Below are 60,948 nucleotides of genomic sequence, written 5' to 3' on the forward strand. Positions count from 1 at the left end.
GATGGTCCTGGCTCTATGTCTGTGTAGAGAGCAAGTGCCATTCTGGTGACAGAGAAAGGCTGATCCTCTGTCTGTGAGTATGCTAATGACTTCTGACAGCTTCGCCTTGAACACCTTTCTCCCTGTGACAACATCTCCCCTCTCCCCCCCGCCATGATTTGGCATCAGTCATAAGGTGAGCACGAGGCCATGCCACAGGTCAGCTGCCAGGGTTTAGAGGTGCTGTTCCTGCTGGGGTCACCAAGGGTCACTGCCATCTGGTGCGTCCACTTCAGTGTCCCTTTCCTTCCTCCACATCACCTCCACCCACCTCTTCTCTGCCCCTTCAGAAGAGCTCTGTTGTTTCTTATTCAAGTAGCTGCAACATTGAAGTTGGAAAATTCCTTTCAAGTCCAGGGCTGTAAAGAACATGCCCAACAATACCAATCCACTTAAAATGCAAATTCTACTGACACTAATAAGCAATATATATACATACACCCAGAGACACGCATTTACACATGCAAATGAATGAGCGGAGTGTGTTGCTATGTGGGGCTTTCCTCCGTAGAACTGCACGCATGCCAACTGTGTCCCAGACACACTCTATCAGAGCGGAGCTGAGGGGTTGTGTGTCACCTGCCCTCAAAGATGCTCAGGAGCCTCTGGCAGCACGCATGGCTCTCCAGAAGCCAGAGAGCATCGCTCAGGTTCAGGACTCCCTGTTACACTGTGTGGTGCCGAAACACACGCTTAGAAGCTTCTTCTGCTGAGAAGCACTCCTTGCCTGAGCCGTGAGGTGTCTGAACACGGGATGAAATTCTGGAAACTCCAGCTCGGGTATCCGTCTATGTCCTTCACTTTTCAGGAGGTACAGACAAAGGCATGTCTCTCTCTCACACACACAATCACATGATCACACATGAACACATACAATACACTCTCACACTGTCACATATTGACATACACAAACACACACATGCATGCACTCACACACACTCTCACACACACATGCACACCAATCAGTTATTTAAAAAAAAAATCCTTAAGCTCATGTCAGTATTCCAAACATGAACACGTGACACTGGACCTCTCTATTTGCTCTTCCTTCTGTTGTGATCACGCTGAAGAAATCTCTGTTTTTCATCATTATGATTGGTTGGATATTAGCAATGGATGTCTGAGACAAGTTTTCAGGGGGTGCAGGAGTCCAGACTTTTGCCCCAAAACTCTGGTTAAGGTCTGGGGAGATGCCTTAGAGAGGAAAGTGTTTGCTAGGCAAGCTCAGATTCTAAGAACCCATGTAAAGCCAGACGTGGTAGCACACATGTGTAATCCCAGAATCCTTCAGAGAGGTGGGAAGTGGAGACAGGAGGATTCCTGGAAGCTTGAGGGCCGATAGCCTGGCATATGCAATGGTGGACAAGAGACCCTGTCTTAAACAAGATAGACAGTGAGGAGTCAACGCCTAAAGCTTTCCTCTGTCCACCACACTGAGTTCACTCACATGAACACATGTATGTGCATACACAAATAACAACCCCCCCACCTCCCCATGTACATCACACGGTCCTCTAGGCCTCTGTGATGTGCCGTGTTGTCTCCCTTCCCTGCCTGTAGCAATTCCCTGGACCTTCCCAGTCCACTGAGCTTCTGAGATCTTAGGCTCCACCGCAGCCAACATGTAGACCTGGCATGGGCTCTCATTGCCATCTCACACTTGACCTTCAGCATTAAACCCACCAGTGCCACGGGAGACCATCCCTTGGCGGGAGATCATTCTTAAGCCCTGAGCCTTCCTGTCCACGTGTTTAGGATTCCTGGCAGGCAGGCAATTTTGAGGGATTGTGTTTTTTATCTCTGCAGCCAGCAGCAGAGAAGGAAAACAGTTTCTCATATGAAGGCATGAGCCCCCCGGTAGCCTATCTAATGACAGGCAGGGAGACCCTCCCACACACCGAGATCCCCCATGCCAGTTCTCCCACTCTCATGCCATCAGGAGATGTCTCGGGGACATTCTGGATGGAAATGCGTAGGTCACTTGATGGCTTTGACTGCCTTCCTAAGCAATGCTCGGCTTCCAGATTTTCAAGGTAAGCACAACCGATCAGGTATCAGAAATTCTGTGACCTCTTGGCACACAAGGGATTCTGTCTCTCAGCTTCCTCAGTGCTGTTGTATCCTAATGTTCCTAGACCTTTTGGAAAACAACAATTTTATTTTGCTCTCTGTCTGTCTGTCTGTCTGTCTCTGTCTTTCTCTATGTGTCTCTCTGTCTCTATCTCTCTGTCTCTTTTTCTATCTCTGTCTCTCTCTGTCTGTCTCTCTCTCTCTCTCTCTCTCTCTCTCTCTCTCTCTCTCTCTCTCTCACTCCCCTTCTCTCTCTTCTAAGCATCCTATAATCTAGGCTGGCCTCAAACTCACTATGTAGCTGAGGCTGGCCTTGAACTTTAGATCCTTCTGTGTGCTCCCCAAGCTGCACTACCTACCACACCCACCTTCAACAGTCTCCTCTTTCATCTGTGCTCAGCGGTATTTGTACACTGGCATCCTGGGCGGTGCCTCTCACTGTGGGCTTTTCCATGTGCCAGGGCATTCTTTTCTAGTTTACGTGTTCAAATACCACATGGCCATCGTCCTGTGGGCAGGTCACAGGTTGCTCAGCTGCTTCTGTCCTATGAGGCTGCCTTTCAGATGTCTATAAACAGTGCTCTGATAACCCTTCTGACACACAGTCTGAGCATGTTCCCTGAATTAGGAACGTTTTATGAATGGAACTGATGCTCATTGCACTAGGGACATTTTTATGAATGGAGCTGATGACTCCAAGGATGTGCTTATGGACGATTTTTTAAAAATGAGGCGGAATATCATTGGTAATGTAGCCCAGGGTGACCTTAAATTCTTTAGCTTCCTACCTCATCTTGCCAAAATATGTCTATAGGCATGTGCCATCACACTGGCTTCATGAAATGTCTGTCTATCAATCATTTATTTTTCTACCATCTATTTTATTTCTATCTTCTATATATCATCTATCTATTTCTACCTTTTCTTTATTTTCTATATCTATCTACCCACCCAGCTCTTATGGTTTTGTTTTGTTTTGTTTTGTTTTGTTTTTTTAGCGATGGCTAGCCTAGAATTTACCATGTAGACCAGGCTGACCTCAAACTCATAGCAATCCTCCTGCCTCTGTCTCTCAAGTCCTGGGGTCGAAGGCATGTGCCATCACACCTGGTTTCGTGGACCTTTTTATTCTTGATTTCAACTTGCCCTCTGGGCGTGCTTGTACAGACTTTTACTTCCACTTTTATGGGATGAGTCTCCAGCTTCTAAATGCTCACTCTGCGCCTCTCTGGCTCTTGTTTAAAGACTGGCACAAGTAGTGCGCGTGCTCGTCCCCGTGGCCCAGTTTCTCTGCAGCTCCAGGCACACATCTGACTCACAATAAATACCGGTAGCTCGTTGAATGAGTGCTCCATCTCCCCAGCCCCTGCCCACCTCCTGGCACTCCCGGGTGAGCCCGTCCTCCTTCTCCAGCACAGACTGATAATAGATAGCTGAGAGCCCGCCTCAGTCTCGGCTCCCTGGGTGATGAGGAGCAGGATAAATGCGAACTGAGCAGCGGTATTTCCTGAACTTGGGAAATGGCAAAAATCTGTCACTGCGGCCCAGTCCCCACAGACAAAACAAGGAACTGGCAGACCGAGCATATGCTGGGGAGAGCAGGGGGCATTTCTAGTCAGAGCTGAGCCAGGGAATGAACAGCTATGAGACAGGGTGCAGGCAACTTCAGCCCTCAGTGTCAGATTGGGAGTGGACTGGAAGCCACCTGGATGAAAGCTTTAAAATAAACAAACAAAGGAAGGGAGTTTCTTCATAGCCAGCTCCTGCCTTAGAGTTGGGTGTGGTGACACACTTCACTTCGGATGTGGAAACAGAAGGATCAAGAGTTCAAGGTCATCCTGTGCAACCTAGTCAGTTTGAGGCCAGCCTGGTCTACCTTGGGGGGGGAGGGGGAAGGTCCTGACTCCATCTACTCACCAGGCGAGGGAATGTGTAGTTGGGTGAAGTGGGGGGTATTATAAATGGTGGGAGAAAAGAAGGCAGGGGGAGACCAGACCATAACTGTTTAATGGGTACCTAGGATAAATGGCACTCAACCCCTTGAGGATAAACTCCTGAAGGCGAACCTCCAACTGCTCACAGCTTGAAATGTAGCTCTTGGTTTGGTTTCGTAGTCTCCGTTCTGGTGACAGCCAATGAAGACTTCTTCCTCCCCAAGTTGAGCCGACTGGGAAGGAAGCTCAGTGAGCAGTGGTGGGCTCCCCCATAGCCAGGCTTACAGTCACCCCTGCCTGTCAACAGCTCTGAGCTGATCTCTGTGTTAAAATCTGGCCCTCCAGGATACAGGTCCTGGGTAACAACTTCCCTCATTCCTCAAGAGTCTCGGTGTGGTCCTGTGACTCACTGTGGCCCAGGAAACATTAGCAACTTGGATATGGAAAAGGTACCAGCTGATCCCCCCCCCCCATGCACACAATTCTTTCCTCCACACACGTGAGCTTCTCTGTCATGAGAATGAGTCTAACCCAGCCTGGAGGAGGAATGGAGAGACAGACACACAAAGAAAAGCCATACTGTCACAGCTCATGTCACTGGGCACCTTCTGGACAGCTGGTCAGCTAATCACAGAATGCATCTGTAAACCCAGATGAGATCTCCCAAGACCGAGGACCCAGCAGGAATCCTCACTGCTGACTAACAGCCTCAGTGATCCTTACTGGTTGCTTCTTTCAGTCACTCAGAATCAGAATACTTGGTATGCAGCAGTAGCTGGCAGATACACCTCCTTTATGCATAAGTGAAAAGCCATCCCAGAGAACAGCCTGGAGGAAACCAAGCCGGGCCCTAAAAGATGCATAAGCTGGGAAGTCAGTCCCTAAGTGCCTGAGGCCTGTTTGTGGCTTGGGGCTGGAGCTATTCCATGAAGATCCAGGGAAGCAAGCTTGGATGTGAGAATGGCTGAATTCCCCCATCATTAGGCTTTACTGTTTTTTCCTCAAGTGAAATAGGAAGCTCATTATATTGACAAATAAAATAAGAGTCTAGAAAGCCACAAACTCTGTTTCAGTGCATCAGCTACTCATACCACTCCTGCCCACCACCACCCACTTTTCTCAATTCGTGTGTGTGTGTGTGTGTACAAGTGTGTACCTGTTGGTGGGTATGCACATGACGCAGCTCATGTATGGTAGTCAGAACACACCTCAGATGTCCATCCTTGCTTTCTGCCTTGTTTGACATAGGGTCTCTTGTTCCCATTGGGTATTCAAGGCTAGCTGGTCTGCGAGTTTCTGGGAATCCTCCTGCCTCTGTCTCTCACCTCATTGCAGGAGCACTGAGATTTCAGACGCACTGCCTCAGTGGTTCCCAACCTTCCTCACGCTGCGACCCTGTAATACAGCTCCTTGTGATGTGGGGAACCCCAGCCATTAAAATTGTTTTTGTTGCTACTTCATAGCTATAATTTTGCTACTGTTATGAATCATAATGTAAGCATCTGTGGTTTATGATGGTCTTAGGCCATCCCTGCGAAAAGGTCATTCCAACCCCAAAGGTGTCACTACCCACAGGTTGAGAACCATTGCCATACTGTGTCTGCTGGTTCCAAACGCGGGTCCTCACTCTTGAGCTCAAATGCTTTATCCCCTGAGCCATCTCCCCATTGTCAGTCACTCCTCAGTGTACCCACTCACCAACCCTGGCATGGTTTATCTTGTGAGAAGAGAATGATGAATTACTGCTCTGAAATCTGTTCCTTTTACTTAACGGCCGTCTGGCAAGTCCAGCTTATTTCTTTCCATAGCTGGACATGAGTTGGGGCATGGACGCTTTACCGTCGAACCTCACTGAGGCCTGGAAAAACCTGGCTCCTGTTGGGATATGGAAATGAATGTCTTTGGATATTGTGTCTTTGCATAGTTCTGGGGACATACGCCTAAAGGTGAATTTGCTCAGTGATGGGCCTTGATCATTCTTCTCTTTTGACTTACAATGCAAAACTAGTCCCTAAAACTAAGATGGCTGGCATGAGGTTGGCCAGCCTTCCACCCTGGTTAGAATCAATCTTGTGAACTTTTTTTCTCACTTTGTCAGGGAAACACATAATATCTTGGTTTAAATTATTTTTATTACGAGTGAGATTGAAATAGTTTTAGATATTTATTGGTAATTTGCATGTCGTTCTTGGTGAATTGCCTGTTTATGTAATCTGACTATTTTCTTTATCAGTTTGTGATTGCTTTGTTATTTAATATGGCAGGTCTTTTTATATTATGGCTATAAACTCTTTGTCATGTGAGTCCCAAAGTTTCCTAAATTTATCATGTCTCTGCCTTTTAGACAGCCAACCTCATTAAAAAATCTGAAGCTGTGGGTCTTAAATCATTCTCTTGGCATTCTCTGTCTCTTTATTTCAATATTGTGTTTGGAAGGTGGAAACCTTAGGAATCGGTGGAGGATCAGGGAATGGGAGTGTGTTCTCTCAACACACTTGTATCTTGTACCAGTTTATTTTTCATTGCTGTAATGAAGTACCCAAGACTAAGAACATTATTAAGCAAAGAGGTTAACTTAGAAGTTAGCTGGCAGTCTGGAGTTCGAAGGCATGGCACCAACAGCTTGGTTCAGGTGAGAACTTCACGTCAGATGACATCACAGTGACAGAAGCAGGTGCTGGGAAAACAAACAAAAATGAAAGAAAGAAAGAAAGAAAGAAAGAAAGAAAGAAAGAAAGAAAGAAAGAGTAACAAAAAGGAACCAACAATCAAAAACCAAACAAATCCTTGACAAGGCAGGAAGCCAGAGGTCAGGTTCACTCTTTTCACAGCAAGAACCCAAAAATTGTCTTTGTAGGGTGGGGCCCTCAGTGATGTAATTACCTCTCACTACACCCTACTTCTAAGGTCCCACCACCTCGAAACCCCACTACAGGAATGGATGCTATCAGGCTGTGAGGGTGGTGGTGAGGCATGGCGAGGAGGACGAACTGCACAGTTGGCCAAGCAAGGTGTCCAGGTGTCTCTCCTTCAGTTCGTCATGTCCTCACAGACAGCTTCCAGGCAAGGGCTGAGGCTAACAGGGACTGCTGAAATTCAGTCCCGGGACAAATGGTTGCTCTGGGGCCTGTGACCCCCACTAAGCCATCGACACCACAGGAGCCTAGCGGGGTGGCCATCTAGATAATGGGTAAGTCTCTGTTCTAATTGATACGTAGGCCATTTGGATTAGACTTCCTGCTGTACTTTATTTTTCTCAGGTCTCTGATGGGTTTGAAAATGAGATAATGAAAAAAGTAACTTCTTTTTCTGTTTTCTTTATCTAAAGGCACTCACTTTATCTAACGTTGCTCTCAGTAATCAACCACCTGTGTCTCATGGTGAGTAATTGGATAGGAAAAAGTGTAAGGTTTGTGTAAGGTCTGAGGATACGAAAGCGTAAGTTATGAGGATCTAAGAAAGTGTTTGAGGGTCTAAGAAGGTGTTTTAAGGTTGGTAAGGGCAAGTTATGAAGGTTGGAGGACGTAAAAACTTCAGTGGTGATAAGAAAGTGATTTAAGGTATATAAAAGGAATGAAAAATGCCTCAGATTTCTTCCCCTCACTATGATACTGTTGTATTAAGACTGTTCAGAGCTTTGACATTAGTCAATGGAGTTCTGATAAATTATTAGTGTAACTCTGGTAAAGCCTTTCACTATAAAATCCACTTCATAGTCATAAGCTCAAGATTTTAAATTGTTTCCCAAGCTTCTGCTATGACACAAAGCATGAGTCTGCTGCTTTCTTTACAATGTAGATTTCAGTAGAGATTGCCAACAGTGGTAATATCTAAAATGTGTTTCTTTCTGTGAAATTAAAAAGATCCTTGTAAGCTTCAGTGAATCCACCGGAATCCACCTCTCACAGGTCAAACGGACTCCAGATAAGTACTGTCGGTCAATAGCCTGTTTTCCTTCCCACCTGCTTATTCTGGAGGGTGGGATCTATTCCTTTTTCCCTGGTCCTAGAACCCCACCCCTCCTCCAACTACTAAGACCTAAAAGTTTCAAATGTACACTAAAGAAAAAATTTTCTCCCTAAACTTTTTATATTCTGGCCCTAACATATATATCTGTTCCAGCATCCTGCCAGGTCCAGTTGTTTCTTCAAAATATCTAGGACAGCTTCAAAAATGGTTAGCCCCGATGGTCCCACAACCTGGACAAGTAAAACAGCCCGATATTCCTGGACTTTGCCAACATTCCAGCTTTTTGGACACCCCCTCCCCCAATAATGATGTCCCAGTGTCAGCAGGAAGTGGTCATAGATGATTATGTCTCCCCTTATTCATTTATTATCAACAAAAGGCTGGGATGTTGGGATTCAGACCAAGTGACTGAGGTACCTACTTAGCCAAAGAGGACCTGGCCTCCAGGTCCTCCCAGCATCCCTCAGTCCCTACCTGTTACAGGACACAGCTGGCGTAGTCCTCTAACCTGAACTTTCCAGCCCAGGGGCAGGACTTCCTTTCCCCCAGTGGCTCTTCATTATATAATCCAGACATTTTTTTTCTCTCTCTCTCTCTCTTTCTGCATTCCCTCTCTTTCCCTCTTTCTGTATGCACACATTCTTTTTCTGTACTCCCCCTCCTATTTTTTTTTGTCTCCCTCTGCCTGGTGACTTCCCTGGCCTCCTGTGAGATTAGTGAACCCACCTGAGAGCTCCCTCACAATAAGCCTACCTTTATGTACTGTAATTTGGCTTGAATTGGCTTCTTTTGTGGGCAGAGAGAACTATTAGGGACCAGGATCCAGAACTCTCTTCCAGCATCCCTGGGCAAGACCATCTCAAGGGGATTTGAGCCCCTTACCCTAACCTACCAATTTCTATCTTCTGTTCTCATAACTTACTCTGTCTCCCCCAAGACCACCTATACCTAAATCTAGCTGGGAGGGAGACGGCTAAGAGAATGAATGCTTCTTAAAAGATCACACCACACAACAGATCTAACTCAAGAGGCTGACTGGGGAAGGGAGGAGCAAAAGACCATCTCAGAGGGGGGACATGAGAGAGACAGACAGACAGAGAGACTAAAAGACAGGATGAGAGAGAAGACAAACATGGAGAAGGAACAAGACAGAAGGAACAAGAGATGAATCATTTAAAGAGTGGGCATGTCATTCAGAGCAGTGGAAATGAGCCACATCTGGTGGCAGTGATGGGTTACTGAAAGGCAGGCTGGTGGACCACCTGATTTACAACAGGTGGGAAATTCGAAGGCAGGAAGAACATCAGGATGTTTGCTTACCATCCCCTTTGGATGAAGGTGGATAGTATATACAAACATAGTGTTATGGATTCTGCCTTTATAAGCACCTGCTTGAGCACTATTCTCTGGTAATCTCAGGTTTGGACCTGGCTAGTGTCAATCATCCTGGCAAGTACTGAGTAAAGCCTGCTTTAATTAGACAGTCGTGGACTTGGTCTATCTCCTTGAAATTTTCAGGTTTAACACTAGAACTAGCCAAGACAGGTAACTAGCTGTCCCTGGCCCTGCAACATTCTGGTCTGTCCATGGCACTGAAATTCTAATCCGTCAACCAGTCTCTGCAGACAAAGCTTCTTTCCAAGAAATTCTCTTCACAGTGTGTAGCTCTTGGCCAGCACAGCGTGGCTCTGTGTAGGTGGCTGGAGCTTGCATTCCAAGACATTTCTTCCAGTACCTCTGTGCATGTCTAGTCTGTTCTCTGTTCCTGTGCCCTCCCTGAAGGCCCTCTTTCCCTTACAGGTTTTCCCCCCACCTCTCTTCCCTTTCTGGTACAAAGCAATTGCTTCCATGCTTCTTTGTCTGTATCTTCTCCCATTTAGCAACAGCCAGGGGCCAGCGGGACCATTAAGGTGTTTCCTTAAACAAAAGAACAAGTAAATCTCATGCTGCCTGTGAGTAAAAGGCTCACAAGGCGGCTGGCTTTTAGGATCTCCGGGTTAGCTTTTCTGCTATCTGTATGCCTCAAACACTTCTCTGCTGCCTGGCACTGTGAGAGCCCTGGCCTGGGGAAGAGGGGGCGACTGGAAAGATACACAGGACGGGGCTGGGTTAATGGGAAATGAAGCCGGGGTGGTGTGCGGACCTGCCAGGCAGCTTCCGGAGGGGGATGTGGGCAACACGTTTATTTGTCTTCCATCTGACAGGACCTCGGGGGGTAGGGGGAGTGACAGCAGACCTGGACATCTCTTTCTCAAGGGTGCCTCCTCACAGCCTTGCCAGAAGGCAGACTTCTCTGAAGCCAAGAACAGACTGTCACCTGTCTGTGCCAAAGCCAGCAGCCTTCCCAGAGATAAGGAAGCGGAGGAGGTGTGGGCGACCTTGGACAAGTCGCCTCCAGTCTGTTCTCTGTGCTGGCCTGGGGCTCAGAGCCCAAGGAACTGACCTGCTTGGGGAAAGTGGGAGGGAATCAGAGACCAGTCCCACCCTGGTGCAAGCCCATAACCTCTCCCTGACCTCTGAGGGACGCAGGCCACCACCAGGGGGCCCCTGTTGTCTGAGTGCAGGTGGCAGGGAGGGGAAATAGCTGGGGTTGCCCCACACAGGGCCCTGGAATCTTCCTGCTCTTTAATGAGGAAGTAATTCAGTTAGCTTGGATTTCCCTGTCAGCAGCTTTTATTAAAGGCAGGCACAGCCAAGCTATTAGGGACACCAGGAGGAGTGCAGGAAGCAGTGGGGACACGGGGATGTGGTGGGGAGCAAATTGTTAAGCAGATTAGGAGAGGCGGGGAGGGGGAAAATGAGCAGGAAATAAAGAAAACAGAAAAAGGCGAAATGAGGCCGCAGAGGAGAAAAATCCAGTACAAAACAGTGCAGACAGAGAATGGCAGGGGGCTGCATTCCAGGCCTATTGCCTCTATTGTGTTCCTCCACAGCCTAATCAGGTGCTGAGGCGGTCAGGCCAGGCGGAATGGAGGTGCATAATAGCTAGCTGCTGCAATAAACAATAACACACAGCAGGCCAAGGTTTGAGGTTCGCTGGCTCCCCTGTGAGGGATGGAGGCAGTGTCCACCGGGGACCTTCTGGGGCAGAGATGCGTGGTGGGAGGTTGCTGTCAATCAAACAAACAGAAAGCCAAGCATGAACTGTGATCTCACGAAGGTGTAACTGTCCTTATTTTATGTGCAAGGAAACTGAGTCTTAGAAAAATTAAATCACAGGTGAGGATGAGCGAGCCACCTGCCAGAGGTCATGAGATATGGCTCGCCTGCCGTCTGCACGAATAAAGATTTATTTATTCTTTATTCACTGACACGACTATTGTTTTCCATAAGTGCTGTGGCTCCTTTCAGGCTACAAGGAAGAGTTGAGTCCCTGTAACCAGGTGACCCCAAACCCCTAAAACAGTTACTTACTGTTCAGGCTAGTTTGGGAAATATTTGCTGAGCCCTGGGGTCAATAGCTGCCTCAAAGCTACAGAGCTGTAGAGAGACAATGACAGAGCTGGTGTCCAATCCAGCCTGGTTCTGGAAGAAGTTTGACTACCACCAGGAGCCTAGAGAGGAGGCAGAAGCCCCATGATATGGGAGGAGAGAAAGCTGAGTCTTCCAGGTCAGTACAAATACAGAAGTGATAGAGATGAGAAAGAAGAGCTAGGAGGGAAATAGATGGCTGTTTCTGATTCCCATTCCCATTCTCTCCCTTCTCTCCTTCCCACTCCTCCCTCCACCCCCTCCTCTTTCTCTTCCTTCCTCTTCTTTCCCTTCCCCCTTCTCCACTCCTCCTCCTATTTCTTTGACAGGGCTGGGGAATGGAGCCCAGGGCCTGGTACATACTAGCTATCCATTCTATCACCGAGCTCATTCTAGACCAGGACGGTTGTCCTTAACCTGTTTGGTGAAGGACTAAGGTGTTTCTGCCCCGCAGAAGCTAGAGAGAAGTACATCAAGCCTCAGGTCTCCAAAGCCAAGGTGGCTGTACCAAGGCCTGCAGATGGAGGCACGCAGGGATCTCTGTATCTTCATATCTCTCTCCCTGGGACCTCTCCTATTCAGGTAGGGTCAGCTGTGGAACCGAAGCTTGGCTGGAGAATGTGTGACTGCAAGAGGATGCTCGCCCTAGGCTCTGAGGGACAGGTAGGGCTCTTTTCTTTGTTGGTGCTATTACTAGTGGTAATCATGGCAGAGAGGCTCAAGCCTGGGGAACTCAGAAGCCACCTGCAACAGCGCAGTGGAGGGGCCTTCCAGGTGATGAATACCCACTCTCCTGAAATGCAGGAGTCAGCCATCTCTAACTCACTTGGATATGTGCATTAGTCAGGGTCCCATGCTCCTGCGGGTGAGAAAAACACAGGGCTGTGAAGAACCAGTCAGGGAAGGAGCAAAGCGAGGAAAAGAGCCACAGAAACACGTAGGAGATGATGTGCCAGGCAGAGGGAACGGCCAGTGTGAAGGCTGAGAAGCCCGAAGGAGCTTATGTTGATCCCACAGATGTGAGAAAGACTATCAGCCAAAGTCATGACCAAACTAATTAATTAAATAATTAAGTAAGCAATTTATTAAAGTGAGTTTTTTTTTTCCCTCTGTGTACATGGCTGTCTTCCCCTAAAGGTGAGGTTCAAGAGATCAGGATATAGATAACATAAGGGATTTTATAGTCTAGGCATAGGGGGTTTCCAAATGGGGGATTTAGCAGGCAGATGGGGTATTATAGAATCAGAACATAAGTATAACAAATTGGTCCTAGCAACCTCCTGAAACAAAGGCATGGTCACAAGGCAGTCACAACAAGGTGGTCATAGCAAGGTAATCTTAACAACAGGTGGTCAAAAAACCTATTGAAAAAAAGATATAGTAACAGTTTCCCGGAACAGGCAGTACAGAACCACCTGTATTAGGATTACAGGTGGAGCATAGCCTAATCCTTGAGAAACATGTTTAATCACAAACAGGAATGAGCCTAGTCTGTCTTACTATAAAATGACTTTCAAGCCCAAGATGGAGGCAGGCTTGTTCATCCTGTGCGAAGATCAGAAGGAGGCATGTGCTTTGAAATAGTCAGCAGAGGACAGGTCATGTGGGGTGTACAGGTCCTGAGGAGGACTTTGGCTGTCACCAGGCCAAAAGGGAGCCACAGGAAGAGGGGATGATAGCAGGAGGAGTTTCCTACAGAGAAGAGCAGAGGAGTGTGGTTCCAGGTGTGTGTGTGTGTCCAGGACGAGTTACTGGCTTTCTTTCTTTCTTTCTTTCTTTCTTTCTTTCTTTCTTTCTTTCTTTCTTTCTTTCTTTCTTTCTCTCTCTCTCTCTCTCTCTCTCTCTCTCTCTCTTTCTTTCTTTCTTTCTCTTTCCTGTCAGAGATCTCACAATGTTTATTTGTTAGTAGAAATGGGTGGGGAGGAGCATAGGAAGACGCTGGAGAGGAGCTGGCTGTAGTAGGAGCTGGCTGCAAGAACTTATGCACATTTTCTGTTTGCATCTCCATCTGGAGAACTCGGTTTTAGGGTCAATGGCTGGTCCAAGAGACAGAAGCCAGACATCCCTGTGGTCTATCCCAGGCTGAAGCTGATGGCTGGGGTATGGGGCAGCAGCACTAAAATCTTCCTTGGAATCAAGAGGCACAAGGACAGTCTGCTCATTTCAGGCAATGACAGAAGAGAAGGGAAGATGCTTCTGTGGGGTTAGAGGCCCCCACCAAGGTCAAGTTCCTAGCTTCTTCCTGCCTTGTCTAATGCCCACAGCTTACAGCTCACTCAGCTGACCACTAACCCTATTGCAAGATTCCAAGTGGTTGAGGAGAGCTGCAAGGCCCTGGCTGAAAGACCATAGGCCTAGATAGGCTGGCAAGTTCCTCCTCCTGCACCCAGAGTAGACATAACTAGTTCATCCTGGCATTGCTGATGGCTCATCTGGGGACGCGCCACAGAAACTGTAACATAGCAGTTTATTCATTCAGTAGAACCTCCAGTTAGGTTGTATTAAAAGGAACTTTGAGGCCTTGTTTCAGGAATGATCTCCAGTAGATAGAGAGATGAAGGAAATGGCCTCTGTGTCAAGGAGTATTTTCATTCTGCTCTCGACTTGTTCTCCTTTCACTGACCCTGTTATGAGAATATAAAATGAGGCCAGCCTGCTCCTCTTAGTGTTGTGTTCACTTCTGCCCTGGCAACCTTCATTCTGACCCAGGATGAACCAGCAACTCCTCTTCCTGGAATTCTCTGAGTAGACTTTCTCTTTTCTCCACTTCCTGTAACAATTTCCAGCGTGCTGTCTGAGGGACCAAGGTCTAGTATGTGATTCAAGGACTTCCAGGGAAACTGTTGATGAAATTGGTTAGATCAAATCACCCAATGACCACAGGTAAATACATTCACAGGAAGCAATGAGAAGAGTGAAGGGGAAACAAAACAAAACAGAAACACTACAGAGAAACACTACAGATTCTGTTTCTGTACAAATGCCTACCCCACCCCCCAGGTATTTTAAAGTTCTCTGGGCTATTATTTTTTAACTGCTTACCAAACAGCGGCTATGGTTTGCTGAGTTCTTGTGTGTGAAAGTGAGTGTGTGTATATGTATGTGTGTACGTGTGTGTGTGTGTATATGTATGTGTGTGCTCGTGTGTATATGCGTGTATATGCCTATATGTGTGTATATGCATGTATGTGTATATATGTTTATGTGTATGTATGTATGTGTTTGTGTGTATACATGTGTATGTGTGTTTGTGTATATGTGTATGTATGTATGTGTTTGTAGGTTTATGTGTAGGTTTGTGTTTGTGTGTATGTATATGTATGTGTTTGTGTATGTGTGCATGTATGTGTATGTGTGTGCGTGTGTATGTATACTTGTGTGCATGCTCATGTGCATGCCAGAGGTTAGCATCAGGTGTCATTTCTCCAAAGCCATCCATCTTGGTTTTGTTTTGTTCTGTTTTGCTTGAGACAGCAGTGCCCCAGACTCACCAATTCACCTAGGCTGGCTAGCCGTGAGCCCTGGGCCCGTTTGTCTCTGCCTCCCCAGTGCTAGTATTGACGGCAAGGCACACCAGCACACCTGGCATTTTCACGTGGCTTCTGGGGATAGAACCCCTGTCCCTGTATTTGCAAGGCACACATTTTTCTAACAGCTATCTCCATAGTCTGTTTAGTTTTTGAGATAGGACCTTACTGTGTAGCTCAAGGTAGCCTCAAATGTGCAGTCCTTCTGCCTCATCCTCCCGAGTGTCGGGATTACAGGCACATGCCACCACCCTCAACCTGAACACGGATTCATGCAAGATTGTTACAATCACCTTTTTCAAATACCCGGGGACGTGTCCCACATCTAGTTAGAGCTGAGCTGTATGTTCTCACCCTTTCTGTCCGTGGTGTGGGGAGTCCCTGAGATGAGCAATCTGGCAGATCACACCTGAGAGTGAGTTATCACCTTGTTCCCCACCAGCTCATTGAGTCTTCATTGTCAGCCTGTGGGAGGTGCTGGAAGTGTTAGAGGTGGGGCATAGTGAAAGGAACATTTCCACATCCTGGTCCCTTTGGTTTGTTTGTTTCTGCTTTTGCTTCTGAACATGAGTCGCCCTTCCTACCGCCCCTCCTCCTACTGTGCTACACTGCATCTACACAGGCCCAAAACAGCAGGCTGAGTGACCATGACTGCAATCTTTGAAACTGTGAGCCAAAGTCAACCTTTCTGACCTTTAAGATGTTTAAACTCAGATTTTGTCACATGAAGACAGCACATCTACTTAAGAAAGTAGAAGAAGGAAGGTGAAGGCTAGGACTCACTTCTGGCCTTAACAACTGATGGGTCCTTTAGGGGCACTGAGGAAAAGGGCCAAGAACCAGGAAGAAAGGGAAACATTGGGGGCTGAAGGTGATCAGACGTCAGAGTCGTAGATATGAACGTTATCCTGGAAGTGTTAAGGGAATACACGGGGCTCACTTGTATGTGCTAAGTTCCCCAGCTAAGCTCCCCAGAAAGGTCTGGTGAGATGGTCTGGAAGCCAGCCCATAAGTCAACTGCCTGCGGGCTTCTAGCGAAATGACTCAGAGCCCTTATTACAGAGCTCGTTTCTAGATCTTTCCCCTAGGCCCTGAATAACAGGAGAGGAAAAGCCTGTTTTTCTGTTTCATGGGAGAGGAGACTGGATCCAAATCACACAGCTGAAAAATGGCCAGGTTGGACCCAAGTGGTCTGATTCCAAATCTGATACCTGTTCGCCCTCGGTGAGCAGAATCCACTAGAGCATCATGGGAGGTTTGCCTTTCCACTGCCAACCAGTACTGTGCATGGCTCTGACTCTACAGCCCCACTGCGCCCTGCAGACACAGCGGAGGGGTCTGATGGATGATTATTTATATTATAAAATAATTCATACATGCAAAAAGAGCGGGCACTGTGTGTGTAAGACAGACAAATTAATAAAACAAATTGCCACGAGCCAGGCTTATAAAACAATATCACAGAAGCCGAGGGGCCCCCAGACTCTGGGATGCTTTGAGCTTCATGACCCTAAGATTTAAGCATTATAGGGATGACTTCTTGCTTTACTTTCTCCCATTTTTCAGTGCCATTTTGTCCTTCATGTCTGGATTTCCAACAATATGTTGCCTCATTTTGAACGGGGTCTGGTGCGCAGTCTCAGTAGAACACTCACTGACAGTATGTAGGTCACCCGTGATCTCCCCCTCATGAGCAAGAAACTGTCCTTATCCTCATTTTTTTATGGATGGTGATACTGCAGCACAGGAGATGTTGGTGGACGGTCCCCAGATCACACATCCAGCAGTTGGCAGAACCAGGATTTGACTGCGAGCCCTCCAGAACTCACAGGTTCTGGAGCCTGTGCTGTGACCGCCACGCAGCTCAACATCCTGCTGCATGATGTGGATTCTGGGACTCATCTGTGTCTGCAATCCTCTACTGATGCCTGTGGCTGCCCTTCATTCATTTTGATTCTGCACAGTAGCAAGCCCAAGAGGCTAGAGGATTGAGGCACGTGTGATTATCAACTTTGAAAAGCCCTTCCTGCCTGCTTCTGGCTCCCATAGTCCTGCTCTGCCTGACTAACAGAACCCTGTTTTGATCGTGTGTGTGTGTGTGTGTTGGGCTGGTGGTGTCTCACCCACTTGCCCAAGCCCCAGAGTGTGAATTTCAGGAGTTAAAGCGTACTTGAATCCCTTCGTGGGTACCTGGTGGAGGCGTGTGTGTGGGAATAAGCAAGAGCTGGAAGCCTCGGGAAAAGTTTTCCCCATTGACAAAGAGATGCAGGGAGGTGGGGAGCCCAGCATGGACCTGATCGGGGGACCACAGCCGAAAAGCATCGCCAATATGTAGAGTGGTTACTGCTTCTCCCTTCTGCCCAGGTGATGAGCCTCACCTCCACTGTCTTCCCTAAAAGACACAACCCCAGTTCGGCCGTGAGGAAAACGTGAGGCAACTTCAAATGCTTGCACCTTCTGCACACTCCTGCCGGGCACTTCCTGAGACTAGCCAGGGAATCAGAGCCTGAGACAAGCCAAGAAACTGTCGAGGCAAGGACACAAGATGACCCAACGCAATGTGGAGTCCTAAATGAGACCCGAGTTAAGGCGAGGGCAGTAGCAAACAGGGTGTGGGGGGTGAATACAGAGTGCCCCCCCACTTGATCCAGTGTGAATGATGACACTGCAAACGGTGGCATTGCACCTGCTGAAGATGGCAGGGTGGGCAGAAGAGAGCTCCTGGGTTCCACACTTCTAGGCCTTGCCTCTGAATTACCTCATCATGCAACACACACACACACACACACACACACACACACACACTTCCTTTGTAGGAAAGCACAAGCCCTCACTTAAGTTTTTAAATGGTGATTTGTTCTTTTGAAGTGATTCATTTATTTACATATTTATTTATTTTATGGGTGTGAGTGTTCTGCCTGCATGTGTCTGTGTATACTATGTGCATGCCTGGTACCTGTGGAGGCCAGAAGAAGGCATCAGAGTCCCTGGAACTGGAGTTATTGGATATTCATGAGCCACCTGTAGGTCCCGAGAACTCTGTAAGAGCAGCAAATGCTCTTAACCACTGAGCCATCTCTCCAGCCCTGAGTTTTCTTTTTACATTTTCCTTCCTTCCTTCCTTCCTTCCTTCCTTCCTTCCTTCCTTCCTTCCTTCCTTCCTTCCTTCCTTCTTTCTTTCCTTTCTTCCTTCATTCCTTCCCCTCCCTCTCCCTCCTTCCTTCCTTTTCCCTCTTTCTTGTTTGCTTGTATATATGTATGTATGTGCATGCATATTTCTGTACTCGTTGGACTTCATGTGTGTGCTGATACATATGTGTGTGTTGGGGGAGGGTACATCTGAATGTGGAGTCCAGAGAAAAGCCTCAGGTGTTGTTCTTCAGTCTCTGTTCACTTTTTAAACATTTGTTTGTTTTGTTTTTGAGACAGGGTCTCTCACTGGCTGACTAATGAGAAGGACTTCCTTTCCCTGTGCTGGAACTACAAACGCACACCATCACATGTGACTTAGAAAAACAAACAAACAAACAAACAAACAAACTCGTGTTCTGGACATGGAACTTGTGTCCTCTTACTTACAAAGGCAAGCACTTGGCCTGCTCACAAGTCATCCCTCTAGCTCTTTTTTTTTCTATTACTTAGAGGTGAAAACATTTGTTTCCAGACCCACCCCCCCTCCCCTTGTCCCATGTGGACGTGGGCCAACTCGATGGTCAGTCTGGCACTGAGGCTTCCCGGGGCTGGTGGTCCCATGTGGAACACCACCTTAATTAATTGTGTGTCAAGCAGGAGGGCAGAAGTGATCCCCGCAGAGGCTGGGAAGATGATAGCTCTGGAGCAAAACAAAAGGAGCCCGCTGGTCTGTGACAGCTGATATTAAAATGACTACAACTCACTTCATAGCCAGAGTCACCGCATTATATTCCTGGTAAATAATGGGTTAGCGCAGGTTAGGTGTCGCTGCATTCCAATTGTTGATATTTAATTAGCTCTAAAATTAAAGTGTTCTTTTATCGTCACACTGCTAGGACGACTTGATTCCTAATTGATTGAGATGAAAGCAGTTCCCAAACATTCCGGTGTCCCTTTGTCAGTCCAAGTGTGAGACGATTTAATGAAAACGTTTGACATTTCAAAGTGTGACATAAATATCTTTAAATTAAGCAGTTGATGGGGTTTGGGTGTATTCTGCTCTCAGGGTATGATGGGTGAGGAATTGCTTCTTCATGGGAATGAGGCTTTATGGGAAGGGTGAAGTCTGGGAGCCATTTTTCAGAGGTTAAGGCAAAGCAGTCTGTACAAGGGGCCAGCCATCTTTCTTTTGATTGGGAAGATGGCTGGTTCAGAGTTGCTTTTTCCGGTCTGTGAGGCACAAAAGAACGGAGGCTAGGCATCTGGAGGTGGAGGAGTGGGGTGGACCACAGTGGAAAAAGGGACAAGCTTTGATTCAAGGGGATTTGGGCTCAGCCCTGCCACTTAAAAAAACAAAAACAAAAAAGACAACAACAACAACAAAAAAAAAAACTGACCGATACTCAGTGAGTTTTGCTTTCTAAACCTTATATAGGGCGACAACACCCTCCCCTCAGGGTTATGCAGAAACACATGGAGTTCATATTGCCTAAGAACTGAATGTAGCTATAACAGCCACCCAGGCAAGTGGGGGCCAACTTCTGACTGCACGTTGAAGATAATGTCTTACTTGTGACAAGGGCAGATGAAACTCCAGGCCGGCCTTGGCTCTTGTCCATAAAGCTTGCTCCTCTATTCATCAGCTGTGGACCTCTCCATCTTGGAGACATCTTGATTAGGAATTAAAGACTCCATCTGCACTTGGCAGTCTGTATTTTCCCTGTACTCCCATTTTCTTGGTCCACTTGGGCTACTATAATAAAATGCCTGACACTGGGTAAGTTGTCACAACGCAAATGTATCCATCATAGTGCTGGAGCCTGGGAAATCCAAGACGGAGGCTCTCTACCAGGCTTAGTGACTTAGTGAAGGCTCGGGCTCTGCTTCCAAGATGGTCGCTTAGTGCGGCATCTTCCTGAGGGAAAACTGTGCCCACACATAGCACAGGAGATGGTCAATTATCCCATTTGTGGGGATGTAACTCTCATGGCTCAGTTACTTCCTGTAATCTCCATCTCTTTGTACTGTTACACCAAGGATCGTGTTCAACATGGATTTGGGAGGGGACATGAGCATTCAAACCACATCACAAGGCTTATTCAAACCCAGGTGAGAGCCGAGTGCTGATTGCATTCATTTAGGAGAGATCTGAATGACTTAATTCAGCCCCCGAGGGTTTCTGAAACCTCTACAAAATGCTCGTGCAGCCTCCCTTGGTGATCCATTCAAAGAAGTCTCTAGAACTTTCAGCTTTTCTTCTTCAACAGAATTGAAATCTGTTTGTCGCTTTTGCCACTCTTTTAGGGCTACTTCACCTACTCTTGTGACAGACATAAGTGCCATTTGTCCAACATTCTATTCTATACTCCATGCAAGTAGAATTGCATTAATGGGCCCTGGAGATTGGATGGAGACATGGTGACGTGTGTGTGTGTGTGTGTGTGTGTGTGTGTGTGTGTTATTTGTCTTTGTCTGTTTGTGTGGGGGCACACTTGTGCTCCACTTGTGTATGTGGAGGTCAGAGGATAAGGTTAGTATCAGCCTTCCCCTTCTTCCTTGTTTGAGACAGTGCTACCTGATTCTCTTCCAGAGAATCTCCTATCTCTACCTCCCATCTTCCACTAGCGGCTATGGGATCTCAGATAGGTGTATCACTGTGTCTGCATTTTTTGTGGGTTCTGGGAACCACAACTGAGGTCCCCATGTTTGCACAGCAAGCCCTTTACCCCACTGAGCCATCTCCTCAGCCCTGTGGTCATTTTTGACCGATGAGTAAGTTATAACAACAGAAAGGTATTGATCAGAGTGCTGAAGGCTGGGAAGTCCAAGATGGAGGTTCCAAAATGCTTGGTGTCCAGTGACGATGCAGGTTCTTCTCCCGAGATGGAGACTTAGCATGTATATTCCCGAGGGGACAAATGGTGTGCTGCTATACAGCAGATGGGAAGAGGGCGGCATTTGAAAGTGGTGGCTAGCTGTTTAATTGCCAGTGTGAGGCTCACCGGATTTCCTTTTCTTCCTGCATGGTGACCAGCCAGGTTTCTGACAGTGGCTCTTCTATCAGCCTGCATGCCAGAGTGTAGTGACTGATACAGGACAAAGCCCCTGGAGTACAAAGCTGCAAGAGACCCAATGCTTGCTCAGTAGAAGCTTCAGAATTGTTTGCTGTTGGAGCCTCACATGTGCTGTGCTCACCTATGTCATGCCTTGCACCGCCACAGTCTGGTAGTTCAGGCATTGAGGGAAAGGTAATGTGTGGAATACCAGGCATGACACTATCACTTCAGAGTTGGATGTGCTTCAGGAAAGAGACCCTCACAATATTGGAGCCACTTGGGGACCCAGGAACAGCTATCTCCTATGGGGAGGAGATAGCAGGCAAGATACTAGTTATACAAGGATCCTCCTCTCCTCCAAAATGTAGAGCAGCTAGTGGTTGCTGGAGATAGGAGTTCACGAAGCCCCTACCCAGAGACATACAAGCCACTAGAGGTTGCTGGAGCATCATCTGCTGGTGAGTTGCCCATGCTCCTGTAAGGAACTCCAGTCAAACCCATGGCATCCTCAACTAGACTTGGGAGGAAGCATTCTCTTGGGCTCCTACCTGGGCTGATGTCTGTTCATTGCTAGGAAGCATTTGCATGATAGGTGAGTTGCATCAACGCTGGGGGTGGTTGGATGCTTCCTTGCAGGGCTAAGCTCGGAGCTGACTCCATCGGCAGGTTCATGGCTGCAGATGTGCAGATGTGCAGATGTGAAGGCTGTGGGGAGCCAAAAGGAATAACCCACAAACCTGCATAATCCCGTTTCGCACTGAACACAGCATCAAACCTGTCAAAAGAGCCCCGCCACCCAGAACACAGCCTCCCGGGGCCGGGCATAAATTGCAAATTGACTTCAGCCTCCTAGGGTGTGTGGACCCCTCAAGGTTGTGGGCTGGATCTCATAGATACCCCAGGTTTGAGGGGGTCCTGTACCTGTGCATGCCACGGAGTCCCCTGGCTCATAGCAGGTGCAGCTCATCCATCCTTCCCCAGGACCAGCCTAAGAGGGTTAACTGCTAAGTTTGTAACTTAGATTTCTATTTAGCCTTCCATTCATTGCCGGATTGAGAGGGACCAGATGGGACACAAAATGTATTATTTCCCGAGTTTTTGGCTTTCTGGTTAAAAAAAAGAAATCACTTGGCCTGTGAAGTTCAAACACATTTATGAAAAATAGCAGATGCCTATTAAATTGGACAATTAGCTTTGGGACTCGAAAGCTAATCAAAAGCATAGCTTTGACAGCGATTATTTGATCCTGCCTTCCCGAGGATATTTCGGATGCTCATTAGCCATAACACGCACACTCTCCAGCACACGTTTGCACACGCGCACATTCTACAGGCAGCACATTCTACAGGCATTTGTGGCTTCCTTCGATTCCTGCAGTTTCTGTACCATCACCTCGAGGGAATGAGAGAACAAAGACGCAGAGGCTCCTGGCCCAGGGGAGGCCTGGGAGGGAAGAGTGGAGATAACCAATTCTCAAAGGTGTCTGGTTGCCCGAGAGCAATTTTAGAAAAGGAAATGGGGGTCAGACGCTACTGAGGAAACCCCTGGCACACTCTCCGTGCCTCAGGACATAGGCGGTGCTCAGTCTCTTGTTGTTACAGTGTTCTTTCCCCTTCCCTCTGGACATGTGGGGCTTCCTGTGAAGACAGGCTGTCTTCCTCTGTCCAGATATGCAGCCTGCTCACCACCTCACTGGTTGTATTTTCTTTGCAGGGTATTTTTCTTTTCTTTTTTTTTTTTTTTTTTTTGGCTCCGGGCTGGAATAAGCTTTCCGTTGCAAATAGGAAAATCCCCAAGGTACAAAAGCCGAGTCTTTGGGAATGCTGTCCTTGGGGGCATAATAACCATTGCCACCTTCATCAGATTGGCTGTGACCACGAACAAGGGCCACCCCACAAGATTAAGACCGTAGATGGTCCTTCGTAGAAGGAGGGAGTGGGGAGGTCAGTATGTCTTATCTGAGATTCCAGCCAGTTCCTCCTTCGTCCTCACCTCCCAGCTGTACACAGTTCTGCTTACGAGGTGCTAAAATATATAGAAGGTGTAAGGTTAGCTGAAGAGGGGACTGTTGGCACTGTTTTTCAAATGCTACTTTGTTTGGGGGTTCCTTAAAGCTTATACCTCCCTTCCAACTCCCCATTTCCAGCTAGGGGAAAAAGATGGTTGGAAGGGAAAGGGTAGATGGCCCTCTTTACTTCTTCTTGCTGGGTGGGGTTGTAGGATTCTTTTGGGGGCAATACCAATGTCCGTTGTCAGGAAATCCAGAAATCCAGGGAACCAGCAAACCAGCAAGCAGTGATCCAGCAAACCAGCAAGCCAGCAAGCCAGCAAGCAGTGAGGGCAGCAAAGCAGTCCCCCTCGGACTCCTCCAAGCAGCCACCCCTTCTTCCTCTGGCCTGTCATATTTATACACCTCAAAATCCTCAGAATTTGAATAATCCCAGTTAGCAAAAAGCCCCTCTCAGGGCCTGCACGAGGCAAATAGCCTGCTGCTGTAGACAAACCAAATTTAGTCCCATATCCCATACCTGGGATTAAAACAAACAAACAAAAAAACACGTTCACATGTTCACATCCACAACAGGGGACTCGATCTTTGCAGCTATGGAGTTGTCATCCATGCTTGGGTGGGACTTTTCCGTGAGGCACCCGTCTTGGGCTCACCCATGCTTTTATAAGCAAGCCATTGCCCATGTTCCTATAAGTAAAGACAGTAAGCTCACTGGCTAGCTTAGCTAGGTGTGGGTCGGAGTGTTCCTTTACCCTGCTCCGGGGTGAGTAGATGTTTGTGTCTAACCCGTGAAAAACTTATGCAACACCCACAGAGGCCCATGTGCCGAAAGACATGCTGTCGCGACGTTTGCCACAACGCACGGCTACTACAGTGACAGGGACAGAAGTTGTCTCGACTCCAGAATAAACTTGCAGCTGAGCGTGTCCCAGGCCAGTGATTATCTCCCCCACAGACCTTCGTTTTGATTATTGATTAGGGTCGCCCTGTGGCTCAGTCGAAAGTGGGGAGCCCTCCCAGCCCAATAACCTTCATGGCAGGTGGGCGGGGCAATTGTCTTTTGGCTGCATTGGTACATCTCTGCCAAGGGCTGTTTTATATTCTGACTGTCCATAATGGGACTTAATTGTAATGATTTAGTATTGAATTCCCCTTAACAATCAGGGGAATGGATCCTGACTGTTCGTAAATGTGTTTGCAAATAGTGCTTTGATTAGACTCAGGTGAGCAACTTTTTCCTTAGCCAAAAATCAAGGGTGCTCGGTTGAGGGCAGAGACAAGGGTCTTTGGAGTGTGGGACTAGGCCTTACCCTTCTCGGCTGAGGAGGTATGCTCAGACCTTTGCTCTCTACTCCATAACCTACCTTTTACCGGCCTGTGGGAGAGCTGGATCGTGCGGGTTGTGTGCAATCGATGGGACCTGCTAATGCAGGTAAGAACTTAAGCCATGATGGTTTAGCTGAGTAAATACTGTCGATATTTGTATGATGTTATATATAATAATGTCTTCCTGAGACGTAGCGCTCCGGGTGCTATGCCGGATGATCTAATCTAGTCCTCATCATATTCTTCCCCTCTGGGGAACAAAAAAGTTTATTGGGCCTAGTTACAGGTCATGGATAAGGGGCTGCCTGAAAAAGGGGGGAGTACCCCAAAGCAGCCACGCAAGAAAGTCTTCACTTAGCATGACCTCCTCACAGCCACATAGAAATCCTCTCAATTATGTCTCCAGCCTATATACACCAGCACCTCCTGAAGGCCAGGGAGAGTGAGGACAGAATTGCGTACAACTGTCTGGGAGTTTCGGCTGGAATCTCAGGTAAGGAACCAATGACCTCCCTCCCAACTTCTCTGAGAAACTATCAACCCTCAACAAGCCTAGCTAGCTAGTCATGATGGATTCTTGAAATTAGGCATAGCTGATCTAATGAGGGTGACAGCTGTTTTGCTCAGGAGACGGAGTTCTATGGCAATGGATTGGCTTGCTTCCTGCTTTGGGACACACACACAGAGGCAGTTAGGACATTGGCCAGGGCTGAGGTTTTGTCTGAAGGTTTGATGAAGGAAGGATTCACTTCCAACCAAGTCAACTTTTAGTGAGATTTGAGTCTTTGCCAGCTGTCGGGCTTCAGCTCCGAGACGGCTGGTGGGGTGGACAGGGTTCTCCCTCAGCTCTTTGTCACACAGAGAAAAGTGAGGGAGAAAGGCCACCAGCCAGACAGAAGACTCAGTCTTTCAAAGTAATCTCAGAAGGGAGCTCTTGTTACATTGTCATGTCTTTTGGTTTTGATTGTTTGTTTTTGTTGTTTTGGTTTGGTTTGGTTTGCTTTGTCTTGTTCATAATTAGTATGTGTCTGAATACCAGAAAGAGAGCCTAGGAAAGGGTGTAAACATTGGGATCCGATATCCTATTAGGCTATCTTTGAGATGGTCTACCGTGGAGGCCAGGACAGCCTGTCCTACTGCCCACAGCCACACAGGAGAGCATTATTCCAAACCAATGTGGACGGGCTTCACCATGCTCAGAGCTTTCACTTCAGCTATAGAGCAGCTGTGTGAGAGGGGGCTTTCCGAGAGCTTTGTCCCCAACTTCCTTTCTTGGGGTCAGAATGAGTTAATGGAATCTGGCTTCTGAAAACGGTACTGAGTTTTGCAGCCAGCAATGTGAAGCAACCTCAGCCTTGAGTGTCTCAGCCCTCTTTTTACTTCACCTCATGGAAAGGTCCATCTGTTTGGTGATGAGACATTTATTGAGCATCTATTATGAAGACACATGAGACAAAATGTAAGGTCTTGCTTTCCAAAATGCTCCAGTGAGGTGGAAGACCTGTTTCGAAGGCGGTCCACCTCTAGGGGAGGTGCTAAAGCGAAGCCATTTTCACTCACAGCCCCGATGACATGAGTCACCACTGGGATCAGCATAGTCTGTCCCAGAATTCAGAGGTGGAGAGGTAGGGCCTGTGAATTTTTTTTTTTAACCCCAATGGAAGGTGATGTTTGAGCTGGCCCTGGAAAGATGATAAAGAGTTAGGAAGGTGCTGGGCAAGGACAGGATCCTCAAAATAAGGCAGCCAACACAAATCAAGAGGCCTGAAGGGTACAGTGCTCACTTGGAAGTGGATGCTGCTGCTGCAGGGGTGGGGGAGATCTGTGTCCCAGAGGTCAGCATCCTAGCAAAAGATGTGCTCTACCGACAAACACCTCGGGAAGACTTACTGTGTAGCGCGTGCTCATAGAAGGGGATAGGGCTGAAGAGACCACGGGTCGCTGGGAAATGCTTCCTTTCTGATACCAACTGAGAAGTTCGGGGGCTCCCCAAAACCACCTTCAATCTCAATAAAGACTCACAGGGCTCTGCAAAACCATTGCTCTAACAGTGATGGCTTGTGTCATGGAAACTAGCAGAGGAAAGAGGCCCACAAAAGAGGGTCCTCTGTGTCCCTCCCCATCTGTGACCATCCCCCACCTGTGACCCTCCCCATCTGTGATCCTCCCCCACCTGTAACCCTCCCCCACCTGTGACCCTCCCCCACCTGTGACCCTCCCCCACCTGTAACCCTCTCCATCTGTGATCCTCCCCCACCTGTAACCCTCTCCCACCTGTGACCCTCCCCCATCTGTGATCCTTCCCCATCTGTGACCCTCCCCCATCTGTGATGTATCAACAAGCATGCAACACTGCTAATTCAGAAACTCACCCCAGTGCTGAAGTCCAGAGATCTTACTGGGGCTCAGCCACGTGGAGATGGTTGATTGCCTGTGTGGCTGACCTCAGTCTCCAGTTTCTTCAGGGGTCAAGTTGATGCCACTAGGCCCATTGCCCTCCATAAATCACATTATAAGCATAGTATGTCAGGTGTGTCCAAGACTCCAGGTAAAGAAAGACACTGTTATCAGGCAGGGCATTCCAAGGTCTTCAAGGTGGCCTCCCAGCAGCCACGGGCTCATGACAAACTGCTCCTTGGCTAAAGTTAATCCATTACTGCTGTAGTAGCTATTTTCTCCTTGCTTGACGTGACTATTGCTATCTTGAAGCAGAGCAGCTGTGATGAGCTGCACACTAGATCAGGCCTGTTAACATTCCCTTGTGAAGGAGGGAAGGATGCTCTGGGCTCCTGAAGTCCAGATACCCTCCTGTGCCCTGGTGCAGGAGGCCTTTCTAGTGCTGTCTTGAGTCTCCTCTCTTCCCTGAGACTCTATATAAGAGGTAAAGAGCTGATGCAAGTGGGACTTCTCTTCTCGGTGGGACTTTCCGGTGATGCAGCTGCTCAAGAATCACCGTGCTCCCCGGGAGTGATCACAATAAACCCACAGCTGGACTCTGTGGTCTGACAGTGCTTTGTCTGGCAGGAATAAAAATTTCTCCATGTCTCTCCACTCATACAACAACTGCACATGTACAGCCTGGCTTCATCCTGGTGTGTGAGTCTCAGTGGGGAACATAGATCTGTACACACCCACCACTACCACCAACACCATCACTATCATCAACATTACCATCACAGCCACCACCATCACTGCTACTGCCATCACCGCTGGTACCACAGTCATCACCACCACCACCACTGCTGCCACCACCACCACCATCACCGCTATCACCACCAATACCATCACCACTACCACTGTCATCATCACTGCCACCACCACCAGTACCACCTCCATCACCACCACCACTGCCACTGCCATCACGAGCAGTACCACCATCATTACCATTACTCCCACCACCACCACTGCCATCACCATCAATCCACCAACAAAATAATTGTGTCCAAAAGAGTCTGGGCTATCTCCTGACTAGCTGAGAGAATGGGGAGACAGAGTACTAAAGGAAGATAACTTTGAAAGAGAAGACTACATGAAGAATGAGAATAAGCCGACATATGAGGTGAGAGCTGGAGGGGAGTTAGTCTAGGGCTACAGAGACGGAACAAAGCATAGAGGGATGGGTATAGTGTGTTTGCACAGGAGGGAGAAGGAATGGCTCTGGAACCAGTGAGACAAAGGGGGAGGGACGCATGGTGGAGCTGACTTCCATGTGGCATGTAGCTTGTAGGTCGTTGTAGGGAACTGGGAATCTACACCCACAGCAATAGCAAACTAGATCACTGTGTGCATCTGATTTCTGACTCAGAGGCAGGGGTGACAAGGTGAAGGACCATCACCAAGGAACGCTTAGGTATCATGTGGGTCTATAGGTGTCTGTTGGGTAGAAAGCTCTGGGACCCTGTTTTAGTCTGAGACTCTGGAGAGACTTGATTTGGCTCTGCATGGGTTAGAAGCGTGTGTGTGTGTGTGTGTGTGTGTGTCCCCAACTCTGTGAGCCAACCTCTAAGGCTAAGTAAAATTGTATAGCTCATTAACACAAACAGAGTTTGAGATGGTAGCTCTTTACCTGTGGAAGATCACATGGCTTTGGGAGGTGGAGGGCATGGCAAGGGCCCCAGTGTTCACATGAAAAGGAGATGAGGTATGGCCAGTGAGTCTCCCAGTGACACACAGCCGGAGGGCCTTCTTTTCTGGGGGTGGGGGGAGGCACTGTGACATCTGAACAGGGGATGTTCACTCATTAAAACTGTGCCAAGTAAGCGGAGAAGGAACCAGGTTCCTGAGCCCTGCTTATTTCTCTCAGTGGCTTATAGCTTTGGGGGAGGGGTAGCACCTCTACCCCTCCAGAATAATGACTTCTGCTGACCTAGACCATTCAGGGTTTGGCAGCCACAGTGCCTGCAAAGCCAGACCATGTATCTGGTCCCATCCCCATCACAGCTGGGCCTTGAAGAAACATCATTCTACTTCCTTTTTCCTTCAGGGAGATTCAACAAACAGATGATGGTGGGGTCAAGCAAATAAAGGTGACATCTCAGACCTCTGTCTAAGGATCCCCTTTATCCATCAGGGTCCTCCCTGACTAAGCTATCTGCAATAGCAGCTGCCTGCACTATTCCTCTGGCCTTCTCTATGTCCCACTCTGCTCTGGCTACAGAGGATGGCTTAGTGGCTGCTGTTACAGGCTCCCTGCCTCCTGGGTGAGGACTGGCCATTGGAAATCTCTGGCAGTGGGCTGGAGGATGGAAGGAACATCAGACAGGGGTACCCATTTCTTTATCTGTTCTTTTCTTCCTTTTTCTTCCATACCCCCTTTCTCCTTCCCTCCTTTCTCCCTCCTTTTTCTCCCTTTCCTGTCTTCTATGACAGTATCTCAGTAGCGGAGCCTAGCTGTGAACTCACCATGTTGTCGGAGATGACCTTAAACTTCCTAATCCTCCTGTCTCCACATTTCACACACTGGGATTACAGGCTGCACTGACTATTTTATTTGGTACTGGGCATCAAACCCAAGGCTGTGTGCAGGCTGTGTAGACACTCTGCCCACTGAGCTACACCCCAGTTCTTGGATGGGTCTTTATTCTGGACTCTTCCTTAATGAACAGATGAGCTTGTGGGCTAGTCCTCTTTATTGTAGTCCTCTCTTGGTTTTCACAGCTGCTCCTCCCTTGCCCTCTCCTCCTAGGAGTAGGAGCAGTTGTTGGGGCCAGGCTGTCTGACCATTCCCAAACCAGCCCTCTTAACACAGCCCATACCTTTGTTCCTCCACCCCCAGTAGCACCAGTTGCAAATGGCTGTGCTGTCTGCCTGTTGCTGACTGATGCCAGCCCCTCCCCTCCCTGCCTCTTCATCCTCCGCCCTGCTTTATTGCTCTCTGAAGCACGGATCATTAACTTGGATGGTATTCCATATTTACTGGGCTATTGCTGTAGTGTGTCTCTCCCACTCACTGAAGGCAAATGCAAACAAAGGCTCTGCTTTATGACTAACAGTGTTGGGACAGTATGTACATGCCACAGATGTGTGCTGAACAATCCCTGGTGGACAGGAGCTGTGCGTCTGTCAGCACTCTGTCCTTCCAGCCTGTTGTAAGTTCTTAGGGAACACTGAAATCCAGGAAGACAGGAGCTCACAGGGAGGAGGGAGTTAGGGAGGGAGGCATTTTGTCGTCTGAGCCACACTCACATCAGAAAATAAAACGCTTTCACCTTTATTAGCACGGATAAGAATAATAGTCCATTCTCCAGGCTTCTAAATCTTACTCCATCATCGTTTCCAAGCAAAGCCGCTGAGCACAGCACAACGACAGGCCTAAGGCGGCTACATCATTCTTGGTGTCTGGTGCTTCTGCCAGCACTAGCCCCGGGGGAGGGCCCAAGGCTTTCCTCTTCACCTTGGAGACAGGCAAAGAGAAAGCAGAGGGAGTTTAAGGAGAAGGAATGGCTGGCCCACAGCCCTTAGGACTTGCAGCTTGTCCTAGTCTGACCCAGAAATGGTGGTGCTGTTGAGTCTGTGGGTGTGAGACCTGGGATTCCTGGGTTCAAATCCTGGTCGGGCATGTACATTTTGTTTTAAATGCCTCCCAACATCCTAGTATTTTTCAGTTATACTTTATTTATTTATTTAATATGTTGGGGGCGGGGTGGGCATGCATGTGCCACAGCATGCAGGTGGGGATCAGAAGACAACTTGCAAGAGTTTGTTCTCTTGTACCACGTGAGTCCTGGGGATGAAACTCAAGTCATCAGACTTGGTAGCAAGCACCTTAACCCCCTGAGTCATCTCGCTGGCCCCTGCCTGGGCACTTACTGGCACACCTGGGCCTGAGACTGTCCTCTCTGCACTTCTGTTTTCTCATTTATAGAAACAAAGCTGTTTGTGGTAAGGGATCATGGGACTGTTGCAAAGATTAAATGAGTTAATACAGACGAAGTGGCCCCTAGCAAGTGCTGGAGCGTGTGTGGGCTGTGATTCATATTAATTGGGTGCTTACTCTGCATCATGCAATAACTCAGGCGAAGCTTATCATCCCCGGGGAGCAGATGGAAACATCAACCATGCTGGGTCAATCGCTGGCATCCAAGGTCATGAACCTTGTCAAGGACAGAGGTGTGAGAAAAGCCTGGACCCCTGACTGCAGTGCTGTGTGTGTCCAGCCACCTAGACCCATGGCCTGCCTCTGAGTGCCCACGTTAACTTTGCCACCCATGTACCCACCCCAGGCTATGGAGTAGGCCTGGGTCTCTGAAGCAGGTGCAGCTGTCAGGGACTAGCTAAAATTAGCCAAATGTGGTGGCGGCTCATGCCTGGCATCCCAGCACTTGGGGGACTGAGGCAGGAGGAGTGAGAGTTCTAGGTCAGCTTGGGCTATATGAATGAGACTCTAACAAAGAAATTGAAAAGGAAGGCGGGGAGAGGGAAGAAAGGGAGGAGGAGAGAGAGGAAAAGAGGAAGGAAGAGTGGGAGGGAGGGAGAGTGGAAGGGAAGATGGGAAAAGAATACAGAAATGAAGGAAAGAAGGAGAAATCAACTGAAGTCTGGGAAGGAAGTAGAGGAAGGAGATTGGAGGTGCATAGGAGCTGCGTTCGCAAGAGAACAATCTTTTAGTCTTTATTTTATCTTTAGCTACTTTGTTTGTGGGTTCTTTTCCTAACTGTCTCCTAACAATATCTTCTTTGGCTCAGCTCAGCTCCTCCTGGCTCAACTGTCACCGACTGTCTTCTCTTCTCCCTCCACTAGCTCAATTCACTGTCAACTGTCTCTCATTTTCACTCTGCTCCATCTCTTTTCTTCCTGTCTCTAGCTCTACTCAGTCTCCTTTCTTCTTGTATCAACTGTCTTCTCTGACCCTACTCTTCCGTCTTCTGGATCTTACTCCTGCCTATTCCCTAGTTCTACTACTCTCTCCTCCTATTCAGCCTCTGCTGGCTTTTTATATACTCTACTCTTCCCAGAAGTCCAAGAGCCAACTGACACTGAAAGTCATAGGGACATTTAAAGGGACAGGCACATAAAATATTTCATACTACACAATCCAGTGTTCCTTCTACCCTCCCTCTCTTCCTCGTTCCCTCCCTCCTTCTCTTCTTCTCTTTCTCCTCCTCACACTTCTTCCACTCTCCCTCCCTCTTTTTCAATTCTTTTGTCAGACTCTCATTATATAACCCAAGCTGACCTGGAACTCTCAACCCTCCTCCCTCAGCCTCCCATATGCTGGGAGGGTATGTCCAATTCTCCTCTGCCTGACCACTTCTGGCATAGAGGCCTGGAGTAAGTGAAGGGACTGAGAGCCATGGAAAAGGACTGCAGGATGTGGGAGGGAGAGCAAGGGGGGGTGGGTGGAGCATATCAACACAGCTGCACACGCTCCTCAGCAGACAGCACTGTTCATATTGATCCACCTCATTTTCAGAAGCAAATTGATCTCGGCCTTCAACAACAGATGTAGGACAGCGGAGTCTGAGAGGGTTTGCACGTGGTAGACCGCCCGGGGCAGCCTTGCTCTGGAGAACGGAGTCCACTCTGTAGTTTCCCAAAGGCCAAGGCCACCTGCCAGGCATCAGGACCCCAAGTGCCACCCCAGATTCTGGCAATGCTTGTTCAAGATGACCTTGGGCTTCCGATCTGGAAGGGCAGATGAAGGCCCAGGCAGTGACAGAGGCAGGGGGCTGAGCAGTCATTCTGTTGGGGAGAGATTAGGAACTGCCCAGGGAAGGCCAGATGTGCTGATTTTGGAGTAGAGGCAGACTGACAGCTCCTGGAAAGGCAAGGCGGGGAAGGCAGGCTTTACCTGAAGATGCTACAAAAAAGCTTGACCTCCTCTGCAAGAGGCCAGCCCTGGGGAATTGTCTGCCCCTTTGGAACAAGTCTGTTCCCACAAAATGTCAGGACTGTTTATTCACAGAAAAGGTAACATCTCTTTCCAGTAATTAACAGGAAGATGGATATAAACTGTAATAGGTGTGTGCCCATATCTAAGCAGTCTGGAGGTGGAGGCTGGAAGATCAGGAGTTCAAGGTCAGCCTTAGCTATCTACGAAGAAGGAGGTATGTAGCCTATCTTTTAAAAAATTCCAATTTTTCTATCTAAGAAAAAATTGAAAGTGACAATAACCAAATAATAATAATAATAATAATAATAATAATACAAAATGAACAAACAGAAAACAGAACGAAGGCTAGGGAGATGACTCAGAAAGTAAGTGTATCTGCTGTGTAAATGTGAAGATGAGTTCAAATCCCAGCACCTTACTGGAAAAAAAAAGAAAAAAAGAAGCTGGGTGTAGCTCCCACCTGTAACCCCAGTACTGTGGGAGGCAGAGATGGGAGGATCCCCAGGGCTTGATGGCCTCCAGCCAACTCCAGTTTCAGTGAGACATTCTAAGTCTTAAGGAATGAGCAGAGAGTAAAAAAGAGATCAGGGCACCAGATGTCCTCCACAGCCTCTGTATGTGTCCAAACATGTTTGTGCATGTGTGTGCACATACATACAGGATAACACTGAAAAGGTGATTTATTTGCGTCCCCAAAAGAGTGCCTACATCACCTACTTCAGCACAGGTATTCATTGCAGAGTCCTCTCTGGTTCTACCAGTTTGCAAAGGCTGGAAGGACACAGGCCCAAGGCAAGGAGCCCCATCACTTGTGAGCACTGAGGCCTCGGGTATGGCACGTGCTCCGTGGTGCCCTCTAGAGAAGGACCAGAGCCATGTCCCTTAAACCAAGGTGGGTGAGAACTATTGCCCATCACACAAACCCTCAATGAACTCTACAGCCTGAGGTGGGCATTCGCTGTGGATAAAAATCTGTCTCCCTGCCAGCTTAAATTGCTGCTTAAAAAGTTAATGTATAATTTAGACTACAATTTGAGAATGGACTACTACTGAGCCATGGCAGCCACTCTCTACGGTGGGCAAAGAGGCCCTGAGGAACTGCCTGAGTGGAGTCATACTTTTTGAGTTGACTAGAGGGGCTTGCATTTCTGGGTTACAGAGAGAGCAGGGGCTGGCTCAAGAGGCCGAGAGGGTGTGAGCCGGCCTTAGAGGAGGGTTAGAGGGCTGTTCTGAATTGTTGTGTGTTCCAGCTCCTCTGGGAGACCCTATTTATTTTTTTAATTTTAAATTTATTTTATGTTCATGATGACTTAGCTTTCATGCATGTATGTGCATCACATTCGTGCTGGGTGCCCACAGAGGCCGGAAGAGGGCATCTAATCCCCTGGAACTGGAGTTACAGGTGGTTGTGAGCCACGGCGTGGGTCCTCTGATGCTCTTAATCCCTGAGGCATCTCTCCAGTGGGAGCCCAGGTCCTTAGGGAACATCTTGACAAGGTGACATCCCTGCTTCTGGAACAGTTCTTGAGGTAGGACAGAACCAAGAGTGTCCCCTGGCGTGCATTGCCAGCAGATCAATGACTGGTCTCACTGCTGTGACAAAATATCCAGCAATAGCAAGCTAAGGGAGGAGGGCTTATTTTGGCTCACAGTTTGAGGGGATCATTCATCACGGCGGGGAGGGAAATCATGCCAGCAGGAGTGGGAGGCAGCTGGTCACATCACACCCATGGTCAGGAAGCAGAGAGCAGTGAATACTGTTGGTGCTCAGCTTGTTTCCCTTTTTATTCAGTCAAGACTCCATCCCATGAGATCTGCCCACATTCAGGGTAGATCTTCCCTGCTTGGGAAAACCTCACTGGAAACATCTTCATAGAGACACCCAGAGGTGCATTTCCATGGTGATTCTAAAGCCACTCAAGGGGACCATGAAGTAAGATTAACCCTCATACCAGGGAATCGGATGGTCCTGGGAGTTGGCCTTATGGGAGCCATGCAGACAATGTCACCCTAGCATTACCATGGAGGGGTAGAGTCCCCTCAAGCTATTGGTCCCTTAAAGCCTTGAGACATGTCCTTGGTTTGGACATGAGATCTCCGAAAATGAATTTAGTTAAGGTAAGATGAGGTTGGGCTGGGAGAAACACTGAATGCAATGTCTGGTGTCCAGAAACAGGCAGGACACATGGAAAGGCTGGGTGACAGCAGAGGCAGACAGGAGCTATGCATCCATAAGCCAAGGAATTCCAAGACGCTCCCAGCAAAGACCTGGGACACCACTACCCCAGAGCTTTGAGTAGGCCCTACCTCTGCTGACAATTTGGCTTCTGACTTTTGTCACCCATGCTTGTGACCTGTGAGGTGATCACTTTCTGTCATTTTAAGCTACCTGGTTTACAGTGATGCGCGACCCCAGCCCTGGAAGACCAATGCAGGCTCCAGGCCCCAGGTAGCCAAACTCCCAGAGGGCTGAGCTGCTTGGGTTCGGGTGTGCCTGGGCCACATCGTTCTGAAAGCAACACAGGACATTGGTGTTTCTTCCCCCATGTCTAACTTTCATCCTTTCCTTTGACAGCCCTGGGGACCTGGAGGGCCCCCTGTCACAAGTTGCAGTGTGCAGATGGAGGTGCTCAGGCCTGTGGGGCTGGGACCTAGGTCTGTCATTCCATGAAGTGCTTGTCAACAAACAGGAGATAGAAGAACAAGGCAGGAGGGTGAAAATCCTCGGAGTCCCCTGGACTCAAAGCACAGAGGCAGGCAGGGCCATCATAGCTTGGGGGCTCGCTCTGTGTTCTCCATAGTATCCCTGCCTCCCCCTGCTCGCACATGGCTGAGCAGCCTCCCTCACCTCTGGCCACCGCTTTGAGCTGCTCAAAGATAGGGCAGCCCATCTCACCTTCATCCCTCCTGTATGCCATCCCATTGCCACTGACTTTGGCATGATTTGTGTTGCTCTCTGCCTGCAGGGTAAGGATAGCAGCCGGCAGATTGTAGTTGGTGGGGGACTCTTGGCTGGTTGCTGCTGATGCTCTCAGCGTGCGTACTCATGTGCACATGGCTAATCATAAAAGGAGCTAAAGTTTATTGTCTGGACCATTTTGGATATGGGAGGACAAAAAAAACAATGTATGAATTCCAACAGTGAAAGATTTACTGGCTTTGTCAGCGCAGATAGAGGGGTTGGCTGGAATTATTGCAGCCGGGAAGAATTGTGTTTTAGGATCTGCCCCAGGTATTAATTTGTGGTGGGCTTATCCTGTCAGGAACACACAATGCTCATGGTGGAGAGAAATAATCCTTTAAAGGGCCTTCCCGCCAATTGGACAGGAGCTGGGTGTGGAGCTCGGGAGGCAGCAGATCCCCTGAGCAAGGTTTTCCAATAAGTTCCAGATGAAACGCGTGTGGCTGCTGTGGGATATCAGCTGATGCTCTCGAGCCAGATCTGTGCCCGTCTATTGTACCAGCTCGAGGACTGACCTCCTTCCCCATGCCCAGAGTGACTCTGTCTGTCTACTCACAGGGATCAGGCCACAGGGTGCCAGGGGCTGGCCCTGTTCCTGAGTCCTGCGTGGGAATCAGGCGGTACAGGGTGGGGTGAGTGGTTAATGGGTGCACGGGGAAGAAAAAGATTGAGGACACCCCTGAAGACTATATGATCTCTGCTGTTCTCCTGATTCCAGCTTTCTGGCTATCAGGGGTGTCTGCCACAACCTGACTTGGTTGGGTGCCAAATTCGTATTTGTCGTCGTTGCTGCTGCTGTAACAAACTGCTGAACAAAAGCAGTTTGTGGAAGGAAGGCTCTAAGCGCCCTCACTGTGCCAGGGGTAGCCCATCATGGTGGGGCAGTCCAGGCTGCAGGGGCATGAAGCAGCTGGCCCCTCCTCAGTCGGGAAGCAGGCAGATGAGTGCTAGTGCTCAGCTGTTTCTCATTTTTATTCAGTCCAGGGCTGCGTCTGGTGGAATGGTGCTATCACACTTAGGTCTTTCCATTTCAGCTAAACCAGTCTAGATAGTCTCTCACAGACGTGCCCTGAGCATTGTCTCTTGGGTGATTCTAGACCCCGTCGAGCTGACAATCCATGTCAACCGCCACAGCAGTCAAAGCCAAAGACTCTAGTTCTAGAATGTGCTACTCTAACCTTCCTTGTTCCCTGGTTTGAGTTTTCATGTTGCTATGACCCCCGAGGTCTCGTTGTGTGGCTAGGCCACTTCCTTATTCACCCTCTTCTTCTGAGCTAGGCCTTTTAGGAGCTGAAATGCACAGCAGTCAAGGGAGCCGAGTGGAGAAGAAATAGATGAGAAGTCCGGAGTCCCTGGACTCCTGTGGGCCACCAGTCCTCAGCATACCCAAACCCATCCCCTTACCCACTACAGGCTGCAGCAGCCAGCAGAAGCCAGCTAGAGCGGGAACGCAGCCTGGGGAAGGACCATGTGGGAAAGAAATATTATCCATGGCCACTGGGGACATGTGTGAAGGGGGTGACTTTAGTCCCTGCCAGGCTGGGCAAGATGAGTGGGATGATGGGAGATTCTAGGCATTGAACATCCTGGCTGATAATGTATGTGCCATTGGAGATGCTCCATGTAATCAGGGTACCTGTGAGTCAATTCTAAAGCCAGGCTTCGCTGGATGCGCTCCGGGGGCTCAAAAGTATCTCGGAATCAGTTTCATTATCTCTCTTTACCCCCAGGATGCTTCAGCCAGGGGAGAGACATTGTGGGAAAAGGATCAAGTCTGCCCCACTGTCTGGGACCCCCAAAATTGTTCCCGGAGGTAAATAGGCTCCTGTCTAGTACAACAAGGGCCTGCTGAACATGCAGTAGCATGGCATGCTTGCCTGTGTCTGCTGGCCACCTGGGCCGCTATGGGATAAGCCATAGAGAGAGTGCTGAGTAGGTTGCCGGAGCGTGACTTCACACAGCGGGATACTGCGGCTTGAGCAAGGCTAGGCCAGCTTCAGTAACAGCAGACAGGAACTGGGGGCCATGGGGACAGGAGGTACAGTTATATCGTTTGCTTTCTTGATAAAATGAGTGCCTCTTTCAAACAGCCTTGGTGGAGGGCCCGAGGAGGCCTTACCCCAGTCCCAGGCAGACTTATGGGCACCTAGCAACTGCACAAAGCCAGCTTAATACCCTCTGGGGCAGCCAGGCCACCTGCTCCAACAGTGGGTCTTTAAGGGTGCACACCTCTTCCCAGATGGCTTCCTGTACCACTGCATGGTCCCTCCTGGTTACCCAGGAGAACAGGGAAGGGCCTTGACAGAGACGAGTCAAACTTTCATCTCCTCCTTTGACCTTCATCTGGGTCAAAAGGACAGCTCTGGCCTGGTATGGAGGAGCTGGCGCTGTATCTCCCACTGGGCAGAGCCTGGCCAGGGAGTTGCTGGTGAGGTATCTCCCACTGGGCAGGGCCCTGGGCAGGGAGTTGCTGGTGAGGTATCTCCCACTGGGTAAGGCCTTTGCACAGGTGCTAGTGATGTACCTTTCATTGGTCAGAGCCATAAAACAGTAGCTGTAAAAGATGTAGAGGGTACAGGTGTCCTCCCGACCAAGAGTGATTTAAAACTGAAAGCACAATTTTCTCCCATCGATCAGCCACCACAGAGGCAAGCTTTCAGCCTGGGGTGAAAAAAAAGGAAACTCAAGCTTCTGTGAAGTGGCTTCAGGCCCAGCTGTCCCTGGGTCTCTGCAGGGATCTAAGCTGCACTGCCTGACCGGAGCCAGCCACCGCAAAGACACCAATGAACATGAGGCAGGAGCAGCACCCAGAGCCCTCACGTTGGAGCTGGGCAGACAAATCCCTTGGGTGAATTCCTTTTGGTGGATCCAAGGCTCAGAAACATCCACCTCATCACATCGTGGGAAGAGTCCAAAACTCTTTTGTTGAGACAGGATGAGCCTCATGTTTTTTAGAGTGGCCTCAAATCCAACATGTAGCAGAGAGTAATGCTGAACTCCTCATCCTCCTGCCTCTGCTCTTAAGTGCTGGGATTGCAGGCATTCCCCACCACACCGGGAATCAAACCCAGGGCTTTGTGCGCTAGGCAAACACTCTGCCAGTTGAGCTACATTCTCTGCCCGGGGATCTCATTATGTTTGGTTGGGGCCAGGAATTGAACCCAGGGCCTGGCCTATGCTAGGCAAGTGCTCTACTGTCTGGCCATACTCCAGCCTCTCAGAACTCTTAGGCTTATCGCCCATGAAAGCTGGCATGGCACAGTCACATCTCAGAGGCAAGGGCAGTGTCTCACCTGTTGAGAGCTACCAAGACCTCAGGCTTTGCCCCACTAGCTTTGCATGAAGCACAGGCTGTGAAGGAGGGCCCTCTTGATATAACCTCCAGAGAGGATGGTGACCCAGTGAGGTGACCAGCAAATGGAGGAAGACATGCACAGAGGACCTGGAACACGGAATGGGGTGCTTGCATGAGATGCAGAAACCACTAGGGACCCATGGAGGAGCTTAGAGAACGGTCTGGGTTATTTGATCCACAGGGGGGATGGAACGGGCCCTGCTTATAGGAGCTTCCTTCTCTCCTCTAATCTAATCCCCCTTCTGTGGCCTCTGGGGTTCTTTTAATGCCTTTCTGCTAGGGGGGACCTTTGCCTGTCTGTAAGCTTGCCTTCTCAGTTTCCCCCGGGGGAAGGTTGTGGGTTCTCTTTCTCATGAGTCTTTGGGTGGGAAAAGAATTTGTACCTTTGTCCACAGGGCAACCCCAGTTCTTGCTTGTTGCTTGAGTGAGTGAGTGAGTGAGTGAGTGAGTGAGTGAGTGAATGAATGAATGAATGAATGAATGTTGCAGCCTTGGTCCTATCCATGCACTCCCAAAAGTCCTAGGCCAGCAATTCTCTGTTCTGAGCCTAGCGATGCCTAGTTCGGTGTCTTCCTGAAGTGGCTGCCCCACATCCACCCTCCCCACCCAGCACCCTAGCTCAGTGGACTCATCCTCCGCCTCTGTGAATGCTAATGGCCTGATATTTGCTTTCCCCTGCCCTTCATTCTAGCCTTTCCCCTCATCAAATCTGCACTGCAACAAATTATCCGCTTCCCCATGACCTCCTTTTCCTGTCTGAAGTCACCACGTCCTAACCAGCTTCTCCTGGGCCATGACCTCCCTCCCTCCCTGGGTGCCCCAACTCAGAGTCTGAGGGACCCCAGCCCTCTTCTGAATGGCCCCCTGCCCTTGCCAGGCGCTCATGGCCCCCAGTCACGTCATTATAGCACTCTTCATCTCCCTGGGAAGTCACCACCACCATCCACCCTCACAATTAGCTTCTTAAAAGGCTTTCTGTTTATAAAGCAGCATAAATACAGGTCCTGCCCCGGGACATCCCTTTAATGCACAATTATTCTGGTGTAGAGATGGAGACGCTTGTGTCACAGTGGGACCTAGAGATGAGCTCCATTTTGTTTGCAATGAGATTTCGGAGCTTCCTATGGGGCCCAGCTGTCTGCAAAAGGCATGGATGTGAGTGGGCTGCCTGTTACTAGAGACATCAGTTGTCAGGTGGCCATGGACACCCAGAGTCAGTAGCGAATATTGGGAGTGACTATGGAAATGGCAGATTGAGAATCTTCCAGAGGTAGAGGAGAGGCCAGTCCGGAGTAGAATGGGCTTGGTTGAAATGGCAGACCCAGGATAGGTCTTAGGACAGCTTGAGCATGGAGGCAGAGGGATGATGGAGACCCTGCTGGGATGTGGGAAGGATCTGGATTGTTCTCAGCTGGAAGGGCCAGCGAGAGCCCGTGACCTTGTTCTCCAGTGGCTGTGGCCTCAGGGACTGCATAGAGACTTTGTGTCGTGATGGCAACGCCAGGAGGCCCTCACCCTTTGTCCTGCTGTGAGTCAGGGTGAGAATTCACAGATGTGAACTGCACAGAATGGTGAGTGGTCAGGAGCTTCCTGAGGCCTGCACTAGCTTGCTTCTGACTCTTTCTCACCAGAACACCCCTTCAGCTGCCCTGTGCCTTCCTTTACTTTCTAGGAGATCACCTGGGAGAGTTGCTGTGCCTGACTCATAAGAGGTGTGTGTGTGTGTGTGTGTGTGTGTGTGTGTGTGTGTGTGTGTGTGTGTGTGTATTTTTAAGATAGGGTCTCTTATAGCCCAGGATGGCCTCAGACTCATCTTATCACTGTCCCTGTAGCACTGGGATTATAGTTGTACTCTGCCATAGCTGCTTAGTGGTAAAGTTAGAGAGCCTACCTGCTAGACAGAAGGCAGCCTACATGTCCTTGGCTGTGTGTAATTTTCTTTTAACTAAATAAAGTTAAGCAGATTGCTTACATGCTGCCTCGCAGATTGCATTTTCCAAAGATGGCCCTTATGTCTCCAGGGGCTCCTTTCTTTCTTCTTTTCTTTTTCTTTCTTTTTTTTTTAATTACATAATAATGACACTCCCAAATCCCTTGATCCAGGGAGGGCTTCTGATTACCTTGACGAACAGAGTATATGAAGTGACTTCTAGGTCAAGATTATAAAAACACCTTGTACCTGCATCCAGCCTCTCTCTCTGGAGATATTTGCTCTCAGAACACAGCAACCCTGCTGCTTTGGAGTTCAAAGCTACACACTTAGACAACTCCTTTAGGTATTCCAGCTGAGGGCCTGCTGGGGTTTCTGTTGACACCAGGTAGCCATCATCAAACATGGGTGTGAAAAGCCCCTGGATGATTCTAGCCTTGAACTGTTGAGTTACCCACAGCCTTCTGGTTTTCCCAGCCAAAGCCCTTGACATCAGACAACAGAGATACATTTCCACTGTAGCCGATCAGAATTCCTGACCCACAGACACTGTGAGATGGCCTAAAGGGACTCTAGTTATAATCTACTGAGTTTGGGGTTGACTTTGTATCCAGTAATGGATAAGTGATTCAGTCAGCACCCACATGGAGTCCTCACTGCTCCTTACCCCCATCCTGCAGCTCTGGCTTACCCATATGCCTCTGGCCAGAGTGCAGTCTCCCAGCCTGTCAGGAGTTGCCAGGGTAACAGGATCTCTTGGCACAGGGGGTGGGAGCCGACAGAAGTGCCCAGGCTGCTTTCCTTGGAAGAGATGGTGGTTTAGTTTCAGGGCTTGATCTGTATGAAGGTTCTGCAGTTCTACTTTGGGGGTTTTATTTGGACACTGGTTTTCTAACTTCAGACCCAGCCTCAACTTTCCCCTCACGCAGAAGAGCAGCCAGGCCAAGGTGAGATACTCTGTTCGTCTTTGGTGTAGGTTGTATTTGTTGCCCCAATTTTATTTTATTTTATTTTATTTTATTGTTTTATTCTATTCTTCTCTTTCTTTCTAATTTATTTATTCATTTAACATGCCAATTGCAGTGCCTTCCCTCCTTCCTGTCCCACCCTCCACCCTCTTTCCCTCCCCCTCTCTCCCCATACCAGCTCACCCTAGCACATCAATTTGAATCAGGACTAAGCCCATCCTCTTTCACTGAGGCCAGACAAGGCAGCCCAGCTAGGGGAAAGTGATCCAAAAGTAGGCAACAGAAAAAAAAGAAAAAAAAAAGCCAGGCAACAGAGTCAACGTCAGAGACAGCTCTGCTCCAATTGCTAGGGAACCCACATGAAGACCAAGCTATCCATTGGTTACGTATGTGTATGAGGCCTAGATCCAGGTCATGAATGCTTTGTGGTTGGTAGTTCAGTCTCTTGTAAGTTTCCATGAGCCTAGGTTAGTTGACTCTGTTGGTCTTGTAGAGTTTTTGTTCCCTCCAGGTTCCTCTATTCCACCCCCCCACACACACACACTCTCTTCCACATGACTCCCAGAGCTCACCTAATGTTTAGCTGTGGGTCTCAGCATGTGTTTCGATCTGCTGCTGGGTGGAGTCTCTCAGAGGACAGTAGGCTAGGATCCTGTCTGTAAGCATAGCAGAGTATCATTAATTGTGTCAGGGGCTGGCTTTCTTCTATGGGGAGGGTCTCAGGTTGGGCCAGTCATTGGTTGCCCATTCCCTCAATCTCTGTTTCATCTTTATCCCTGCACATCTGCACATCTTTCAAGCAGGGTAAATTTTAGGTTGAAGGTTTTGTGATTGGGTTGGTATCCCCCTCCCTCCACTGGAAGTCCTGCTGGTTGGGAGGTGGCCACTTCAGTCTCCATGTCCTCTGCTTCTAGGAATCTCAGTTAGAGTCACCCCCATATCCTACCAGGAACTAGCCTTGAACTCATTGACACAGGAGATGACTTCCTGAACAGAATACCAAACACCAACATCTCAGACACTAAGACTACCTTTTAATAAGTAGGACCTCATGAAACTGAAAATCTTCTGTAAGGCAAAAGACACTGTCAATAGGACAAAGTGACAGCCTACAGATTGGGAAAAGATCTTCACTAACCTACATCTTATCTAGGGTCAATATACAAAATATATAAAGAACTCAAGAAATTAAACACTATTAAACCAAATAATCCAATTAAAAATGGGATACAGAGCTAGAGAGAAAATTCTCAACAGAGGAATCTCAAATGGCACTTAAAGAAATGTTAAACATCCTTAGTCATCAGGGAAATGCAAATCAAAACAACACTGAGATTCCATCTAAAGCCTGTTAGAATGGCTAAGATAAAAAACTCAAGTGACAGCATATGCTGGCAAGGATATGGAGCAAGGGGAACACTCTTCTATTGCTGGTGGGAGTGCAAATTTGTACAACCATTTTGGAAATCAATCTGTTGCTTTCTCAGAAAATTGGGAACTGTTCTACCTCAAAACCCAGCTATATTATTCCTGGGCATATACCCAAAAGACGATCCACAAGGACATTTGCTCAACTATGTTCATAGCAGCTTTATTCATAATAGCCAGAAATTAGAAACAACTCAGATGTCCCTCAACTGAAGAATGGATAAAGAAAATGTGGTACATTTTCACAATGGACTACTACTCATCTATTAAACACAGGAAATCATGAAATTTGCAGGCCAATAAATAAAACTAGAAAATATCCTTAGATAACCCAGACCTAGAAAGACACACAGAGTATGTACTCACTTATAAGTGGATATGAGTACAGGATAAACAAACTACAACCTACAAACCCCCACAAAACTAAGTAACAAGAAGGGTTCAGAATGGAAAATAGAATAGACAACAGAAGTGGATGAAGAGAGGGAACTAGGTTGAAGAGGGTTCAGAGAAGAGAACAAGAGTAGGGATCAGGTGTGAGGAGAGGGGGGTGGAAGGTGAGAGGGCTGGGAGAGAGAAGGGAATCTGATGGGTGGGCATCTCTGGGACAAGCTGGAGCCCTGCAACAGGGTAGGCTCCTGTTGCCCCCACACTGGTTGCTCTGACACTGACCATAAGGGAGCCAACCTGTGGTGTGAAGAACAGAGAAGAGGCCTGAGACTCCGTGGGAGAAGGGGTCTCTCCTTCTTTCTACCATTTATAGAATGCTAACGGCATGCTAGGTCCCAGATCCGAGTAATTAACGATGTTCTGAACACATTGGCTCTCTGTACTGTTTTCGTGTCTTCACTGAGGGTTATCTGCGGGTAATCAATCTAAATCATTATTTAGATTCTGTCCAATCATTTCTTTTAAGGCCAGCATTGATAACCATAGCTGTCTCTAATACATCCAAGAGGTGATCACTTTCCATGGAAGGGACTTATTCATTAATGCCTATCTTCCCAAGAGGACCCAGGATTCCCCACAGCCAGCCCATTGGGCTAACCATTGCCTCAGTTTCCCCACCTTGAAACTTTCCACAGGGGAAATCCAAAGGCAGGTTTGTCTTGGGACTGGAGAGATGGCTCAGAAGCTAATCGGACTTTCTGCTTCATTATGAGAAACGGAGTTTGGATCCCAGCACCCACGTCAGGTGGTGCACAAGCACCTGTAACTCCAGCTGTAAGGGAGTTACTGCCTTCTGCCTCCATGAGTATCTGTGAACACACATATGCACGTCCACTCATGCAGACATAGATACACAGCAGCACATGCACATACACAAATAATACTAAAGTAAGTCTTTACAAATACTAATAATTTTTTAAAGGAAACAAATTTTAGGCTCTCTAGCAAAGCATGTGACTTAGCCTGGTCCTCTGAGCCAGTCCTCAGAACATACTGTGTATGTTTCCTTGATCCTCACCTAGAGAGTGAGCTTCTAGCCCTCCCTCACCTTGACCCATTCACCCCTCAGGTCTCAGCTTCCACCCTCCCCAGTATTCCCAGGTAAAGGAGACATGTCCCCACCTGCCACCTGAATGTAGATGCTCTTGAGAGCAGTGACCAAGTCTCCTGATTCTCTGCTGCTCCAGGCAGTCTTCTGCCCCCTGGCTGATGGTGCATGCTCAATAAATGCTGTTGAACAAAGGGGTCAGGATAAGGGTGACATCTCCCAAGCCCTGAGAGCATGGTGGTGGGAGCAAGTCCTTCGATAAGATGGGTGCCTGCTGGGTTTATCAGGACCATGATGATGCTAAGAAGCTAGGACTGGGAAATGTCCGTATGAAAAGGCATTTTAGGCCTTACCACAATCTACACAAGCGTGATGGAGGTGCTGTTTTCTGTGGGGCAGCTGGGGCCTTAGAAATAGAAAAGATGACATCAGGGCCTGGACTGAAGGCTGAGTGCAACTTCTAAAATGAATGGAGGTCAGATGTCAGCTTCACTGATGTCATTTAGGGCACAGGACAACAGGGACTTGGCATGTACCCTGCCTCCTCCAGATTCTGTTGCACCATGTATTTCCAGGTGCCTCTCTTTTGTCATCTACCCATCCATCCATTCATCCATCTATCCGGAACCCTCTCTTAGGCAGTTGGGACAGAGACTCAGCTGAAGTTATCTTGGTCTTATTCAGCAGCTCCTCTCTCTCTCTTGGTCCACTTTTTCAGTTCCTGTATCTCTCCTCCCCTCCATCAGCCATTGTTGTTCTTTCTGAGGAGATGCAGCACTCTGAAGAGGGCATGGGGCACTGGGGTCACGGGTAGGGGTGCTATGCTGCCATCTGTAGCTCCCAGCCCAAGGACAGCAGCAAGCGGCTCTTCAGCAAACAAGGGAGGAAAGCATGACCATATTGTGAGGTGTCAGGACAGGTACATTTTCTAGGTAGACTGGCTGTCCTAGGCTTTCGGGATTCTCAGAAGCTGGCCAAGCCCTTGGTGTCATCTTGGGGAGACCCCGCAGCAGTCTGCTTTAAAAAGTGAGCTTCTATCCACACCCCCCCCCCAACTTACTAGCTTCTAACTCCACAAACTCTGTAAGTAAAACCCCAAGGCATAATTGGGTGTGGAAAGGAGAAGTAAGAGTGGGTATTAAACTGTGAAACCCCTAACTGCCTGGCCTGGCAAATGAATTAACTAGTTAAACAAAATGCATATATCTGCATACATTTGAATACATGAGTAGGATCCACTCAGACCCTGCCCTGGTCTCCAGGGAGGCTGAAGGGAGGAATATCCTAGGGAAAAGGAGTTTTGGTTGGGACTCTCACTGTACCTTAAAGAGCCTACGCTTTTGCATGCTATATTTATAGATTAAACACAAAAAGCATCTCCCTGCTGCATTAAAAACTACCCATCAAGGCTGAGGACTCCAAGGAGCAGTAAAATCAATCTCATTGCATAAAGACAACAGCGAGCAATTGGCATGACATTTTAAGTAAATGCTACAGCCATTTGTAAATGTTCATTTTCCAGGAGACCCCATCTATTATATGACAGCTATTTTCTTAGCATCCCAGTGTGAATTCAGTCGGTTTACAGATAAGCCCGTTGAGGAGAATGGATATCAAGATGTAAAGCGCTATAATACGGACAATTTGTTACCGCTACGCCACATCGCTCCGTCATTATGTATCTGCCTCTTACAGGGGTTAGAAGCCACTTGGCTTTTTTTTTTTTTTTTCTTCAGGTTGGTGTTAGTAAGTGAGGGGTCTAAGCCGGTCGAGAAGTCAGTGTGAGCCAGGGCTGAAAGGTGGGTTGCAGGCGACAGTCTCAGGGCAAAGGGAGCAGCCTTGGGTACAGACCTCCCTGGGAATGATTTGTCCTTGTCTGATGCTCTTTCCCTCAAAGGAGGCCCAGGTAGAAAGACAGCTCTAACCAACCAGGAACAACAGCAAAAGGGGTGTCTGCTCACTAGAGATGACGAGGTCCCACGGAGGCCACAGATGCTCCTAACCAGGTTGACCACAGTGGTTCTCAAAGATGGGCTTGTGGGAGGAGCTTGGGTGGGACCTCCTTCCTCAGATCTCGTCATGAGCACCCTGTACCTCTTAGAAGAGCAGAGGGGCTGACAGGAACTGAGAAATAGCAGGGCCGCCATGGGGAAACTTCCCATGTTGAAATATGGCCAGGGAGAAACTGAGGGCCCTCTAGTCTCATAAGTCACCGTTAACTCCGACAACCTAGACGTTTCCAAGGAGGAAATAAATGACCCCCTTGGCGAACCTGGAGTAGCGCTGAAGAGGTGTCAGGTGTGGAGGGTGACAGATTACACTAGGCGACCCAGAGTGGGGTGTCTTGATCGCAGGGAGGGATGCAGTCCTCAGGTGGTGAAGAAACCAAAGGCCTGAACTGAAAGTTGAGTGCAGCTTCAAAAGGGTAGCAGTGAACACATCAGCAGCACTGCCGGGGCACCAGGGGTCCAGCAAGCAGCCCCAGCCCTGACTTTATTGGACCATGTGCTTCTAGCTGCTTCTTTATTGCCAGCTGTCCATCCATCCATCCATCCATCCATTCATCCATCCATCAATCCATCCATCCATCCATCCATCCATCCATCCATCCATCCCTCTGGCAAACACATGGAGGCAATCTTGACCTTGGGCATGGAGCTGATCTTTTCGACAGTTAACCCTCCTGTGTCATTAGCTCTCTTCCCCATTTCTGGCACAGGGCAGGACATACATAGTTGTGTGAACAAATGACTGGCTGGCTGAATGAATGCATGTCCGCAGCCACCCTTCAGCTGTCAAAGCCATAGCAGCATCTCCTTTGGTGTAGGGGAATCTCTGCCTCTTGACCATGGCTGGCCTGGGCAAATTTTCTCAACAGGAAAATACCACTCCCCTGAGCTGAAATCCCAGATCTGGTCTAAGGGAGCTGAGGACCCTGAGCAAGTGGCTCTGTCATTTGTGGAATGGTGGCACGTGAGCTGTGAGAGCCTGTGAGCCCAACAGAGATGAGGAGACACTGACAGAGCAGAGGGGAGTCCATGTCTTCATGGTAAGACAGGAAATGTAGTTCATGTTCCTCAAGGCCATGTTCCTGTTGCCCCTGACCATGGACACTGCCTATTCCATCCAAGGGGGAGATGCTGGCTGCTATCCACTGGAAACCGATTTCTTCTGAGAAATGTCACCCTGACCTGAAGCCAGGCTTTCAGGAGTAACTTACTCAGAACTGTCCTTTCTTGGCTGTGTTAGTTTGACATCACTTTGGCAAGTGGGGGCCAAAGTTTGAAAAGTCTAGTATGTGATGTCAGCCTGTCAGTTCATGGTATGAATTCTTGGTCCCACATGATGGCTCTGTTCTGGAAGGTTTTAGAAACAGAGGAGGTAGGGCCTTTGGGGGTAGAATCTTGGGGTGTATGTTAACTCTGGCCACTGTCTGCCTCATTCTGGGCTTCCTATCTCCCTCCCCCAATTCTTACTGCTATGATATCCTTTCCAAGTACATGGAACCAAGCGAACTTTGAACTGAACTCTCTGATACCTCGAGACAGACCAAATGTCCCTTCATATGTTGTTTCTTTCAGGTGCTTGTTGATGTTAATAAAAAAGTAACTAATCCCAAGGAGGAAAACCTTTTATGCAAGGTTTGGGGTGTTTCAATCCACCAATCTATGGTTCCCTTTGGGCCATAGAGGAAGCTGAAACAATATAGTGGAAGAACATGACAAAGGAAAGTAGCTCATCTCACAGAAGAAAGGAAGCAGAGAGCAGGCAGAGGAAGAGGAGTTCAGGGCAAAGACAACAGCCCAAGACCCACTTCCTCTGGTCCGGCCCCCTGCCAGCTCCCTGTGGCACATCCATGTTGTAAGGCCCATCCTCTAAACCAGACCACCACTATCTTTATGAGATAAGCTGTGCCTGCCTACTTCTGACCATTGATTTTTATCTCCTAGAATAAGGGGTTGGGGAGGTCCATTAAATACTCACCAGACTATCCAGCCACCCCTCCCAAACAGCTCTAAATGCTTGTGGCCTGAAGAGGGGGCAAGAATTTATGGGTTAAGGAAGACTAGTACAGGGAGCTTCATCCTCACAGGATTGCAGGAGCCACCATCCATGCTGGGTGCAGACTTTCCAGCATGGCTGCTTTAGGGTCACCCACACTCCTATCAGCGAGCCTTCACCCAAGCTCTTTAAGTAAATTCAATAAGCTCATTGGCCACCCAGGGTGAACTGGGAAGGAGTTGTACTTTGGGTCTTTGGGACCTTAAGAAATGCTGTTCGCATCTATCTCCCCCAGGGAACGAATTCTTGCAACAATCCAGATACAGATCCATGCATGGATTAATCCATGGACAAAGTCACAGCCCTCATGTCCAACCACTTCCCAAAGCTCTGCCTTTGAACATTGCATTGTGGACCAAACCTCCAACACCTGTGTCTTGGCAGGGGGCTACTTCAGACCAAATCCCCACACTGACTTTACTGGGTTCCACCTCACTGAGGGAAGAGTGCACATAAGCTGCACTTTGAAAAGCTGGTCAATGGATGCTGCAGGATGATGCTAAGGTCTGGGAGTATGAGAGGCTCCTTGGAGTTATTTTAAAATGGGTCCTTGGAGGACCCTTGGTGTGGGTGCTTGTAGCTACTTTAAAACACTTTCCTCATGGTTTCCAGGCTGGCTCACTCAAAGGAGGATGTGTTTGTGGGAAAGGTCACACACATGCTACATGTAGTACCCAAGAAACACTACCTGGACACAGGCAGGGAGAACAGAGCCCTGTGGAAGCCAGAGGGTTAATCTGAGGTAACAGAAGGTTGACCTGAGGTAGCAGAGAATTGACCTGAGGTAACAGAGAGTTGACCTGAGGTAAGAGAGGGTTGATCTGAGGTAACTGAGCTGAGGTAACACAGGGTTGATCTGAGGTAATAGATGGTTGAGTCTGTGAAGTGATATGTGTGGACCGGTCTGAGCTGGGGAACATTTGGAGTTGATAAAGAAGTGTGTAGGTATTAAAATGAGTTCCTCAAAGATAAATAAGTGAGCAGTTACCCACTGAGGTGCCACCGAGTGCTTCCCTTAATCAAGCAGTGTCACCCTGAGGTAATTTAAAGGCTCCATTTATCACGGCTCTCTCATCCTGTGTGTCACTGTTAACAGCCAGGCAGGAAGTAGCAAAGAGAAGTTCCAGGCACTTCCTCCACTCAAGCAGTTCTTGTATCTTTGGATGGAGACAGAGGTGACAATAGAGAGAGCTGACAGCAGAGTGGCCCTGGAAGTGACCAGACAGCAGAGCTGCCCCCCATTAGCCTCAGTCAGCATTCCACGAAGCTGAGAGCAGAGCTGGGAGCACACTCTTCAGCTCTTACGGCAGAAGACCTTGAAAGCTAGGGATTCTTACTTCTACAATAAACCTGGGGAGAGAAACTACACACCTCAGCAAACACAGGCACCAGAGAATAATGACCACTTGGCACACTGTCCCGGAGAAGACTGGGTTTTGAAAACTGATTCAACACAGAAGCTGAAAGCTGGGCAGCATGGTAATCACAGCATTCGGTTAGTAGGGGAGGTCAATTGAGAGTTCAAACTCATTCTTGGCTATGTAGAGAATCTGAGGCAAGCCTGAGCTACTTGAGCCATAGTCTTAAGAACGCTGGAAGAAAAGAAAGAAACAGAAAGCAGACTAGAACTTGGCAGGACTGGGGAGGAAGGGCAGTGGGCGATGTCACTCAAGATTAAGAAGTTTCAGGTAGACAAGATGGATAAGTTCTAGAGAGCTGTGTAGAGCACAGTGACCCACGTTAATGATGCTATTTGGCAGACTTGAAAACCACTAAGTCAAGCTAAGTGCCTGACCTGAGGCCTCTGTGACTTTACCAACCTATTTCACAAAAAGCAACACATATCAACCATATATAATGTAAATATAATAAAAATGCATACAGTTTTCAGGTACCAATTATAGCTTAATGATGTGAGGCAAAAAGAAAGAAGGAAGGAAAGAAAGAAACCGTCAAGCCTGGCTTCCAGTGCCTGCTCAATCCGGTAGGAGCCATGCAGCCATGTAGAAAGCTCCCAAGTCTCTGGCCCTCTCTGCTCATTTTTCATTTTCTTCATAGAAAAGTAAATGACATCACTGGGCCTGGAACAGAACAGACATCTAAAAAGTAGAAGCTAATGACAGGAAAGTGGGGTGACTTGAGGCAAAAGGGACTAGTGGGGTGGGGAGAGGCTAAGTCCAAAAAAAAAAAAAAAAAAATCCCAGTCTCTCCACTCTCCTGGCGCGGTTTCCATAGCAACAGAGTCCAACCTGTCAATGAGTGCGCTAGATTTTGTGACACCCCATAGTATATAAAATTATCTGAAGGCCATCACAAAATAATCAAATCATATGCTCTGCTGTGCTCTCTCTTGGTGGGATGTCATGAAGATTTGACAAAATGACAAGATGTCAGTTTGGCTCGTACGAAGTCAGGCGTCCCAAGTTCAGCCCGTTGAGATGAGTTTTGCCTTTGACTCTGACATGGGAAAAGTTCCAGTCAGATTCAATTGTTTATGTCTTTCTAATTAACCCCCAGATACTCACCTCCAGTGCCCCAGGATCCTTTATCTCTCAAAGTCCCCTTCCTTCTCCATCGTCCATAGCTCCAGCTGCAGAGAGCTCCCACTTTCAAAAGCTCTCCTGTCACTGCCCAGTAGCCTTACACACGGGTACAGTCCTAGAAGCTGCAGACAGAGTGGGTGAAGCCAGAGCTCCCACTCGGAGTTGTGATGAACTTGAGCTGTAATTGTCTAGCTCTGGAACCAGAGTCACAACAGACTAGCCTCCTGCCCTTTGGACGGTGTGTGTGTGTGACTTTAAAACAGTCTCTTACAGCCCAGGCTGGCCTCAGATTCCTTCTTCAGTCTTTCAATCTTCTTTTCATTTTCCTGCTTTCACCTTCTGTGTGCTGTCATACCCAGCACGGGGATTAACACAGTCCACTATGCCCTACCTGCAGATCTTCTTAGCCAGTGAGTCTGGGGTAGGTCCTGGAAATGCTCCAGTCTGACAAGCACCAGGTGGTTCTCCACTGGGTCTTCCCTCCTTCCCTTCCCACAGATGAGGCTCCCTTTCATCACAGGGTGGACCCATTCCTCCATCCCTCTATCCAGGGTGTATATATCTGTACCCCCAGCTAGATGGAGAGAGACTAATTTTGCAAAATCTGCACAAAAAGCAACTGAATTTATGTTCCCCCTGCAAGAGAAATGCTGCCGAGTGGAAATAAAAAAGCAGGATTCCCGGGCGCTTCCATTACCTCTTCATGTCACCGTCTGTGACGGATGGCGAAAAGTAAGATTGCAAACGGAATCGCTTTCACTTTGCCCAGAACAAACTCCATCTGGCACCAGGGCCTCCTGCAAATCCTAGGTTCTCCAGAGTGTCACAGACAGCCACTGCCACTGAGGGAGAGCAAAGGAATCTAGGGACAGCAGCCCACGTAACCTAACGCCTCCTGGGGGTGTCCATCTGTCACCTGTGAGCAAAGGCCCCTGCAGGCACAAGGGAACCCAGTTTGATTTAATGCGGCTCATTTTTCTTCCTTGTTTTAATCAGGGAGTAATAATAATAACAAACCCCCCTTTATACAGTGTTTTTCATTGCCACTGTATCATCGAACACTTTACAGATTTAATAATGGAGTTTCAGAAATAAATAACGGGAAAGAATAATAGGAAGGCTAAACAACATATTTATGGAACTGTATTGTTGGTTTATGGTGGCAAGCAATTGCTCAGACAGCCAACAGCAGGAGATGAAGATGCTTTCGAGGGAGAATAGGAAAGAAAATCCTTCCAGGTAGCTCTGAGCTGAGCTGGGGGGGAATGGGAGGCAGAGAAGACAGAGGAGAGGGGTGACTGTGGGGGTAGGGGAGAGGAGCTGCTTCCTGAAGGGGACAGGACTGGAGGGCCCAGAGAGATAGATGTCTCTATGTGAGGCAGGTGGCTGGCCTGTGTTGCTTCTGCAGACACACACCCCGGCCAAGGAAGACAGGTATGTGATATTTACTGAGGATTCAGCCCTGTGCTAGAAGGAGGATATAGGCTTTGGCCACTGAATACAGAGCTGTCTGATGGCCACTCTCCACAACCACCTGCAGTTCACTTCCTGTCTCTCCCCACAGGGAAGTCTTCCCAGGAGAGCAAGATGGTGTGCCTTTACATCCACCAGTGCGGCAGACAAGGAGCATTTCCTGGATGTGATCCTGGAACGAGGCCCTTGAAAGGAGGCGCTCACTGTGCAGAAATGTCTCCGAGTGGGTTGCACACTCCTCACCAGCCTGCAGCTGCTGCTGGCTGGAGGATTAGCGGGCTCAGGAGCTGAAGGAAAGCTGAGCTTGTGGTACATGCCTATAATCTCAGCTACTCAGAAGGCTGAGGCAGGAGGATTGGAAGTCCTGGGCCTGGAACTACAGACTGAGTTTAAGGCCAGCCTGGGAAAGTTAGTGAGAAGTTGTCATCTTAATGCTTACAACAAGTAAAAGAAGACTCAGTGAGTAAAGGCGCTTGCCACCAACCCTGACAACCTGGGTTCCATCCTTAGAATCTATACTGTGAAAGGAGAGGACTAACTCCTGGTAGTTGCCCTCTGACCTCCACACACACATGGTGGCATGTATGTGACCCTGTCACACGAAAGTTAAAGAAGACTGGGCCACAACTCAGAGATGGGGTACTTATGTCAGTGTGCAGAGAGACCCAGGCTGAACCCCAAGTACTGATGTGTGTGTGTGCATGCATGAGTATATACATATATGCATGCATGTATATACATGCATACATACATACATACAAGCAAAAGGAGGTGATGAGAAAAAGGGAGTAGCAACCAGGCTGAGCTGGAATCACTAGAGTCCTCCCTCGTTTTGTGGCATCATTCCTTTCTCTCATCAGAAGTGACCAGACTGGAGTATTAACCCACGGTGATGGGAGAGCAGCCTGGGTTCTTGCTCAATTTCAACTTGCTGACAGTGCTCCGAGGACCTCACTTACCATGCATGTTGTGCCTTCGGTAGAAGAGGAGGCTGATTTGAAGGCTGCATGGCCTGCCAAGAGGCAGTGGGGTGGGTGCCATCGAGATAAGCCTGGACCCCAGGGAACCCCTCTGCCTCTGCAGATGAAAGATTTCCCTGGAGGCCAAAACAACATCAGCAGCAGAGGGTCAAAGAATGCATCCAGATTGTACCCCAGGCCTCCGTAAAGTACCAGACTTAACTTGTAGTAGAAGGGCAGGACCACCTCTCCTGGAACCTAAAGAGATACTACTGAGCAGGCCTGAGGCTAAAGCCTGGGCCTGCTGCTGCTGGCCAGCTCTGACCACTGGATCCCTTCAGGAGCTGCTTCAGCCACACGCTGGCTTTGGGAACCCACCAGGTACTACCTGGACTAGCTTCTATTGGGAAGTACTTATTCCCCTCAGAAAATTCCAGAGCCACGCAGGCTTGCAAACAAGTATTGCTAAACTCACTGGTGTCGTGGGTAGGCTTTAAATTTATTAGTTCTTTTTATTGCCTTGTAGGAAGCAGATCACTAACCCACAGAGCGTAGGCCCATCTCCTCAGAGCATCTTTGGTGTCTTGCTGCCAAACAGATGTAACTTGGTACCCAACTGGGTAGGCAGGGAGAAGAGCCAAAAGCTGCCTTCTTTCTTTCCAGACTCTCGTCTCCACTGATCCACGCCCTTCGTGGTTCTTTCTGTGTGCGAAGTGTTCCCGTGGCTGTGTGCACATACGTGTGCATGTGTGAACACATCCAAGTGTGTGTCGAGGCCAGATGTCGACGCCAAGTATCCTTCTCGGTTACTTTCCATCTTAATTTTTATTTTGAGACAGGGACTCTCGCTGAGCCTCAAGGGCTAAACGAGCAACGAGACCCAGGGATTCACCTGTCTCCATCTCCCCTCAGTGCTGGAGCTACAGATGTGAACCGCCATGTTCAGCCTTCACACAGGTGCTGGGAATCGGAACTCAGATCCCTGTGCTTGTGTGATAGGCGCTTACCCACGGAGCCACTCCTCAGCTCCATACCACGCGTGTTTTTAAGTACTTACTGTCTGTCAAGCTCCATGCAGCGCCCCTTCCTGGAGCACGGCTAAGCCAAACAGACACCCTGGATCCTCAAGAAGTTCTAAAACTGCTTTTGCAAGAAGATGGGGCTCCAGGGAAACTCTTGAATGGCTGACAATCAAGAACCCCCGTATCCACCTGCAAAGTGTCAGGACTGCCTGGTGGTTGAAGATTCAGAAATGTGGGGAAAGCACACGTGCCTGTGTGTGTGTGTGTGTGTGTGTGTGTGTGTGTGTGTGTGTCCCAGGCCTCTGCTTGTTTTGGAGAACTGTGCTGCTGCTGTGACTGTCACCAAGATGGCATTTGCTACCATTTCCTCCCTGTCAACGTTGGCAGGTTGCAGCCCAGACCTCCTGCTGGGCTCAGCACTTAGCATTACAGTCAGATAAGTGATTTGCATGTTATTCTTTTTAAAAAGGAAAAGATGCCCTCCCTGCCACTGTCTCCAGAGGTAGGTACTCCCTCCTGCCCCCCATGCCTGCTCAGAGATAACAACAAGGACCAAGGCCACCTGGGCTATGGATGGCCTGCTCCCAGGGTGTGATGAACTCATGACATCAGCACCCTGGCACTTTCGTCTTGGGACCCCTGTGGGCAGAGCCCCACCCGGATAACTTGAGGATGGGATCAACCCCAAGAGGCCTTAAGCTCCACTCCAGAAGTGTAGACTGGAGCTAGGAGAGAACAAAAGGGAACGGGAAGTTGTGTTACCAAGCATCAGATCAACGATGAGGTGACAGTTGTTCTTAGTACTGAGCAGAGCCCAACATCACCAAAGGGGTAAAGCTGTGGCCAGCCCAAGAGGCCCTTAGGCACGTGCCATGGAAAAGGGCCACAGTCCTCTCCAAGATCCACTGCTGACCTCTCTTCCCTCATCCAGTCCAGCAGGCCTCACTCATGTGGTCGCTGAAGTCCCCTAGATGGAGCTCTAACCTGAATGTCACCGCCAACGTGGATTTATGGTGGCAAGAAGCCCAAGTCACACCTGTGACTTGGGGGTATCACAGCATGGCCCTCATAGTGCTTGAGAGAAGGCAGTTGAGCAATTCTCTGTTGAAATGAAGCCTTCTGCCTTTCCTTGTCCTCATACTGCCAGAGCCAGAAGGAGACAGAGCCACTGGCTCATCAGTGGAAGCCTAACTCCAAAGCAGATCACAGTCTTTTGGCCATGGCACCACACTCCACCTTGCTGGAGCCTGTTTTTACAAAGAAAGTTTTATTGTAGTATATGTACAATATCACTCACTTGCATAGGGTTCATGGCTGTTCCTATGCCATAGTGGCACTTGAGTAGTTGCAACAGGGACAATTTGGGGCACAGAGCCAACACTATTACACAGTCGAGACCCATATAGAAAGCACTTGCAGATCTCTCTGTTTTAAATTCCAGGGCTGCTCAGAAAACCCACACTGGAGATTGCTTGCTTGGCCAAACTAAGTCAAGGAAATCTCCAGTCCAATCCTGGGAATCTCCTGCAAGAGACCTGAGTCTGCCAAGCAGGGTCAGGATTCACTTCCACAACCAATCAACAGCTCAAATGGTCACTGATGACAGGAAGCAGAGCTGGTTGCCTCTGGCCTGGCCTTGGGAACCTAGACCCTGCCTCTGGCTAGGACAGAAGGCTGAACCATGCTCTCTGTTCATAACTTGTCTTGTTCCTGGGATAAAGTAGCTGACAGAAGCAACTTAGGAAGGAGAGGTGGTTATTTTAGTTCATGATTTTGTAGTGGGAGAGGCATGACAGCTGGGGCTCTGTCCCTGGTGGATAGCGCTTATAGCATGAAGTATAGCACCTAGGAGGATCAGGAAGAGGGAACAGGGAAGGAAGGGGAAGGAGGGGGAGAGAAGGGAGAGAAAGAATGAGAGAGAGCGAGAGGGAGGGGAGGAAAGAGAGGGAGGGAGGGGGAGAGAAAACCACCCTGAGTCAGAGGTAGGCAGAGCTCTAACCCTTAATGCTCACACAGCCATGCACCCCCCCACCCCCCCCACACAAGGTTCACCCAAATAGCTCCACCATCTGGGCACCAAGTGTTTGTTGCCTGTAGAGGACATTCAAAATCCAAACCCTAAGAACCAGCCCTTCCCATGGTATCTTGGACAGCATTGCCAGGATGAGGCCTCCCTGGGGTATTGGACAGCTAGTCTCACATTTTTCCCACTGATACCCCACTTCTCCTCCATCTCTGGGAAGGAGGGAAGACTCTGTCCCCAGCACTATTTGCTCTGCATCTTGAGGCCCCACCAGGCTCTCATCAGTAGACCAAACAGCAACTGTGGGGTAGGACCCGCCTGCTTGCTAAGGGCACATGCCAGCTATTACCACTAATAACTATTATAACCAGACTGCTCTCAGCTGCTTCTGCCTTCTGGAGCTACCAATACAGATAGGCTCCATCCCATTTTCAACAGGACAACTTAAAAAGAAAACAGAAGTTCCTTGCCTCTAGTCACGAGTGACAGACTGGCAGCTCAGCTCTGCCGTGTTCTAGATGTTTCCACAACAGCCACCAACTCAGAAATGATTCTTTGTCTCAGGGTTAAGCCTGTGTCTTGTTTTAAAATGCATCAATAAACTTAGGGTGTCTACGGGAAGCATAACACCACATAAGAACACCAGTGAACTCCCGAGGTACATTGATATGTATATACCTGGCTGGAGGGTTTGAGGTTTCAACTGGTGTCAGCCATGTTGGGTGTGAGACAGACAGGAAAAGGATATGGTAAGTCCCAAGAAGCACCAAACGCTTCTTGCCCAGTTGCTTCTTCACTGTAATCACACAAAGGCTTGTAGGAGCCATCACTTCCTCCATCCCCAGACGTTCCCCCAGGACCACAGACAGGGATCTGCTCCTAGCTTCCTGGCCACACAGTGGTACCCACCCCATCCCATGCAGCATGCACATGCCCACTGGAGGATAGCCTGGGTTTGCAGCGCTGTCCTCTCTGCCGTGAAGCCCAGGTACCGCTTTACATATACCTTTGATAAATGGTTGCACTTTTCTATTCTAATTGGTGACAGACACAACACTCGGAGTCTTGGGAGAAGCCCTAGGTTCCGGCTCAAATGGGAGATGAAAGTGTTTCTGATGATAGGGGAAGACGATCACGAAAAACAAAAACAGAAGCTCATACGAGTAAAAGGCGAGGGCTCTGGAGAGTTCTCGGCAAGTGGAGAGTGGCGGGGAGTGGAGGCTGCACTCGTGTGTGTGCCTCGAGATCAGACATCAGCAGCCGTGCTTGTGGACCGGGCGGGGGGGGGAAGCAGCCTTACCTGGGGAGACAGAATGGGGTTATTTCCAAGCGAGAAGTCAGCATCCTTGTGTGCGCGTGTAGTATGTGCAGGTGCACTCAACCCTTGTGTGTGTGTGTGTGTGTGTGTGTGTGTGTGTGTGTGTATCGAGGCCAGAGAACAACATCGGGGGTCTTTATTCATCTCCATCTTATTTTTTGAGACAGTGTCTCACTGAAGCAGGAACTTATCAATTTGGCTAGGCCGGTGAACCCCGAGAATCCACCTGTGTCTGTCCTGCCCCTAAGCTCTGGGGTTACAGACATGCACCGTTGCACCTGGCTTTTATGTAGGCTCTTATGTCGGATTCTGGAGACCCGAACTCGGGCCCTCAAGCCCACACGAGCATTTTACCCACTGAGCCTTGCCCCAGCCTGCAAGCTAGCATGCTTGAGTAACCAAAGAAGGAATTCTGGGATATGCTTACTAGGCACAGGAGATGGCCAGCTTTGGGGATGATCTCATGCACTGGACCAAACCAGTCACACGGTGCCTGCCCCGGCCACCCTGGTTGTCAGAGTCCCTCAGGTTCATGTTTATCACCTCTCCTCACCCCAGCCTCACTGCCCTCAGCACGGGCTCTCAGAACCATCTCACACACTCCTGTCTCCTGAGAGCTCACATCCAATCCTACATTCAGGGCAGCACTGGGGTCCATGTGCTAACGAGCTCCAGGTTACACTGATGCTGTGGGTATGTGGACCAGGGCAGGTCTGGGATCCATGCATCTAGCAAGTGATGCTGTGGGTATGTGGACCAGGGCAGGTCTGGGATCCATGCATCTAGCAAGTGATGCTGTGGGTATGTGGACCAGGGCAGGTCTGGGATCCATGCATCTAGCAAGTGATGCTGTGGATATGTGGACTAGGGCAGGTCTGGGATCCATGCATCTAGCAAGCCCTAAGTCACATCGACGCTGTGGGTGTGTGGACCACTTTTGAGACGTTACCAAGAAGACAGAGTTGGGGAGCCTACTCCTGGGAGGCTGGTATTTGCAATCGCATATGGGTTTAAGTCCTCAGATCTTACCTTACCTGCTGTGTGACCTCCAGCTGGTTACTTAACCACTCTGAGACTCCGTTTCTCATTTGTCAAGTGCAGACAAGAGCACAGTCAGGGGATGGCAGAGAAGAGCTGATGTTAAACACGTTGAGCTCAGTGCCTACAGCTCACTGACCCCACAGGGACGGGAAGAGTTGGATTCTACCAAGTGTCTCACCATGGGGAGACCTGAACCTGGTTCAGAGGATCAGAGGCGGAGGTGTGCTCTCCAAGCAACTGCCTTGGGAGGCCATCTTGTGCTGGAAGGTGATCTCCCAAAGGCAGGGAGCATGCCTTCTGTGTAGCTGTTCCATCAGGTCCAGGAGGGATAGAGCCCGATTGCAGATCAGAGGGAGATGGCAGAGATGCTGCCTCTCTATACACATCCATTGCAGGACAAAGCCAGGTCTGAAAAAAAGCCACCAGAAAGGGCTGGAAAGGGAAAGAGGATGAGAGAGGCCCGGGGAGATGAAGAGACTCCTCACCTACCATCCACCCGACCTCTGTGTCTACAAAGATCTCCCAGAACTAATAAGACATCCAGCCCCACTTAATGCCACTCGATTTGGAGTGTGCGTGTGTATGCATGGACATATGTGCATTACAAGGCCCTGAGCAGTCATTCAGTGAGCTAGCCTGGGAACTGAATGGAGGTGGGGAGGGAGGCCAGATGAATTCACCTGGAGACAGGTCAAGTGGGTTTAAGCAGAGCTCTGGCCAGCATCGGCTCTCTGTGGAGTGGGATTTCTCAGCTGGGCTCCACTGACATTTTGGGAAGACAACTTGTGCTGTGGAGGCTGTCCTGTGCTATATAGATGTTTCGAGCGTCCCCAGCCTGCACCCACTGGATGCCAAGAGAACCCTCCCACCCTAGTCGTGACAATTAGAAAATGTCTTCAGACATCGCCAAATGTTCCTTGGGGACAAAGCTACCTCCCTTTTCCCCCCAATGACAACCATTTCTTAGATCTTCCCTTGGGACTGTAATGCTTCTGCAAGACACTGGGGGGGGGAAAGGTGGTCTGTGAACTGGGTACCCAGGCTATGAGCCCCACTTCCTCTCCACCAGCTGCAGGAGGTTCTGGCTGATAGCTCTTGCAATGCCTCTTCCAGTGCTCGGTGTTCAGTCTGTTAGTTCCTGGCTCCCCATCCTCTTCAGGCTGTGGTTAGAAAGGGAAGCTAGGCTCCAAGTGCAGCAGTCCGTCCCTCCCCACACCACCCTCACCGAACCCAAGCTTCACAACTCTATGAAGGGGGCCCTACTGAGGCTCCCAGGAAAAACATCTTTGGAAAGGGCAGGGCTGGAGTTGGCGCTGGGAGTCCTGATGGAGAAGCCAGGGGGTGCGGAGGCTGAGTGGGGGAAGAGAATGTTATCACAGAAACCTGATTTTTCTACACACTCTATCAGCTCCCCATCTGCTCCTTGATTAAACGTATTGCCGCACTCCCTCCCCACATGCCCGCTGCCAGGACGTCTCTAGAGCCCTGATTACATCTGT

The 60,948-nt window shown here is 48.8% G+C and overlaps 1 long non-coding RNA gene across 2 annotated transcripts; it reads right to left on the bottom strand.

The window, feature by feature from the left end:
* Positions 1–30,262: 30,262 nt before the first annotated feature.
* LOC132655099 (uncharacterized) lies at positions 30,263–52,299 on the bottom strand. Of its 2 annotated transcripts, XR_009592734.1 has the most exons (5): positions 51,596–52,299; positions 42,655–42,738; positions 41,806–41,915; positions 31,029–31,128; positions 30,263–30,428 (listed from the first exon to the last, which is right to left on the bottom strand). It is a non-coding gene; the product is annotated as an uncharacterized LOC132655099 (long non-coding RNA). The 2 variants fall into 2 exon arrangements; XR_009592733.1 differs by having other exon boundaries at positions 30,263–31,128.
* Between the last annotated feature and the right edge of the window lie 8,649 nt (positions 52,300–60,948).

This window comes from Meriones unguiculatus, chromosome 7, assembly GCF_030254825.1.
Source record: "Meriones unguiculatus strain TT.TT164.6M chromosome 7, Bangor_MerUng_6.1, whole genome shotgun sequence".
Taxonomy (NCBI): Eukaryota; Metazoa; Chordata; class Mammalia; order Rodentia; family Muridae; genus Meriones; species Meriones unguiculatus.